Below are 70,493 nucleotides of genomic sequence, written 5' to 3'. Positions count from 1 at the left end.
GCCTGAAGCACTTGATGAGGACAGGGCAAGAATCAACCTCATTTCTCCCCTTCTACAGCCTTCTCTTCTTAGGACATGTGAAATTAACATACTCTGTTCATAAATATAGCTGGGATGGAAGCAGAGGTGCTTGCTGTGAACTAAGCATCATTTGATCACAAGGGCCTGGATGTCCATCTCTCAGCCACACTGTCCTGTATATTGCACCATGCAGTTTAGGCATAGAGCTTTATTCCTGCTCCAATTGCATGTACAGCTGTTTTCCTAGTACAATTTGAGGGGTGTTCTCTCTGTTTGATTCCAGAGGTGGATGATGTGGTGAACAGCATTCTCTTCCTGCTGAGTGATAAGAGTGCTATGACAACTGGCACCTCGCTGATGGTTGATGGGGGATTCCTTGTTTCCTAAGATGGCACCTGAATTTCACATCTGGCCTTAATTCTCCTACTGTACTGCCTAGATAGAACTTGGATAGAAAACAGTGACACAGAGCAAGCTTTGCTGGAGGAGAGGGACAGCAGGGCTGGAATCTCTATGAGGAGGGAGGTGGAAGATTACGCTTTAGAGGGCTGCTACATAATAAAGCTCACATACACCGTCATGGAGAATGTTTATTGCACCAAATAAGGTTTTATCTTGTCACTCTACATGATGATTAGAAATTGGACCTGTCTTTCTTCCAACCCTATTCCCTCCCCCACAACCCTTCAGAAGCTCTCCCAGTTCCATCCAAATCCGTAGAGCCTGCCTGCACTTTCAGTGGGAAGGGAAAGAAGTTAGCAGACTCCTCATTGCTTCCTTTGCTGTCTTTAGTAGAAAAAAACAAAACAGAGGCAACAACCACAGCCCTGCTCTGCAGAGACTGGATTTGGGGGGGGAGGCTCTGCTAAAGACTGATGGGGGGAGCAGCACCACACTGTCCTAGGGTGTGCGCATACAAAAAGGCAAATACATGGATTGCACAGAGCTGTTTCACTCACCGAGTTTGGCTACTACCCAATAAAGCACCTAATGATTAGTTCTTCAGCTTCATATCTCATTTACCTCAACCCTTTCCAGGGCTGGTTATGATTTAACAGTCTGAGGCACGTATCTGCTAGAGCACCAATTTGTTAACTGTTAGCCACAGTAGGCTGGGCAGGAGGACCCCACCACTCTCCTGACTGCTCTTGTCATTCAGCACCACTCACATCGGCTCCCTCCCCACTCCCACAGGGATTTTCACCACCTGTTTCACGTGCAGGGTGAAACCAGGTGTTGCCAGGACAGGATGGGTGTTGCAGCCCTTTCAGCTTGGGGTGCAGGAGTGCCAAAACAGCCTGTTACCCCAAGGAGCTACCTTGCCTTCCCCATTGTACCTCCCCTGGAGGCTTGTAAAGCCCCCAGCTAGTCTCCTGCCCCCACTGCCCCTTCACATCAACACTGACGTTAAATCAAAGAGACATTTAAAAAACACTGACTTCGTACATGATGAAGGGCCCTACACATCCCAGCCCCCTCCAGAAACACCCAGCTAATATGCAATCTGTCAGAGGATGACAACATGCTGAGCCAGCACCGAGGCCACAGCCCTCAAAACACGGTACACTTTTTGCCGGGCTTCTTCACGGGTGGCGGGCAGAGCACGGCCCGGATGGCTTCGTCAAACACCGTCTTCAAGCCCCGCTGCGTCAGGGCAGAGCACTCGAGGTACTTTACCGACCCTAGGGGAAAAAGAGCTCCAGCTCAACCACTCCAGTTCTACCAGGACACACTGTCTCTCACCCATTCCAAAACAAAAAGCTCAGCGCCACGGAGATCTGCCAGCACATGAGACTCACCAATCTCCCGAGCCATGGCCAAACCTTGGGGGTAGGTGATGGGGGCCAGCTTCTTGTCACGTAACCTTTCAATGGTGTCCTTATCATCCCTCAAGTCCAGCTTGGTGCCCACCAGGATGATGGGTGTGTTTGGGCAATGGTGTCGGACCTCGGGGTACCACTGAAAACAAAGAAGCATGTAGCTAGAATGGTAAGGATGTATTTACTATCAGGAATGAGTTTTTTCACTACTATCTGACAAGGTGACAACACCTGAACAGGATATTTGTGCCTACAGTTCTGAATGTGCTCTGCAGAAAGAGATTGATGTAGGTGTATTAATGAAGGCTCTGAGACACAAATCATGACAGACAGTGCCAGCCAACTCTGCACACAATGATTCCCTTCACTGCATTTTGGCTTCTAGGACATCCCTTATCTTCTTTAAGATGCAGAATCAAAAGGCAAAACCTAGCCAAGTAAGCCATGAATAAAAATCAGGCTCCTCTTAAAACCTGCAGACTATGACGCTCCTTATCAAAACATGATTGCTACAAATTTTGGGCTTGTAGGCGTGGTGCTGGGTGGAACAGGACACTTGACTTCATTGGTTCTTCCCTTCCACTGTTTCACCCAAACCAAGAATACTTTACCTTGGCTCTGACATTCTCAAAGGAGGCTGGACTCACAAGGGAGAAGCAGATCAAGAAAACATCCTGTGCAGAAACAAGAAGGTTATCAGAGAAGAAAGAAACAGCCAGAGATAATGGGGGCTAGATAAGGGGGCTTATAGAGGACAACCTCTTCCCTCAGGCAGACTGGTTGTTAAAAGTTCCTCCCCACTGAGGGTGCTACACGGAGCAGGCAGGAATAGACTTTTGAGTGCATGGCCTCTTCTTTTACAATACTGGGCTCTGCATGTTAAAAGCCTATGGCCATAAATGTGCTAAGTGCACATAGCTATGGGTGAAAGCCCACAGTGATATGAGCTTCGTGCTCAGTCAAGGCCCACGTAGGAGTTGCTACAGCCAGGAAACCACTAACAGTGCAGCCCAAGAGTGAGCTGTGCCACCAAGAGTGAGCTGTGCCACCAAGAGAGAATGGGAGTATGGAATGCAGAGGAGCCCCACACTGTTCCCTTCAGCTTCCTTATGGCACATGTAAGTGTTCAACAACATTACAAAGCAAAACCAGCACAAGACCATCTCAGAAGATCAGCTACGATACTTGCTAAACAATGAAGACTGTGGTAACAGCTGGCAGAAACTCAAAGTTTCTTTACAAGAAAGAGGCCTGGCTGTCCTCGGGAGTCTCCCTGTCCTCAAGAGGGAGCAGTTACAAGTCAGTCCAAGTCCAGCACTCACCGTTTGTGGATAGGAAAGCGGCCGCAGGCGGTCGTAATCCTCTTGCCCTGCTGTATCCCAGAGTCCTAGGTTCACTGGCTTTCCATCCACCATGACATTGGCAGAATAGTTATCAAACCTGCCAAGAAAGAGCCTTCATCAACAACAATCTTCTTGTGACCCACACATCTCTTTATACAAAATCAGAGGGGGACAGTGCATCAGGAGAGGAGACCGCAGTACACTCTGCCCTCCTCACAGCTACACCACCAGCATCACCTCTGTGTGTGAAGTTCTTAGTCTGATTTGGGACAGCCTTCTCCTCATCCATAAAACCAACTTATGCAGATACATGCATACAGAGAGAAAATTAGCTGAAGCCCAAGGCCATTACTCACACAGTGGGGATGTATTCTCCAGGAAAGGCATTCGTGGTGTAACTAATCAGCAAGCAGGTCTTCCCTACAGCTCTGCAGAGGGTAAGAGTGACAAGCATAAAGAAGGGTACAACAGGAAGAACTGTAGAAAGCTAGGTTAAAAGTTATCATATGAGAAAATTAACCTGTAGCAGGCTAGAATTCTCTAGCTGCCGAAGACCAGGCCTGAAATCCCAATGTTTGGCCTTCCCCTGACTCTGTTCTCCCCCATGCCTTTTCCCCACTCATTCAGCCTTAGCAAAACAGCAGGCAAAATATAGTTGTCCCAGGAAGCAAAAGGAGGAATAAATCCAGTTCTATCCTGGGCTCAACACATCCACAATAATTCAGCAAAATGGGCAGTGAGGTAAAAATTGTGCAACACAGAATTATCCAAGCTCCTCAGATAAAGGAATTGAATGCTATTGAATACAAAGGAGAAAAAATAAGTAACTATAAACTAAAATGAACTTTCAAACTGACTACTGTCAGTTGGAAAGAAACTTTGGTATTAGTGTAGATCACTGAAAATATCAGCTCAGGGCTTTGCTGAAAGCAAGTGGAGCTGGGCCTGCCTGGAAGCAGCATAAGGATGCGAACTTCACTTAGCCCTGTCGTGGAAAGGAAAAGCTCAGATGTAAGAACAGAGGAATACTAGGGCTATAAACAACCTGCTCATCACTGTGTCAGTTGTGAACTGCAAGGGACCTCCCAGAGGAACAGATCGTGAGTGCCAGTGCCAGGGAAAGCTGTGTGTTAAGTGCCTGAGTGGAGGTGAACAGTGATGGGTGCCCTCCACCCAGTTCTGTAACTGCAGTGACATAAAACTTCAGGAGTAAGGAAAAAAGCCCAGACAATCCCCACAGTCCTGTACCAAGATGACACAAAGCACAGTGAGAACCACTGCAGCAACCTGCCCACCTTTTTGCCTCCTCTCCCCTCTCTTTGGACAACGGGAAGGTTGTGTAAGGAACCACTATACTGAGTGGCTCAACTCTCCTCCTGAACCTCACTCCCTCCCAAGAGGCAAATCATGTAACTCACAAAACCCACCCTTACCTATGACTAAAGTGCTTTGAGTATCTGAGTTCATTTAGTTTCTGCACTGTCACTTTAGTCTTAAAGCAAAACACAGGACTGCAAATTTGCAGCTGAAATCCATTTCCAACATGCCTGCTCCCAGTTGTTGCTCTTCCCTCCACAGTAAGGCTGTGCTGTTTTGGTGGGTGGTCCTTTCTCCTGTTCCTGTCCTTAGCCCCCACAGACTAGAACCTGGAAGGTCTCACTCAGGATGTCTCTTTGAGGGGGTGGCACGTATGGGAAAGACCCATTCCTGCCTAAGACCAGTTCCCAGACAGACCAGTTCCCAGTATCTCAGCTCTGTGCTTGCTGTGGTGATCAGGGAAGCAAGCAGGAATTATGAGGAAGAATATGCAGGATAAGCTATGAAAAGTTATGAACCATCATAAATCTACTGCATGCCTGCATCTTGCATACAGATGTGTTCTCAGAAGAAAGCATATAGGAAAAGCCTAAAGAAAAGAGCAAGCAGGATGACAAGAGACTCATGGTGAAACCAGAAACAGTGATGTATTTCGTCTTGGAACACAAACAATAAAAGAGATATGAGAGAAGCCTGGAAACACCAAGGTTTTTAGGGAGAACCGGGGGATGAACTGCACTTGTATGACGAAAAGCAGCGAAACAGAGGCACTCAACAATACATGAACCCAAGAGAAGCAGCTATGCGTTTTCCAGGCAGAACATCATCAGATGTGAAACCATACGGTGTTAAGTGACAAGACCCAAGTTTAAGGACTACCAAGGGAGCGGGACGCGCCGGGCAGGACCGCCCCAGCCGCCGCTAGATCGAGTCCCTGATCTCCCGTCAGAAGACGGTGGTGGCGGCCGCTCGGCCTCAGCTCGCCGTCCCGACCCCATGCCGGTGGGTGGGCGCAGAGCAGGGCAGGGCCCGCGGCCCGGGTTCTTGGGCTCTTCACTCGCTGGCCGCAGCCTGAAGCATCTCCCTCCAGCGGCAAGAGGGCCCGCTGGTAAGGAATCACTGCTGGCAAAGCCACTACGGCCAGGCGGCCCCAGCCTCGCCGAGGGTCCGCTCCGGCATCACGACACTCCAGGCCGGACCGAGCCGGGCCGAGCCGCGCCTCACGCCGTCGGAGCCGGCTCTCCCGGGCCGCGGGGCGGGGCCGCGCCGGGTCCTCCCTCCCTACCATCCCTCGGCGCCGCCGGGTCCGGACCGGCTTTGTGCCGGGCCGCGGAGAGCCCAGGCGCTGCCGGGGTGGCCCCGCGGCCGCCGCGCACTCACCCGTCGCCCACCACCACACACTTGATCGCCTGCATCTGCCCGCGATGGCGGCGCCGCCGCGACTCCGCCGCAGTGACAGCCCGCGCGGCGGGGCGGGGCCGAGCCGAGCCGAGTCCAGCCGAGCGCGGCCGAGCCGAGCCGAGCCCTGCGGCGGGGGCGGGGCGTGCCCACAACGGCCCCGCCTCCGTTCGACTCCCGCAGCCCTCGGCCGCCGCCGTTCTCCCGGGGCTGCCGCAGGCCCGGACAGAGCCCTCTGCAAAGGGTGTTGGAAAAGAAAGGCGGAGCCGTCCCGCGTCGCACCGCTGCAGGATCCCGCCCCGCTCTGTCTCCCCTTTTCCCCGGTATCAGCCAGCTCCCGCTGCGCCCGCGCTGCTCGAGCAGACCGCCCCTGCACGGCACGTTATTTGCGCGCTGCGCCCTGAAACGACACGACGGGTGTTGCCCGGAGACTGGCAGACGCCAGTTCTCAGACCCTTGGCCACCTGCTTACAGATGAAGCTTTAAACCGCGGGTGGATCGTAGCTGCAGATTTTACCATCATCTGCCTGGAGCTGCTGAGGAACAGATTCAGCAGCAAAAATCCTGCGTTAAGACAGCCTTTGGAGTCCTCCATCTCTCCAAGTACACCACCACAAACTGAGATAACTCAGGCAGTGACAGTTTCAAAACAAGAGGCTTTGCTTTTCCCTTACCTGCTGGTCTGCAGCGATGCCCAGCACCCGCAGATGATCTAGCTACCAACACAGAGTATCTCCTCTTCCTTGTGCCTGGGGCATAGGTTCCTGGCTTATTGGCTTTCACCTTAGTTCAGAGCCAAAAGCTGTAGACATAGTTAAGCTTATCTACCTGTAACAATCTCTCAAGTCCAGGACAGACCAGCAGGACCTTCATGAAACTAGTAACAGCAGCAGGCTCCTCCCATATACCCAGCTTGTTACTGTCCACTGTTACAGCAAAATGCAAAATATCTTTATTAAAAAAGAAGAGCAAAATTCATTATGAAAAAACATGAACAGAAAACGGTCAATCCACACAATATTTCTTTTTCCTGTTGCCTCTTAAATTACGTACTGCAAGTCCATTTTTCCCATCACAGACTCACTGGAGAAACAAACAGGAGGCTCTCTTACTGCTGTCCTGATTGAGCTCTCTACTTTCTTCAGTTCAGACCCTCATGTCCCTTCCCTTTCTCCATGCCATACGAGAACTTGTTTTGCCAGGAAAAGGATGCACTCTCTTCCCTTTGTGCTCTGAGAAGCAGCACACCAGGGGCAAGTCAGAAGCACTGCTCCTAATCAGGGTAAGGTTCAGAAAACAGGACTCAACTCCAGGATCCTGAGAAGCCAGCAGAACACACCTGCCATTTGTGGAGCGAAATCCTGTCGCAATTTGGCCACAAGAAATCCAGCTAAGAGCTGCAGTTCACAGTGAGAAAGCACAGATGCTGATCCCTCACTGTCTCACCCCATCCATGCTACACCAGTTGGTGTTATAGAGGCTTGAAGCATGGCCAAAGCCCATCTGTTCTCTGAGGATATGGGTGGTCACTGCACAGCAGTGGCCCCTGCATAGTCATTTCTATTCATAATGAAAGCATATCTACTGCCATCACTATAGCCATGGCAAAAGAGCCAGTATAAGCCTGCAACCAGTCATTCCATCTATAAGCACTGGATATAAAAGCACAGAGGGGTCAGAACTGGTGTTTCCAGTGGCTTCAGGACCCCAAAAGCAAGGTAAATGAGGGAACTGTAACACTGCTGCCTGTCATTCCACTGTGAAAAGTCCCAGCACCCCAACAAATGGCTCAGCAGGAGAACTGCCCAGGGAGCATACAGCCCCCTGTAAGAACACGGTGTGCTGACAGACTGGAGCTGTACAAAAGAACACAGAAACTAGCTCAAATGGGTAGCAGTGCAGGGGAAGGGCTCCACATCGTGAATTCAGACTCATGAGCCTCTCTCCCAGCTGGGGTCAATTACTTCTTTCTCTCCTTTATGTGCTCAGGAGCAAGATTTCTGAAGAGCGAAAGCAGCATTCTGTGTTTGCAAGCCTTTGTGTCGCCCCACTCTGACAATGCTATCCCATTTAGAAAGAAGGTGCTGTACCTGAGTTGCTCACCCTTTTCCTGACAGCAGGTATCTGGATCCTTTAAGCCACACTCTCATTTCCTAGAACTGTGAGTTCCCAAGGGGGAGCCCTGCACATATGTCATGATGGCATTCTGCAAGAAACTTGCTCGCTGGGCCTCTTCTTCCTTCATCCTGGAGATGTCAGCCTCTCGTATTCTCAGCTTCTCCATCAGTATAGAGATTTCCCCTTCCTTGTCCAGCAGTGCCTCACGGTGATTACTTGATAGTGCTGTGAAAGAAGAGCAGCATTAGTACAGAAAATTAGACTGTCTCTAGAATAAAGAGAAACAGCACGCTATAGGCAATAGAAGGAGGATGATCAACAGGCACACAAGAGAAGCTGCATGAGACAACAGGAGAAGTTTAGCACAGACAAGAAGTTACAATTCATTGTGCAGGAAATCCAAACGTTGTGCCTGCTGTGCAGCATTTGGGCAGTTAACTGAATCTTGGTCCCTACAAAATAGGGACAAGACTCTCTACAAACACTTCAGGAGGGGAAACTTGGTGCTACCACTTGAGAACCAGGAAAGGATCCCTCACCTTTAAGCTGCCTCTCCAGGGCTGCAATCTTCTCTCTCAGCCCATCCTGTGCTGTGCGTTCAGCCTGCAGGTGTCCAATCTGCTCCTGTAATTCCACTTTCACTTTATTCACCTCTGTCACTTTCTCCTCCTCCTTACTGTTCAGGTCCTAACACACAAATACGTGAATAACCAAGAAGACTTTAGTTATTTGTTCTGCCTCTGTGGCAGAAATCTACTTCAGCTCAATTTGAACTCTACTTCAGTTCAAACTACCTGCTGAAGTTCCTCTAACCGCCTTCTGAGACCATCAGCTTGCAGGCTCAGCTGATTGGCTTTGGCTTGGGCATCAGCAACCATTTGTTTTTGCTTAAGACAACAGTTCTGAGCTTCATCCCGTGCCTCAGTCATCATCCGCAGCTTCTCTTCTAGGTGTTCAAATCGCTGCTGCTGTAAGACACAGAGGGAAATTAAAATACCTCAGTCCTGTTCCATTCCTGCAAAGCGATTCTCCCCTTTTAGTTCCTGACACAGTGAATGCTTGGTTGATTCAAACAGCAGCAAAGGATAAGCACAGGACTGAGCCATAGCAGACACACTCCCTGCATTCAGAAGTGAATTTAAGCTGCTTTCTACTGCCAGGGAAAACATTCTGGTGGAGATGCTGCAACACTCAGCTCTCTCATTAAGAAACAGAACCACGTCCTTGTGCTGGGTGTTGAGGTGCTAGAAGCGTCAATGGCACTGCCAGTGTATAGAGCTAATGCTCTGTCCTCACTTCCTCCATATCCTGAACAGCTCCAAAACATGCAGCTCTGAAACATGCAGCTCAACAACTGTTGCTTCTCTATGGTGGTAACTCAGTAAAGCATTTTCTTTTGTGATATTTGAGATGAGCAAACATCCTAACAGTTTCATTGCATCTTCCTCATGCCTTGGACAGTCTCACAGGGAGCTGACTTCACCATTTTCACAAAGTTCAACTCTGTAGTGACCTTTCTTATGCAGCAGCAGTAGCTACCTGCAGAACCTCCTCTGAGTCTAGAGAATCAGTCTGTAGAAGATGCTGTTAAAAAGATAGGCTGTTTGCTATCCACATCAACTCTGTAACTACTGGAAAGCACAGAGCAGAGGGGGACAGTGGTTACATTCTGGAGACAATTCCAAGCAGACTTTTCAGGCCTCCTTCCACAGAAGCCACACTACCTGCAGGACAGTGAAACCCAGAGTGGAGAGTTACTCAGCAGTCCCCTGAAATAGAAACATCGGCTAGGCAGCCAAATCCACTCCAGCTCACAGAGGCAGGGCCCACAGACAGGCCTTGTCCTTACCTCCTCCAGCCGTGTCTGATTCCGGACTTTTATCAACTGCTCCTCTGCCTGGCCTCGCTCAGTGAGTGCAGCTGCTTTGACTTGGCTCAGCTCCTGCCACAGAAACATGAAAGATTGCTCCAGAGAGAGAAGCTGCACCACACAACATTGGCCAGAAAACTCTAGCAGCTTCCAGTCACAGGCTGTGATGCATCTGTTTCTCTTACCCATGGGCAGAGAACAGAAACCCAGGTTAGACACCTTTTCTCACCCCAAGATTACCACCTAAATTCAATAAGAATTTCAGTTATGAGAGAGCAAGTAAAGGGCAAAGCTTCCTGAAGATGGTAATAGGAGAGAGTGATGCTAGATCTACCTGGAGGAATAGATAAGGAGAAGCATGCAGCACCACTTGGGACAACATGGGAAACCTGGGAAGTCAAATTCTGGTTAGAATTTAACTATGTTCAATGGAATCTTTATTTTTGTTCAATCAGAATCTGGAAGTTTCTTCATGGAAGCTTCTCCTTCCTTAGTCCAAAGCAGCTGTTTTCTACAGTGATTGATGATTTTAACAGCAACATAAGATTCCTCAAAACTCCCCTGGGAGCCTTCTCCTGCCACCACTACCTGAGTATTCTAACATGTGTGGAGCATCCACTCTCACCTCTTCCAGAGCTATCCTGATGGCCTCCAGCCTCTGGATCCTGTCCTGCATGGAACGTTCACTGGTTTCAATGTGCTGTGTCATGTGATCCACCTGCAAAGCAATAGACATCACTTAAGCAAGCGACAGAAAATCACTTCTCTCTCCAGGCAAAGCAGCATGGCCATTCAGCATAAGAAAGAGCAACCTCTCACTGACCCATCTACCACCAAAAGAGAACCCCTTACCTCCCTAGGAGCTCCACTAAGAAACTGTATTATGTATATAATCTGCTCTCTAGAAACTGTGAGCTTTAGGCAGAGATCCCTGCCATGCCAAGATGAAAGATACAGAGTTCAAGCTCTCATCTTCAAGTGACATGAAACACCAGAGATCCATTTTCTAGTTGTAATGGACCTATGTCTTTTCTTACAAGACATCAACATCCTCTGAGAAGTCTATTGGTATGATTTTATTTTTCAGAGATGTCAGACCTCAGTAAACACTCCAAAGAGAGATGATCACAGCCTCTTGTCCTGTCCACACTCAGACAGAATCCCCCTGAAACACAACAGAGAAGGAGCTAGCAAGCTGAGCTCTATTAAAAGATTGGTTGTATATAGTATATGCCTCTCAACTTCTTCCCTCAGTGCACCTTTACTTCAGTGAGCACGGCAAGACTGCTGATGCATAAACACCTTTAGACACAGCAAGACTGATACCAGGGCCAGCCCCAAGACTGATACCAGGGCCAGCCTCCAAGTCTCTTTTGTAGAATCACACACATTCTGGCCTGTACTCCTGCAACCTACAAAATCTTGCTAGCTGGCAGAATGTCTTGTGATCTCTTCAGCTATGCTTTGCTTATAGAAACAGCCTCTTATTCCCACAGTGAGTCTGAGTCCACTCATTTTTGACGTTAAGAACAGCTGACAGTAAACAACTTCTAGTGGTGCTTGTGTGTCAGGACCAACGAGATGCTGCAGAAGTCCCACTCTTACCTCTTTTACCCGAAGGGATTCTACATCTTCCAGGCTTTGTTTAAATCTCTTCTTCTCCATTTCCAGGCGTTCTGTAGATTAAAAGCAAGCACGTCACAATGACAGTATTCCTGCTGCCCAGGCTATAGCTATACTCTGTCATAAACTCTTCCACCCTTTCTCCTTGGCTGCCTTGCATCACTGATTCAGAGACAGGAATCCCAACTCACAGGTGTCTATGACCTGTTTCTGCTCCTCCACTCACCCTCAGCCTGCACAGCCCGCAGCTTCAGCTCTGCTGTTGTGTTGGTCAAGTCTTGTTTTAACTGGAATAGCTGATCCTGCTGAACTTTGCATTTCCTCTCCAACTCGTCCACCTACAAGGAGATTACCACCATGTGCTAGTTTGAGGCTAGCTAAAATATTTCAGTGAGAGAAATTAGATTATGGGCTGTGAAAAGGAAACAAAGGTGATGCCTACTTCATTCATAGGCTTGCTGAGACATATAAAAACAAGAACATAAACATAGATAACACAGTGGCTCTCTCTCACAGCTGGTGTCTGCACTTTTCTCCCTAACCTGCTTTCTGTGTAACTAATCCTTCTGCTTTCTAGCCCCCTTGGCCAATCCTCCAAACTCACCCTGCACGTAAGTGCAAAGTCTGGGATAAAGTAGAGGGGTGGAAGGGTGGTTGGGAGCCCCTCCTGGGGACTCTAGTTTCTGGGAGGAGTGTTGTGTTTCTGTATTACCTTTACCTTGTATATTTCTGTATATAGCTGTATATATGGTAAATATCTGCTTGTATATTGTGCTAAGCTGTGAATACAAAGCATCATTCCTTAACTTCCAGCAGGGTGAGTCTAGTCTGGGTGATTTCATAAGAGTGGGGGGGCAGGTAACACCCAAACTGTCACACACCAGAAATTACTTTGTTTTTCTATTAGCAGAGAAAATTGGCTGTTTAGATAAGCAGAAATGCAAACTAGGATGAAAGCAGAGGACACACAGAAAGAGCAGAAGTGAACAATACTCAAGTCCTGCTCCTTAGCCTTAGCCGTGCTTTTCTACCTGGTTTCTTAGAAGCAGATTTTTCTCACTGGCAGCAGACAAGTCACGCAAAAGCTTGTCCTCCCGAGCAGCACCTTCCTGCAAACAGAGTGAAAATTAACCTGTGCTCACCTTAGCTCCTGCTCTGCCAACCTACACCAACCAACCAAACCTAACCTACTCCACAAACACCATGGCTCCTCTCCACCCCTGCTGCTCATCTACCTAATTTACACGAGAATTTTTGTCGTGGTAGCTGTAGTTAACTCACTAAGCCCCATGCTTTGCTGGACCATCCTGCAGCCCTCAAACCTACATAAACCAAGGATGACCTGAAACCCTTCTCTCAAACCTAAGCAAGATTTATCCAGCTCACCTGCTTTTGCTGCTGGAGCTCCTTTGAGTGGCGCTCAGCCATGCTGGCTTGTTCCTGTTTTACAACTTTCAGCTGCTCTTTCAAATTGTTTGCCTTCTGCTCAGACAGAGTCAGGGCAGCTTCAGTCATCTGCAGCCTATTAAGAGGAACATTTTTCAGAGTCCTTAAGAGAGACAACTTCAGACACTTCCAGCGAGCTCTCTAAGCCACATGCTACACGATGTTGACATATATTTGGCAGTGAAGGAAATCTGCCTAGCTAAATGAGGCCTATTTTGCACCTGGGACAAGGACACAACATCTCTGCACCCAACAGCCTCTGCAGTGAGTGACCTGGGACTTTTCAGAGCCCGCTGTTCTGGCATCCTACCATACTTTCCCTCTGCTCTCTTCCAAGAGATGTTTTCCTTGCCTGGACCCCCTTCTCACAGGAGAACAAATCTAGCTATGTAATACCACTGCAAGGTTGTTTAAAATTAGGGATAACATTTTAAATACATACAGAATAAGCTATTTGCTTGCTCTGTACATGAAGGACATGTCCACACTGAGACAGAGCATAATGAAACTACCTTTGCATGACAGAACTGAACGAGACAGGGTTATCAGTGCTTGAAGCCCAGCCACTGTCATGTGCACATGGCTCTACACAACCCAACGCTGCTTTTGGGCAGCTCCATGTCATTGCTCCTAGGCATACAATCTTGCTGGTCAGGTTCCTCCATGTTTGCAGTGTTGCTCAGAGGATACTGCTCACTGCCATGGGAAGCAGGTATAGACTCTCACCAGGCTTTGAACTGTGTGAGGAACATGTCCCCATCCCATCCCCAAGATCCCTTTTTTTTTCCCTTTTCACCCTCTGTAATTCACTTGCTCTTACACTGATGCACTGTAATTTTACTTAAAAGCAGGCTAAATATCTGGCGTGGCAAACCCAAAGGCTTGACCTGACCATAATTTCTGGATATCACTGCAGAACTAAGCGAAATAGTAAACCAGCCACCCTACAAGATTATCCCCCTTGTTAACAGCTCTGCTCAGCACTGCCTGTACAGCACAGAGCAGTGGGAAGAGTAAAGTATTCCTCCTTCATACTTGGCCTTCAGTGAATTCATAATGGAGTGCTGCTCATCCAGTGCTTCCTGAAGCTGGCAGAGTCGTGCTGCAGATACCCTGCATTTGTTTGGGGGGAAAAGAAAAGATGAGTAGTTTCTGCCAGGAAATGGAGAGGGCTCAATTCTGCTATCAAAGAGCAGAAAGCACTCAGAAACTCAAACTCACCTGCCACTTTTGGTTATTTCTTCTTTCTGCCTATCTATAGTGTCCATCATATCCAAAAACTGTGAACAAGGCAAACATCAGTAAGGAAATGAGCTGCATCAGCCTGAGGCATTTACATTTTTCATATGTCTCTTCCTAGTGAAAGCTGAAGACAGGTCCAGCCACTCTTGAAAACAAGCAAACTGGATGTTTGATGCATTCATTAGCACATCTGACTGAGGTCATCATCTATAGGGACTCTGCACCATTCGGTGTCAGAAGGAAAAGACTCACATTCCCAGGTTTTCACCACTTGGGAAATATGAAACCAGTGGCAAAAGAACAGAAAGTACACATGTGAGTGAAGAAATCACTAAAACTCCCCCAGAATCCAGAGTGAATATGTTCAACAAGGCATGTGTCCACAGCCATAGCACTATGGATTTGAACCCAGGGCAGCTTTGCTCAGAGGAAGGACTCAATTTACTAACCCACGCTCTATGCCTGTCCATAGGGATACACATGCAAATTCAGGCACACAACAGTCTTAACACCGAGCCTTTCACGAGGATTCCAGCTGCCCCCTTTGAACTGCCAACATGCAAGGCGACTGACCTGCCTGGTCTTCTCATCCTTCAGACTCAAAACTTCCTTGGTGAGTATGTGAGTACGGTTCTGGATCTCACTCAGGATAGTTGCACGGTCTCGGTTGTGATCCACGGCTTGTTCTGATGCAGAGAGAGCAGGAGAGCATCACAATAGGAAGTGCTGCTGGAAGAGACAGCACTCAGGAGGACACCTAGCTATGGGAAGCAACAGGCCAGCAGCCCTTCTCAGGCTGGCCCACACACAAAGACCACTCTCATCTTACAGGGTGGAGCAGAGTTGAAGATGACAGTATATAGAGACATAGGATGGTCAGGGCTGGATCATCTAGTTCCAATCTCTCTGCCATAAGCAAGGACAACTCACACTGGAAGAGGTTGCCCAGAGCCACATCCAACCTGGCCTTAAAGACCTCCAGGGATGGGGCTTCCACCACCTCTCTGGGCTACGTTTTCCAGTGTGTCACCACCCTGATGGTGAAGAAGTCCTTCCTAACATCCAATCTGAATCTACCCACTTCTAGTGTTGCTCCATCCCCGCTAGCCCTACCACTTTCCGACACCCTAAAAAGTCCCTTGCCAGCTTTCCTGTGGGCCCCCTTCAGATACTAGAAGGTCACAATAAGGTCTCCTCAGAACCGTTTCTTCTCCAGACTGAACAGCCCAGATATGGAGCAATCAACACCCCAGCTACAGAGAGCAATTCAACTCCAATGTGGATAGGACAATGACAAAGATGTTGCATTAGCCATATCCAAGCTTAGCTACTCAAAGGGAAACAACAGCCTCAAACTCTCCCACAGTTAGATGGCACAGTAACTTCTAATCCTAATTATTCTTTTCCTCTTGCTGGTAAAAGTGACACTTCCAAGCTGACCAGCCCTCAAAAAAGACAAGAGGAAGCAAATCAGGGCACTGTGTAAATGCCGCTGAGAAAGGGAGGAGGAGGGAAATAGTTATCTTCTGGATCAGCAAGGGCCCTACATCCCTCCAGTGCTGAGGGGACAGGAGTTACTGATTCTTGTGCAACAAGTAACACTTACCCACAGCTTTCAGGATGTCACTAGGAACGTTGTTCCCTGCCAGCTCCAGCTTCTTCAGGGTCTTGTTGCTGCATAGGCAGTTCAGCAAAGCTCGGCCACCCAGAAGCCCAATATTATTCCAACGCAAATCTACACAGAAGGAAAACTGTCACCCAGTAGTCATACATCTGCAAAACACAGGGCTCAAGAGAAACTATGCTTGCATCTGCAAGCATGGTTAACTATTCCCTGATGGCCTCAGCACAAGCACAGGTGAACACCTTCCAAGATAAATGAGGAAGAGAAAACAACAGACAAAGCAGGAAAAGCAAGGATGAATCTTAAGCATAGCAAAGTGCAGGGAGCCACTGAAGTTCAAAAGGTACACAAGTTTGTCCCTCACATTTTCATCTCCCAAGCTTTCCTTTCACAACCACAAACTGTGGATGAGAAAGAATTGGCACAAAGAACCACATTTTTCTGATGGCAGTTCTGGCAAACTTCCTTAGTAAGGACAAAGCAACGCAAAGCCAGTCTCAGAGTCTGGTATGAGGCATGCCAACAGCACTCACAAATGGCAATGAACTCGTTCCCTCCTCCCCTAAGAACTGTCCTGCTCCAAGCATGCAATCTTCATCTGCAAATTTGGTTCCAGAGACTCCAATTACGTCTCCCACTCTCCAAAAGCCAAGGGGCTGTGACCTCTACTCCCCTCACTACGTCTGCAAAGCACTGCAGACTGATAGGAATTTGGAATGACACCAACGAGTTGTCAGAGATCACAGCAGGCTGCAAGGAACTTGAAAATATATGTGCATGTGCATGTGCATACATGTAACTAGGCAGGCGAAGAACTCTTACCCAGCTCCTGAAGGCAGGCATTTTCTTTCAGTGCCATGGCCAGCTCTCCAGCCCCTTGATGATTGATCTGGTTATTGCGTAGATCTAGCCGCTGGAGAACGTTGTTTGCTTCCAGTCCTTGGCAGAAAAGGGAGAAACCCTCCTTCCACACGCCAAGGTTGTTCCATTCCAAGATTAAGCTAGGGAAAATCAGACAAGATTTAAGATCATAAAGTAAATGCACAATTACAAGCACTTAAATGATGCCTGGGTTGTGGTACCCATTTGAACACCCAGATCTGCCAACAGACTCAGAGACTGGGATGCTGCTTAGGGCCCTGCGTCCTCCAGTTGGCACTCCTTCATCTGTCCCATCCCTCACAAAAAAATTGCATCACTTGGCATTCCTCCTGCCCCAATAAGCTATGCCCTCAACCCTTTTCTAACGCTGCACTTCATCTGGCAGGAATAACAGAAAGAGAGGTAGATACAACTTTTTACCTCCTGATGGATCTGTTCTGCTGGAGAAGTTTTCCCAATGCCTCAGCTCCCACAGTTCGCAGGTTATTGCCCTGAAACAAAAGTGCCAGGTGATGAGTGGGCTATGCCCTGTCCCAGTCCAGCTATCCCATCAGCACCAGCAGGAGCACCCCAGCTGTAATGCCAACATCAGCCTGTCAAAAACAGTTTGAATAACATCTGTTTCACACTATTAGCCAGCTTCTCAGAAAATTAAAGACCCTGGGAGGAAAGGGTCCTGTGCCAGGCTTGTAAGGCATCATGACTGAGAGCTCATAAAAATCACAGGATGGCACAGAATCAGCAAGGTCCAGGATGGGACAATTCTAGGTAAGCAGAATCATTTCAACACACTTCACTGAAAAGGATTCAGCTAACACCAGCACAGATGAGAAACTGATGCAGCTTAGGACTGTAGATTCAAGGGAACAGCTATGTGTGTTCCAGAGGGACAGAGAGAGTCACTCTCACAATAGAGTGATCATCGCATATGGAAGTGAATGCTTAGTTTTTCAAGCCTCTCAAAGTTAAACTAGTAACTCACTGATTAACACAGAAACCCAACGAAAAGCCTGCACATGCTTCATCTGACCAAGCAGCAACTGACAACAGATACACAGCAGTAACTTTCTGTTAGAGTAATGGAATAAGAATGGACAAAGATGAGCTGCAAAGTAACTCTGGACATGACATGGTGTTAAACAGGCAAGGACTGAGTCACTTAAAGAACTTCACAGCAGCGCACATCTTGCAGTGCAATCCTGCAGTGGGACTGTTTATTTCTCAGTCTGATTAAGTTTGTGATCCTATTTCCCTCCTCACCTCTTTAATTTTGTTCAGTCAGACTCACCTTCAGATCCAAAGACTTGACTGTGCTGTTGGAGCAAAGACCGTGCAACAGAAGTTTTACACCTAAGTAGAGGGGAAAAAAACAAAACAAACCAAAACGAAACCACAGCGTTTGTTTTCTAGGTGGAATCCTTTGCCTGAGTTGGGAGGAGAAAGCGTCCTTGCCAACAGCCAGCCCAGAAGGGTAAAACATGTGACCCGGTAAAGAGCCGCTGCATCTGGAAAGCTCCATCTGAACTTTCAGGACAGGAGGTTTTTTCATACACTCTCAGAGACAGAGGTGCTGTCACTCTGTCACTCTGGGTGCCTTCCGAATGCAGCTACGGAAACAGCCCATGTGCACGCAGGCCACACAGACAAGCCGTTAGCTGGCTTAACCCCTGCCCGTGCAGAAGGCACCGAGCACAGACTCACACTACCTCCTAGGACAGATGTAACGATGTAGTGACTGGAGCCAGCAGATCACCATCCGAATCTTCCCCTGCCAGCAGCCACGGCCATCTATTCAGCGCCAACAGTAACACGTTCTCCCGAAAACAGCCAAGGGGATTCTGACCGGATTCACACCGCACTGCCTGCTCCCCGCTCAGCCACCGACCCGACAGCTTCACCGGCCTAAAACACTAGTTACTGCCTCCCCAGCCCTCCTGCTCTCGGCTCCGGACCCACCGCGACGCCTTCACCCCGGCCATGGCCCCGCACGGCCCGGCGCACTGTTCCGCCTCTGCCCGCCAACAGTCACGGTCCCCGCTCCCACCTTCCTCGCTCAAGCCGCAGTCACCGAGCACCAGCTCGGTGAAGGGCGCGGCGCCAGGCAGCAGCCGGCCGAGCGCTCCGCACGTCTCCAGCGAGAGGCTCTGAGCCGCCAGGTCCAGGCAGCCGCGGCCCGGTGCCGCTCCGCGCTCCCGCAGCCTCCGCAACACAGCCTCCTGCGGCGCCGCGCACAGCCGCGCGTAGGCCTGCCGGAACTCCTCCATGGCTGCCGCCGCGGTACCGGTACCGGCCGCACGCGGCGCTGACGCCAACGGAACGGCGGAGGCGGCCACGCCCCCGCGCGGCGCGCGCTTCCGGGAGGCGGGCAGCGGCGGCGCCATGGAGGAGCGGGAAGACGGTTTCAAAAAGGTGCGGCGGGACCGGGCGGGGGGTTCGGGCCGCGGGCTGCTCTGCCTCGCCCCGCTCACCAGCTCCCCTTCCCGCGCAGGAGACCGTGGACCGGCTGCTCCGCCTCCACTTCCGCGACAGCAGGACCCGAGGTACCGCGGCGGCGGCGGCGGGCGGGCCCGGGCAGAGGGCCGCGGGCTCCCGTCTCCCATAAGTACTTTGTCGTTGCAGTTAACGGCGACGCGCAGCTGCTGATGGCGGAGATGCTGAAGGTCTTCGTCCGAGGTGAGCGTGCAGCACCTTCTCCCGGTGCCGGGATCGGGGTCTGCCTGAGCCGCCATAGCGGCGCGTTACGGGGTCGAGAGGACACCACCACCTCAGCTATCTCCGAGCTTTCGGCTCGCCACCCCTAGCCGCGATTCTGCTCCGTGCGGGTCGGTGATCAGTCTCCTGCAGGGAGCAGGGCCCGTGGGGCCGCGTCTTCCTCCGCGGCCCCTCTGACCGCACCTTCTCTGCACGGCAGAAGCGGCGGCACGGGCAGCACGGCAGGCACAGGCCGAGGACCTGGCGAAGGTGGACATCGAGCATGTGGAGAAAGTGCTGCCGCAGTTGGTATGGACGTGGCTGCACGGGGGGAGGATGTGGGCTGAAGCAGCTTAACTGTCTTCCTTCTGGGAGAAGTTTGGGACGCAGTAGATCTGCTGATCGCCTTTGCTGCTCTCTCCTTACAGCTTCTAGACTTCTAGAGGCCTCATGAGCCATAGGGCCTGCCAGCAGAAGTTCATGACCTGCCAAGGAACACCTGGCTCGTCTTCAATCTAGCTCGAGGAAGAACGATCTCAACGTTTTTTTGTCCCCTGCCATTTTGCTGCTGCTTGCTCTCTCCTCTACCAAGCATGACTAAGCCCTAGGCAGCTCAGAGGCTGTTTTGAAGAGTCTGCCTCAACATATATTCTGGTCAGCTAGGTCTGTGACTGGTGTCCATCTTGCTCCTCCAGCAGTGGCCCCTATTTCACAGCACAGGAAGATGCTGTTGGTGCCTCAGCTAAGCTAATGTGAGAAACAGGTGCTGCTTCACAGGGATGCTCGGAAAGATTTAATGGCTGGAAACATCATCCAAGCTTCAGGCTTTCATCACCTCAGCAGGCAGCTGTGGCAGAAACTTCAGGTCCAGCTCCAAGCCTGTCTAATGAATAGGTTGTTAACAGGAGCTCAGTCACAGGCTCTTGCCAAAAGCAGGTAACTGATCTTTATTTTATAAATAAACAGTGGCTGTGCCTCACTACCTTCCAGTATTTCTCCAGGGCTATGACATCAAAGAGTGCTTGGAAGCTTTTAACCATTTGATATTCTCCTCAGAAGCTGCTTTCCCTGTGCTATAAATTTGTTCTCACAAAGAAACATCAATAAATTAAACCCAAGTTTCCCCTCCCTTGTGTAGGCTCTTTGCTGCAATTAATCACTGAAAGTCAAGTTGCTTCAAAGACTTGCAAAGTTTCCCCCCTCACCCACCCTCTTCTCTACATCTTTGTAGGACGAAAGGAAAGAGGACAGAATAACAAACAGCATGTGTGAAAATCCCACATCATGGGACAGCCTGGCCCCTCAGCCAGCGGGGGGGCAGGGGGGAAGCTGTGAAATAAGAAACCTTACACATGTAGGCAGGACCCACACAACTGAACAGGCTTTGTTGGGAAATACACAGGCGGCTGCAGAGAAAGCAGCTGACAGCAGCGTGGTTCAGGGCTGCTGGGGCTGGCTCTGCTCCTTCTGAAACAGCAAGTGGGCTTTTCCCCATTGACAGCTGGAGCAGGCAGAGGCTCAGTAGGTCACTACTCTTCTAGCCAAGAGCTATCAAGGTCATCACTCAGGCCACCAGCCACTTGGAAACTTCACCTAAAACCACAATTTAGTAGATGTTCTTTCTGATGACAGTACCAGCTGAAGCAGTGCCCCATCCCTCTGCACTGCAGCCTCTTTGCCAAGGTAATTGTTTGTGCAGCTGTACAATGAAACCAATGAAGAGACTGACCTAGTTCAGCCTTCAGCCCCACAGCCATATGATAAAAAAAAGCAATAGCAAAAAGTTAAAAAGGCAAATGCTACCACCTTTGAATGCTCCCAAACCCAGAGAGCGGTTGGGCTGCTCTAGCAGAAGTGATACTCAAACAAATCCAGTTCAGGTATCTGCATGTACTGTTCTGTGGCAAAGCAAGAATCCTTGTGGCAACTATCATAGTGAAAATCTTGTCATTTTAATTATCAGGGCATCTTGTCTCTTAAAGAACTCAGTGATACTTTCCTGCTTTTTCCAGATTTCAAATCCTCATCTCTCCTTCCATTCTGACTCCTACTGACACACAGCTCTCTCAAAGCCTCTGCCCTGAAAAGGCTTGAGTTCCCTTCTCTGACATAGTCTATACAGCAGCTTTCTTGACTTAAGAGAATCACCGAGATGAATGGTAGTAGTAAAGCAGTATTTTAGTAACAGCAGCAGCTTAATCAAACTCTTTTTTGCATAGGAAAAGGGGAATAAAACCTCTAGTCTAGCTGTTGAAGGTACCAATTTTTCATTCTCCTTAAAGAGAAGTTGATTTGGTTTGGGATTGATACTCAGGTGAGTTAAAGGACAAGTAAGGGCAGCACTAGCTGAGGTAATACCGAGGCAGCAATATGAAATTTCCTAATCCTCACCCCTGTCCTAACCTGTAAACCTGTCCCTGTAATAATGATATTGCTGCTTGCGTCCTTGAACCTTTCCTTTGCTTTTCTCCTGTTAGATACTTGCAGGTGATAGTTCTAGTGCTAGCTCTTGGCCAGAAATGAGAACAGCTGAGCCCATCAGTACTCTTGAACATTGCCTGTGCTCTTCCAACAGTGAGACACATCTGAAGGCACACTACAACTTCCTACAAACCAGAGTGCTTCTGTCTGTTCCAACCCTGGAAACCAAAACAACAGCACAAGTACATCACCACCTGTGGCTCTTAGCCGTCTTCTGATGTATACTGTGTAAATGCATCAAAGTAGCTCTAGCTACAGTCTGCTCTGACTTCCTTGAAATGAATCAGCCTGAGATAGGGCCTGAACCAAGATACAGAGTGTAGGCTCAGCTCACACTTAACCAATTAAGATAATAAACTTTCAACATCATTTTAGCATCTTTTGTCTTGCTGTAGTATGTCTTTCACAGCCTGCCAAGTGCCAGAAGGGCTGTGCACCGTGAGGACTCGCAGCAGCAGCTGCACACGGTGCTGCTGCATTCCCCACTGCCAGCGGCTGCACACAAGCCCTGTTTATGTTTGGGTGACATACAAGAAATCAATCAACATTTTTGCTATAGCATTCTGCTCCCTCTACTCTGACTCCTTTTTTTTCTCTTCCACCTTTCTTTCATGCTTCCCCTCCCTCTGACTTTCTTCAAAGCATCTGGGAGCATTTGGAAGTAATTAGACCTGAAGGGAAATGTTGGCCAGGCTGGGAGACAATGACAAGTGCCAGGAACCCTGGGTGCCCTTTCTAGCCACTTTGAAGTTCATTCAGATGGTACAAAGCTCCATTTTGCTTTGTTGGAAAAAAAAAATGGGAGGAAGGGAATGAGGCATGACAGGCCCATTGAAAAGGGAGCAGGTTCCTGTGAACTGACAGAGAAACTGAGTACTGGGGGAAGAAACATACTATCAAAGAGACCGACCAAAAGGCCTCCTATGGCCACTCTGCTTTATTACTTCTACAAATTGTGCAGATGCACACACAGCTCAGGGAACAATTGTGTATACAGGGAAAATGGAAAATATGTTGTTACTGTAGCATGGAGCCCCAGCTGTCCAGCATGAATCACTGATCCATGGAGAAGACTTCAAATAAAATACAGCACCATGGATACTGTGGCACTATAGAGTTCATCTCCAGTATAGGCACAGCTCTGACCAACAATATTCATTCCTGTACTACATCTGCAGGAGGCAAAGATCTGGGCAAGTGCTCCCCTCTGTACACTAACTGTGTTGCTACATTCACCACCACCACCACTACTGTATTACTGATGTTAATTATATGTAGTGAAAATATACCATCCTCTACATCATGCTTCCCACTAAGAGATACTTGTGTTCTTTGTTGACAAGATTCTGGCAACTGAAAACAATACAAGTGCAGCAACCCAAAAGATTCACAGGAAAAGCCCATTAGAACTGCTTTAAATGGTCTGGTTTAAGTGCTTCCTCTTCACTCACTTCCCAGCCCATCTAAACCTGGAATTATCAGCAGCACTAACCCCAGTCAGCAAGAAGCAGAGAGAAATCTTGTTCTAGGCAGCATAGCTATAGGTACAACTGGATTGGATTCTATCTTGCTGTTAGAATTCAGGCAGCTAGACTGAAAGTTACCTCTGAAAGTAGAACTGGGAAGATTGGAATCGAAAAATATGGATAAAAGCAAAGTCCTTCACAGAAAGTGCATAGGAATTATTTCCCCTTTAATTCATACTATTTGCATGCAAGAAACCTTAGTTTTAACCTCTGACCTTGCTTCTATAGTCACAAAGACCACAAGCAGGCCTTCCATCCTCCAAAAGGTGAAACTGGCACCTGTGATAGCAATTTTCTGTTTTCATAAGTAATATTCATCCAGATTAGATCTTTCCAGGGCCACCAACAATTTCTTACATATTCTGAGTAAGTTCATCAGGAAAGGGGTTCGGATGACTGCTTCCTGATCCAGCAGTCCAGAATATTTCATCTCTTCCCACCTACAAAATAAACATAAGAACATTAAAACACTTAACCACATAAACTGCATTGTATTGTTTCTTAGTAACATGACCTGGCTGCTGAGGGTTCTATACTGAGAGTAACATGTTGGACAGCATGTAAGAGCTCTCCTCAAGAGGATGGAACAGTGACTACATCATAACTTCTGAAGTGGAGAACTTCATCCTACATGTTATTAACCTTTTATACCAACTGGTAATGGGTAACCTGCACAAGTAGGTGAGATGTTATTTTGTAATCTTTACTTGGGGAAGTCCTAAATGGAATGCTTCAAGCACACTGAAAATAGGAACCAAGATACTGTGACCCACATTATCTGCATCAGCATCCCAGTACCAGTCAAACTGACCAGCCACAGCAGGGCAACACACCAAACTGCAGCTTTCCAGCAATCACTTCACACCTTATGCCATGCTTGCTGGAGCTGATGGTCTCATGGCATCCTTCAGAATCTAATGCTAGAATTCTCACTCAGCAAGCTAACAATTGGCATTGTTAGTGAGGGAATCCCAGAAAATTCTTCCTAGTTTTACTGCTTTGAAGGAAGTTGACTGAAAGTACTAAAATCATACTATACTAGCAAAGGAAAAATAATGTCAGAGATTTAACAGGTGACATGGGACCTTTGATACATTGAGTATCACATCTATTCGTATTTGAACTACACCAGTAGAGTTAAGAAGTCATTACATTAAGCACACAACATAAAAATGCTGCAAGCATATGGATTAGACAAGACTCAAAGCCCAGAGCCTACATTCAGATATCTTTTTTCCAGCAAATGCTGAAGTTTGATTTGTGATTGGCAAGCACTGGACCAAATGTCCAGCAAGTCTTATGCTGACATCTCCAAGGATACTGCCAACATCCAACACACTTGCCACAGAGGAGCTTGCCTGTCTGGGGAGCTCAGAATAAGAGGAACATTCCTCTGATTTCATACCTGGAAGCTTCAGCCATTTAGGTACTTTCCCAGGGACCCTTCTCAACACCTGTGGAGCTTCACACACAGTTGCTGGTTCCAGTTGCTCATCAGTCTTTTTGCCACTTTCCACTTGTGGTTCAGATAGGGATGAAACTGTTGATTCTAAAGATGATGAAGCAGAAGGAACTAATGGTTTGGACAAGCATCTAAGGAAGAAAATAAAGAAGCAGAATTAAGCTTTGTTTTTTTCACAACAACGCCCTGTACAACCCCCACCTTTGAAGTTCTGAAGTCAGACTAAAAAGGCTTTTCCTTTTCATGATAAAAGTGCTAGATTTACTTGATTTAGTCATTGAAATTCTACTATGCAAAGGACTCAAAGTTATGAAGTCAAGTATGGCAGTACAACTGTCCTAATACGCTCAGAACACATTTCTTTGTGGTAAGGGTTGGCTCATTTCATGCTTCCCATCCCTGAAATACTAATTTGCCATTCTACTCAGTCCCAACGTACCTGGCTACCAATAAATCAGCTGCAGAAGGGGAAACTGCAGAGCTCAGCAGGTCTGATTTCAGGTAAGAATCTGTTTAAAAATGAAACCCAAGGACTTGTTTAGTAACACAGAGAGATCAATCACATAGTCCTGAGCTCAGCAAATACCTGCTGTGCACTATAGTAAATCTCCATCATCTACCTCCAGCTGACACAGGACACTTGAAGTGAGAGTTTATTGTACAATGCAAGGTGCCCTGTTTCACCATTCAAGCCTCAAGACTCTGACATTTTCTTTTTGTGCTCACTGCACCTCAGAAACTTTTTAAATCTCTGGGAGAAGAGAGATTCTAAGCATAAAGCACAGACGATAAAGAATCAAAGATTGAGATCTGTTCTCCCATATCCATAGTAGGTCTGGAAAAGCATTTCATACTCATTTGTCTAACTAACATTATGGACAACAGAATTTCCTTCCAGAGTACTTCTATCATTTTTGTCCTCAGAGTAGACAATGATTGCTCCACAGCATAGCAAATCTCCCAAGAAAGGTACTGTGCTTACACTTGTGCTCCAGCTAAATGACCAAGCTAGAGCTGAAGAGCTTGAGCCATTCAGAACGGGAACTTTTACCAGTGTTCTCAAGGACTGCACTACCTTTTGTGGGATGACCTTTGAATCCAAGGATGTAATTCTTCAGGGTTTACTACAGGAACTATATAGTCAGCTGAAGAAGAGAGAAAATTCACTCACCTCTACAATCCTCAGATCCAAAATGAACGACAGCAGTTGGAAAGAGTTTAGCCTGTAGCAAGAGTGGAAAAGAAGAGATCAGTAATTGTAGATCATTTCACAGTTCACTGTGAACACTAGACACAGGCTAGACAGCTACAGACCAATGCACGGAGTTCAAGCTCAGTTCACTGAAACATCTCTATTTCAGAAAAGCCTAAACTTAGATAGAGCACAGGGCACTCAGGGTAAGACATGAAGTAAAATTCTACGATCTATTCTGCTACACACAAAGAACAAGACCTGTAGAGCAAGAGCTCATTGTGCTGAAGACCTGCCATTTGTTTTCCTCTGTCCCCATACCTCAGGCCAATATATTTCAGGCACATTCTCCACTGCTGTGCAGGTAACATGACCATGATTAACAATGTTCCAAGACCTAAGAGGCTGATAGTTAAGAGAAGGAAAAATCCATCTTCATCCTCAGAAATCTACTCTGATCTATTGCATTTAGACCCTTCTTCTAGTTGTTTTCTGCTGTTCAACAGCTTTCCAGGATGCAGTCCACCCCTCCATAAATCCAGCCTGAATTCCTAGATGTCATTTGTTAGAGTAACTGCCACCTTCAAACAATTTCTTCATCCATTTAGTTCATTACACAACTCAGATATCTGTACAACTGCCTTTCTCATGCTGCATCTTTATTTAATCTGCAAATGTTACTAATGATTACTTGGTCTTTATGTATCTCTCTCCAAACCAGATGAAAACAACAAACAGAATGTGGCCAGAAATAATTCCAGCAAAAGAGCAGTGTAAGTGGTCTATGTTTCTCAACTATTTCTCTCTGGCTACCCTTTGTGAGGTCAGTCAGCCAAATCACAAATCATTTAGTGAGTGTTTTAGTCATATTGTGTGCCACACCTAACAAAGAAAAAAGAGAAAAAAGAGAAGTGGAAATGCCTACAATTCCAGCCAGCAGGCCTGATTTAACCTGTCCAAAAATTTACTGCACTGCTTTATACTTCAGTTTCCTCCACTTTGGCCACAACAACCACAAGCAGCACCACAGGCTGGGGACAGAGTGGCTGGAGAGCAGCCAGGAAGAAAGGGACCTGTGGGTGCTGGTAGATAGTAGCTGAAGATGAGGCAGCAGTGTACCCAGGTGGCCAAGAGAGCCAATGGCATCCTGGCCTGCATCAAGAACAGTGTGGCCAGGAGGACAACGGAGGTTATTCTGCCCCTGTACTCAACACTGGTCAGGCCACACCTTGAGTGCTGTGTCCAGTTCTGGGCCCCTCAACTCAAGAGAGATGTTGAGGTGCTGGAACATGTCCAGAGAAGGGCAATGAAGCTGGTGAAAGGCTGGAACACAAACCCTATGAGGAAAGGCTGAGGGAGCTGGGGGTGTGTAGCCTCAAGAAGAGGAGGCTCAGGGCTGACCTCATTGCTGTCTACAACTACCTGAAGGGAGGCTGCAGCCAGGTGGGGTTGGTCTCTTCTCCCAGGCACCCAGCAACAGAACAAGGGGACACAGTCTTAAGCTGTGCCAGGGGAGTCTAGGCTGGATGTTAGGAGGAAGTTCTTCACAGAGAGAGTGATTGGCATTGGAATGGGCTGCCCAGGGAGGTGGTGGAGGCACCGTCCCTGGAGGTGTTGAAGCAAAGCCTGAATGAGGCATTTAGTGCCATGGTCTAGATGACTGGATAGAGCTGGGTGCTATGTTGGACTGGATGATCTTGGAGGTCTCTTCCACCCTGGTTCATTCTATGATTTTAAGGTATACATCCATCAAACAGAAGAATGAGAGAACTGATGTCTCTCAAGTTACTGAAATGTAATGCACCATACAGTCTCTGGTTTGGTGCAATTCACCTGTTTTGCTCTCATTTTAAACAAGCACAAATCAAAAGTGATTAAGCCTCTAATTTATGTTGACAAAGGCCATTCTCTCCATCTTCTCCTTTCATTGTTTCACACTCAGTCTTCTCTGTCACAGCTAACTAGCTTTATTCAACTACCTTTGCATAAATTTAGAGTGAATAAAATTCAATAAAAATCATAGAATCCTATCTTGGCCACCTGGGCACACTGCTGGCTCATCTTCAGCCTACTATCTACCAGTACCCCCAGATTCCCCTCTGCCTGGTTGCTCTCCAGCCACTCTGTCCCCAGCCTGTAGTGCTGCTTGGGGTTGCTGTGGCCAAAGTGTAGAACCCTGCACTTGGCTTTGTTAAATCTCATCCCTTTGGCCTCTGCCCATCCATCCATCCTAGCAAGGTCCCTCTGCAGGGCTCTCCTACCTTCCAACAGATCCACACCTGCTCCTTAGCTTGCTGTCATCTGCAAACTTACTGATGGACTCAATGCCCTCATCCAGATCATCAATAAACATATTGAACAGGACTGGACCCAGCACTAATCCTTGGGGCACACCACTGGTGACAGCTGCCAACTGGATGTGGCACCATTCACCACCACTCTCTGGGCCCGGCCCTCCAGTCAGTTCTTGACCCATATCTAAGTGAATCTGTCCAAGCCACAGGCCGACAGTTTTGCCAGGAGCTTGTTGTGGCTTTGCTGAAGTCCAGGTAGACTACATCCACAGCCTTCTCCACATTCACCAGGTGGGTAACTCGATCATAAAAGGAGATCAGGTCGGTCAGGCAGGACCTGTCCTTCCTAAACCCATGCTGGCTGGGCCTGATCCCTGAATTATGTTCATCATAGCAACACATTAAACGACATTATACTGTTGAGAGTTTGTCAGTAGCTCAAATTATGACCTACTGAACAGATAATTGTAAGCATAAAAGAGAAGAACTACTTTTCAACTACCCCCAAGTAACATATAGGATCAGATTTGAGCTGGTTAAGAAAAACCAATCACAATGTTGTAAAATTCAATACCAGAAGAAATTAAAAATATGTGGACAATTAAAGCAAATACCACATTTTAGAAAGAGAGAGGTAATGAATTTAATCAGGCTGATTAAAGACCTGAAAGTCAGAGGACAAGAAAGTAAAACCTTCAATATTGAATCCTTAGCTGGTGAATAAACATTACTTGAAAAAATGGAGTCTCAGAAACGCTGTGCAGCTCTAACAACAAGAAAATCAAGCAGGGAAGCAAGCAGCAAAGCAAACGAGTAAGTGCTGTGAGATACCCATAATTAAACTAATAATTTGGGTAGTTAATACTTCTGAGGTCATTAAGGAATGAAGCAACAGAATAGGTGCAAGGAAGGAAATTCAGAGAGCTAAAACATGATTCAAGGATTAGAACAATAAAAGGTTTGGATAAAGGAAGCCTCTAAAATAATTAGTTGGGCCACCAAGTATTAAGATTAGGGAATCCAATTACAGAAAAGAATTTAAATTACTTCTTTGGATCAGTTTCATCATGGGAGAGGCTTGGAGAAGAGTAACTCTATTCTCAGTCTGTGACAAACTTACAACGTGGGTAAAACTGAGCAGCTGAAAGGGCAGGAATATCCTGCAACATCATTGCCACCACAGAATCACTGCACAGTGGAGGTTCTAAATAGTATCCTAAGACTGTCTCATCCAAATCCCCCCACTCTGAGTCAGCTAGAGTGCAATTCTCAGAACCAGCAAATACAGACGGATTCTATCAAGGACAAAGACTCTACAACCTGCTTAGGCAACCTGTTCCAGTGTCAAACTACCCTTTCAATGGGTTTGGTTTGCCGGGTTTGTTTGTTTGTTTTCCTTTTATTTCAATGGATGTTCCTCTGGTTTGTCCCCTCCTAACATACCAGATGCAGCAGTGCCTTAATTATCTTTTGGTCCTTGACTGGGCACCAAAGAAACTGTAAAAGTGGACTCAATGGTCCCACTGGTTCAACCAAGGAATCACAGAAGCAACTGCAGTTAAGTGAGGAGGGTACCCACTTAGAAAGCTTGCTCTGCCACTTAGAGTGATTATAGCATGATCCCCAAAGAAACTGGAGCAGTAAAATAAACTGTGCTGGAACTAAGGATACTAAAGTGCACTACATCCCCAAGTCCAAATGGTACATCCAAGTGTTTTAAAAGCACTGCAGAGTAAGAGAATTAAAATTGCTAAGCTTTGTGCCAAAACCAGAAACTGCTGCAAGCACAGGCTTGAATTTTTAAAAGAGTTTGAAGGTGATAGGCAGAAGATTGATATGATATGGTGTAACCAGCTGTACCATTAAGGAGTCTGAAGCAAAAGTATCATACTTATTTTCAGAATGAATGCCAGTATAACATAACCTAAAGAAAAACTAGCTGAAACAACTGCTTTAAGCTTTCAGAAGGCCTTATACCAAGAGACAGGTAAAGCAACAGGATCATCACAGCGTACAAGAGGTAAGTATTGTCATAGCAACAAACTCTGCATCTACCCTGGCAAAACAACACCACCAAACTTCTCAGCTTGATCCAACAAATACATAAATAGGTAAAAGCAAGCAACTGCTCATCTTTGTATCACACAGTTAGGAATTGTGGAGGGCAGGCTGCCTGCTCTTGAGTTTTCTTGAACCTCTGTTGCCACCATCAGCACAGTCAGGATAGTGGAATGACAGCCCTTGGACCTGATCCAGCACAGCAATTACCAGAACTCAAAGGAACCCTGATTGTCATGGAGGAGTCTGTGGATTGCTACCTAGTGCAGAGACTAATAAATCTGTATTAACTGGAGGCAAAATGAAACAGCTTGACCTATCTTCCTGACTACAAACTTCAAATGATTATGGGGCATTACAAAGTTTTGGACATTAACCCAAAGGCTGTAGGAGCCTTTCACACATGGTATGGCCTACATCATGTTAGGCTGAAGCAGGAGACATTCATCAGTCCACTCCAAGTCTCAGTTCCTGCTAAAGTTTGCAACCAGGCATCTTCACATCCTTGAAGTGACGTTTTACCAGAAATCACTATTTATTAAGTCTTTTAATGTTTCATTCCTCAATCAACAGAGCCTAAGGTTGCCTGCTCCACTCACAAAGACAGCTCTCCATAAACTTTTTTAATTAAAAAGTACCAGACACAGTTTAGAAACCCCAGAGAAAACTCTTGCAAGAGCTTTGATGTTTCCGCTGCATTCGTCTGAAGGGATCCCTCTATTTAGGAAATGGGTGCCTTAAAAAGCTTCCCCCCCCTCAGTACACATACACTCAAACCCTTTTATACACAACATCCTTTTCATGCCAGCTGCAAGTTGGAAAATGAGGTTTTTGTAGCGTGTTAGTGTTGGAATTTTTTAATAACCTCCCCTCTCTTTTTTTCCCCTCCCGACCAATTATCTTGGTAAATAATTAACATTCTGAAGGAGATAAGTAAGCACAGCATCTCAGGGCTCAAAGCCCTTTAGTTCAAAGTCCTGCCCTTTTCTCTTCGTTTCCCTGCTGCCGCCACCGAAACTTCCTTGTCAATCAAGCTCTGGGCACACACATCAAAGCTTCATGTGGGAATGGCCCCAAGGGGTCAGAGAAAATTCATGGCAGGGCCTGCTTGAGGCACAAAGGGAAAAAGAGAGCGAGAAACGCAGACCAAGAGCTAGACAGACACACTCAACCACACCAACACAGACAGAATGTGCCCCAGTATAAACCTCTACCCTATCTGCTCACAGGTTGACAAATAACCATAGCTCTAAGCTCCTGGATCCACGTCCACAATCATTTCCCACTGCTGGCAAAACATCAGTCCAAATGTTTCAGTTCAAAATCTTTTAACTGAAAGAAACGTAAAGGCACTGGACAGCAGCTTACAAGTATACAGAATGCAACCTCCTTCCCATGGCTCATTTCCCTACATCTCTATCCTTTGCTAGGGGTCAGCCAACAAAGTCCACTCTTGCCAAATTTACATCCAGTAAGATTTTCAATTCAAAAAGACCACTGGCTCACTCATACAACCCTTTGTCTAGCTTCCTTTGTGCCGAATTCTCAGGTATCATCCCAATTTCAGCACTTACTAAGGGTTCAGTAGGGAAGGCAGCTAAGCTACATCTCACTGATCACCCCAGGAATTCTCCAGCCAGTCACTGGCAGGACATGACACGGTCTAAGATTTTTTTGGTAACACTGAAGTATTCAAATCAGCACCAATTTCACACTAAAAAAAAAGGCAAGAAAGAAAGGGAAAAAAAAAAAGACAGCCAGTGGAATGATCCCACTGGCCAAAGAATGTTTTGGCATGAAGATGAGAAGGCTTTAGTAGCTGCAGTCCAGGAAAACATACAAACCCAAAGTTGGATCCTTTATTCTTCTCTAACACCATTAAGAATGCAAGGATCAAATACTGGACAGATCCTTACCTGAAAACTACATTCAAGTCATCTGCTGCTTCCTCATTTGCAGTTGTTCTAATGTTCATACGTGCATGTCTCTGGAAGAACTCCTCTGCAGTTCTTAACTCCACTGCATAGGATTCTTATATGAGTATCTGTCAATCCACACAGATTTAGAAACCATTTAAAGTCCCACTGGGCCTGTTGGATTGACCAAAAGAATCACAGGCTGCCTGAAACAAATATTCAAAACACTCTGTTCAGTTTTATGTGAAGAATTACTACCATAGGAATAAGCCAACAGCTAGTTACTGTACTCAAATCACCAACATTTCTCTTCCTTTCTGCTTTGATTTCCAGCCAAAGACACAGTGTAATTCTGACTTGGAAAATAGATGCTATTATCTGTCGAATTATAACATTGAAATCAGGCTGTGCAAGGCACATTTACATGATACAGTTTTTTTATTGCAAAAGCACTCAGAAATCCAATTGAAAAGGGTGTTCTACTGCACAATTACATCTATATGTAGTGAGCAGCAACGTGCATTAGAAATAAAAATGTAAGAAAGAATGATGGTTTGGGGGGTTGTTTTGTTTTTCTACAGAGAAACCTAAAACCTAAAGAGAAACCTGGTCACACAGGTCGACAGCAGCAGAAACAAGAGCTAAGTATGTAAGTCTCCAGAATCCCATCCGAGGCCTTAATCACTGGACAGCTTTCTTCTGAAGGGATCAGAAAGTCACTGATGAGGCAAGAAGCTGAAGAAGCCAATGTCCAGCTTACTGTTCTCCCTTTTAAGGAGTATCATTCCAAAGAACCAACTCCTCAGACTTTGGGAAAAGATCTAAGAAACACAGCTTCACTGATTTGCTTTGTTACAGAGACTTAAAGGAACATTTTCCATCTCTGCACTCTGAAGAGCAGCCCATTACTCCTAAAGCCATCTTTAGTGTAATACTGTGTAGCTAAGTCACTCCAAGCTTCACTTCAGAGGGGCACACTGCAGCTCCTCAGACACCACAGCGGTGAGCGTGGTTTGTGACAGCAGGGCACCCTGGCTGTGGAGTGGCACGCTGAGGCTACTGCGTCTTGCATTCCACGACAAAAATATCTTCACTAGAACAACATTCCCCCAGAATCCAGCTGTGATACACAAGAGAAGCATTCCTGCTTCATTTTACTGCATGTCTCAGTAACTTTTGCTCAACAGCACGGAACGGATTTTAGGCAGAACTCTCCCCGAATAACATCTCAATACTTCCTCCTTCACTAGGTTATCTCCAGACACAGACATGCAAAAAAAAATCTGGAACCAAGTATTGCAAAAATACATTTATTATTACCCTGCAGTTACTCTGCTCACTGCCAGAGTGATGCTTTCAGACCAGGCAGAGACTGCTGTCTAAGGGGAACTTGCAGCTGCCAGAACGAGAAGCATTCTTTCCGTTACATGATCTGAAGAGATTAGAGTGCCACAGGTCTGCTGTTGGTTTGATGTTAAAAGATGAATAAGAAAATAAGCACTTCAAAGGAACACGCGCATGGAAGGAGAAACCCAAGCTACCAACATGAAATACTGCACAGTACACACACCCCAAACACATAAACTGGCTCTTGGAAAATTCATCCGGAAAGCCAGTGGATCAAAAGCTTCTCCTGCAAGACTGCAAAGCATCGCTGAAACAGAAATAAACACTACAGCCATGGTGAAAGGGGCAAACTGACTAAGTGGTTCATGTTTATAACCTGAGAACAAAGCTGCTCAATGTGGACTCCAAGTGCCAAAGAAGATGGATATTCTGCAGCCAATACGGAGGAGGTCTGAACCAGCTAGAGCAAGGGACCTTTGAAATTCATAAGGCAAAGATAAGATGTGAAAAGGCTACTTAAGAAGGAATCCAGGTATAAAGAGCATTCACTGACCCCCTGAGCTGGGATCAAAAAGATCTGGCCTCCAAAACTGAAAGGAGGAGAGAGGACATTTTGGGCAGAATTTCCATCCCAAACTCAGTCATTCAAGGAAAGCCTTCACCTGGGCTGATGAGCCTTGCTTCACTTGCAGCCAGTCTAAAAAGCAAGCACGGACAGCCGGTACAAGACAGCCTCTGCAAGCACAGTTAACAGACCTCAAAAGACTCCCTCTCTGGAGGGTGCCTACCTGGACATGTTCCTGTGTGACCTGGTATAGGTGATCCTGCCCTGACAGGGAGGTTGGACTGGATGAGCTTCCAAGGTCCAGCCCTTAACATTCTGTGCTGACAAGCAGCAGGTAAGTTTGCTACCAAAATCTAGTCAGGTGAGATAATCCTGAATGGTAAGGGGCTAAGACCATGCAGGAAGATGAGTGCCAATCTCTGGGCTGGGTGAATTTTGTTACTCATCACCATTTTCTTTGCTAGTGAGTGGAATAACCACAAAGCCTGCCACTGGAAATACCTCCGACGGGCTGACTCTGATGAAGTAATTTTTTCTGCAATTGCGTGAGACTCTTGCCAAAAGCAAGAGAAGGCTTCACACTGCTCAATTCGTAGCTGGTTCCACTGAAGGAGCACGCCAGATGTATTGCCCAAGCTGTCATTAACAAATAGGATATGGAAACAGAACCAAAAGCAAAGGCAGAAACAAACAAACAGCTCCCCTGGATTTCTGCCCCACAGTACTCGCCAGAGGAAACACTCCCTGCACTCTAAGATCTGATTAGAAGATCTAAATGTTTATGTGGAAGCCTGTGGATTTCTTTAGCTCCTCTGAAGACAGATGATGGGCTCCTGCCCTCTTTGCTGCCTTGACTTTTCCAGTGGCTGGTATTCTTACCTTCTGCTAACTCTTTCCTTAGGATTAACTCATCAGTCAATGATCTTTTTCCACTAACGCACCCCAGATATGCACTACACAAGTGCCTGCTTCTAGGAGGAGAAAGAAACTAAGGAACAACTCTGAAAAGCTCAGCTAGTCTAGAAAAACACAAACAAGCAACTAGAGCTATAAGGAAGCCAAAGCCAAGTGCTACAACAGCGAAGCCTGCAGTTGATCAGTTCTGGAGAGCAGAACATTATAAAACACTTCAAGGGACACGAGGAGAAGGCAGCCAGCAAAAACAGCAATAACAAAAAAATCAAAGCAGTGCCTTGAAGTCTTTATGGGTTCCAAAAACTTCATGTTGCTGCCAATCCGTGTGCTCACTATACTGTAAATACACACATATTTTGGGAGAATTCACTTCAGACAGTTCTTTCAGCTCAAGTATCTTGGCAAACAAGCTGACAATATTTGTCTTTTCTCCCCAACTTTGCTTGCAGCGTAAAGGTTCTCCCTTCATTGTAAGTCATCAGACTTAATGAATGTGGTTCCAATCTTATCAGCTTGAATGGAGTGAGAGGGTGGAGAGAGAGAGCAGAAGTGTTGATAATATGGTACTCCACCATCTGCAGTGACTCCTGTTACTGGCTTCAACACAAATTTCAGTCATTTATAAACACTGGAGCGCTCAAATGTGCTTACATTACTGCTTCAGACAGCAAGGGAGTCTACGGAGGGGAGGATAAATGCTCACTGAAGACCTGGGAAACTTAGGTGCAACTCTGTGATTCATGTCTGACATTGGACAGGCAATCTCAAACAACCAACTACCAGGCTTACACAGAAGCAGCAACTCTACCCTCTGCCACAACAGAAGGTGAGGATGTGACATTGCCAGAAATCACAGAGTCTCCAGGACAATGAGTTCTGAAAACACTTAAAATGGTAGTGGTCAATGTTCACTGTGTTTGGGCTCAAGCAGGCTCTGCCTCTGACAGTCTCAGAAAAGACTGTTAAGTTTGTAGAAAGTCCTTTTGAAATTCACAGAGAGGATTCCCATATCCTTGGAGAATGCTGCTAGAATTCCCTATGTAGCAAGACATTTCTCAAAGCAAAGGAGAAAGCAGAAGGGAACTAAGTAGCCTGTGACTAAACAGAGGGGAATAAATAAGTGGATGCTTCTTTGCCACAGTCCTACTTAAAATAATAACAGTTCACTTCTGTTTAGTCATGACAGCACCATGTATTTTGGGAAGACATGAGGCAACCTAGAAAACCAAGACTGGACTTTGCAGAAGCCATAAGCCAACCTCTATTTCTTTATTATTTGGGGGGTTTTAACTATTTGTCATTTTCTGTTTCTTAAGAGTTTAAGCACCATGTTTGTGAACAAGAATCTCAGAAGTCCCTGAGAGCAAAAGAAGAACAAATCACACCTGAAAAAACAAAAAGGAATAGGGTAATGATACAAAATCTCATGTATGAAAGTTAGGAATTCCAAGGCTCATACAACCTCAGTTACAGCTCACAGTTATCACTGAAATCACTACATTCCAGTGCAGTACTCCTTATGATTGGATTGCATTTGATTCCTCTGAAAGTCACTCTATTCCTGAAGAAGGAATATACACTCTAGAGGTGCTCTATGAAGCACCTATTATGGTATGACATCTTCTGCTCAAGTAAGACATCCATGAGAGAGCCAACAGCCTGATAATACAAAAGTTAAACGTTGGAAAAAGTGCAGAATGGACAGATAAAACATGGTAGATATCCCACTGAAAGCAAGAGAGCCTGAATGCCACCTTTGCAAGAGAACCACATCAGGTGCAAAGCATTCCAGGAGTCTACTGCTAACACCTGTGACACAGTGCACCTCTAGTAAAAGCTGTGAATTTTGGCACTTGGGTGATACAGCTGGACAGCCTCAAAGAGTTGTACTAGTGATAAAGACAATCTCCCTCCTTAACCTTTCACACAGAAAGCTTGAGAAATGGGCTGTTGTGTTGCTTTACCCATGCCCCCTTTCCCCCAAGACACCCAGAAGAACTGCACACTCCACAGCACTTCTTCCTCGTTCACATCTGATATGCCAGAACTTCGCATCACTCCGGAATAAGCTCTCTTTGGAGATGCTGAGCACTACAGGGTCACCTTAGCATCAATGTTCCTCTTCCCCCAGCCCAAAAGCCACACCTTTTACAGAACCCCTTAACCATATGCCTTCTGTTTCTACAGAGCTACTGTCTTTTCATCTCTTTTATTCCAGATAATGGGGACAGAAAGGGATCTCTGGCTAAAGTAGAAAAGGTTTCCCTTCTACAAACCACACAATGCCTGAAAGAGCCGAAATCTTCACCTAACCCACTCAGAGCCTAACCCCACTGAAGGCAGGACCAGACACTACAGCCTGCCCTGCAGCCCTCAGCCCTATGTGAGTGAAGGACTGCACTTCCCAGATTGAAGATCTCAATATTTGGAAGGCAATAACAGACAAGTGGTGAGCAAGACCTGTCCCCAGAGCTGCCCCACTTGGCCCAGTACCAGAAATACTACCTCTCCTGCTCCTGGTCCGGGCCAGTGTCAATTTTACTGAGAGCAGTGTGGCTCTGGCAAAGCAGCCCGGTTAGTAACAGCCGCCTATAAAAAGGGCATCCAACAATAACACAGTTGCCAGGGACACCAAAGCCAGAGCAACTTCCGCACCCATTTCTTCCCCGAGAAGAAAGCCCCCTTCAGCCCCTGCCAAGCACACGGATCTGCAGCAAAAGAAGGGGAAGCCTATCCAAGCAGAAGCCATTACAGCACGGGGCCTTCAGTGACTCCAAGAGAAAGTTAAAGATGAAAAGGATTGATAGTGGTAAGGGGGAGCAAAGATTCACCCAGAATCAGCTGACCTGAACTGGGATACTGCACCATCCCGGTGGGTTAGAGCACTGCGGTCTCTGACAAGCAGTAAGGGTAACCAGAATGGTATGACAAGTTCTCTGCAAGAATTGTTTTTTCCTGTTTGATGTTTCATCCAAATAAAATGTTTATAAACACAAAGTATCATTTCTGCCATAACAAACCATGACCTGAAAGGGCTGGAGGGCCCCAGGCAAGAAGGGACACAGGCTACAGGGCCGCCAGCATTACAACACAGCTCTTCCAATCTGCAAGCCCATTTTACATAATGGCCACTTTACACCCAGCTGAAGGCTGCAGCGCACATGTGCTCTCCCCCCAGCACACATTCCTGGCAGCCCAGAAGCCATTGCTTCAAAATCTGAAACTCTAGACAGTGGAACCCAGCCTTATCCATACACAGATTTCTACTCCCTCTCTTCATCCTGTTTTACCCTTCCAAGTCACCTCAGCCCCTGCAGCCTTCTTCCTTCTCACATCTCACCCTGAAGACATACTAAACTTCTTTGCTCCTCACACAAATCAATTCCACTGCTGTTTCTTGCCAATCCAGTGACACGTGTCTTCCCTTATTGCTAAACCTCTGCCCACCTCATTAGAGCAATGGTGCTAGCCTGAAGCATTTGGGTCGAGTCACTCATTTCCAACGCCTCAGGGCCCTGCAGGCAAGGCTAAAGCCTCTCTGAACATAATTTCATTTTAAAAAATCATTATTGTCTTTAAAGATTTCCGTTGCATGAACAACTACCTTTTCCCATCTGTTGTAGTTTCTGCTCACCTCACTTGATGCCACTCGCTTTTGTGCTGGAGAGAGTAAGAAATCAACCCCTGCTAGCTTCTCCCTTGATATGTTACTTCTTTTCCAGTTACGTCTTTTGCAGACTGACAAGTCCTAGCCTACTCAGTCCTCCTTATGCAGGAGCCATTTCAAACCTGATGATCTTCACTTCTCTTCTTTGCACCTTTACCAGTTCCTTTTTATGATGAGAAACCAGATCTGCACAGATTATTCAACATGGAAGCAGCCCTGGTTTCATACAATGACACAGTGATGTTCTTCATTTTGTTACCTGTTTAATTCAGAATACTCTGGGTTTGGGGAAGGAAGTCCTGGGCTTGACTACTACTCAGTAATGACCTGATGAATTTCACTACTGTAAGGCTTTGCTCCAGAGCAGTAACAATCACTCCAAGAGCTCACCAAGATGCACATGAAGTTCCAATGATTTTCCTCCACTCATGCACGATCACAGTTACCTACCCAGAGCCAGCTGGTTAAGAAGAAAACACCAAGCCAGGCAACTGCTAAGTATTTGTAATGTTACAACCCCTAAAAATATTTTAAGCACAAGATTTCACTTGCCCTCCACATTTTCCAAATAACTGGAATGGCTCTGTAGATGTAAGCATTTTTAAAACCCATTTCTCTTCAGTTATGCCCAAAGTTCTCAACACAATTACTTTCTAATCACAATTTGACTACACTGCTACATGAGGAAAAATAATCTTAAATCAGCTTTGGATTTGCCATCCTTTGTCTTAATTGGATGATAGACTTCTTTTGTGTTCACACAGAGGAAGTGAGAAATGAGAAAAACCTTTCCTCAAAACATTCAATTTGCAGAATGTTCAGTTCCTGAGCACCACATGTTGAACCTCCTCCTATGAAGCCAGGCTGAGAGAGCTGGGGTTGCTCAGCCTGGAGAAGGCTCCAGGGAAACTTTCTTGTGGCCTTTCAGTACTTGAAGAGGACCTACAAGAAAGATAGGGACAGACTTCATAGCAGGGCTGGTTGCAAACATTGCCTCTTGGTAATGGTTTTAAGCTGCATGAGCTAGATTAATTGGAAGGAAAAAATACTGTGAGGGTGGCAAGGCAGTGGAACAGGTTGCCTGGAGAGGTTGTGGATGCCCCATTCCTGGAAGTGTTCAAGGCCAGCTCGGACAGCACTCTAAGCAAACATGTCTAGTGCAAGGTGACCCTTCCCATAGTGAGAATTAGGCAATCTTTAAGGCCCCTTCCAAACCAAAATTGTGATTCTGTGATATGATTCTATGAACAGTCTCAGTGCTGCGCTCAAGTCAAGGCTTTGCACTTTTGCCATGTACCACAGCAAGCACTCTGCTTTCAGGCAAGTCACTACAAATTGAAGGTGCTTGACAGTAACACTGACCAAGTTCTTCATCAAGTTGTGATTTCTAAAGGATTCTAAAAGACTAGGCTGTAAGGCACCTCAAAGTCTTTACAAAGCACTATTTTAACAGAGAGCTGCTGTGAGGAATGAATTCCACAGTAAATGCCACAAATAGGATACTGGGAAACTGCCACACATGTAGCAAGCACAAGCAATGCTGCCAGGTATAGAACAAAGGCTTTAACACAGCAAATTAAACAAAATTCTTCCCAGAAAGCTTCTGACTCAAAGACAAGGAAAACTAATTATTTCTGTGGTGTTTCACTGAACAAGTTATGTTTCAGAAGACATCCAGAGAAGCATTAGATGCATGAAGAAAATGAGAAAATAAAGAGCAGGGAGAAGAGAGGGAGGCAAAGGGCAAACAAGGGCAAGCAGAGGATTTTGAACTTTATTTAGAAGATAGACCAAAGCTAACAACAGAGACTGAAGACAGCATCACAGCAGGTTGAGTAAGAGGCAGATATAAGTCAGCAAAGAGGGCTGCATTCAAGTACACTGAGAAGCCAGAGAAACCTCCTTTTCTTTGTGGAATGAGTATAGTAAGCAAAGGATTTAGAACTAACTGAAAAAGAGGAAGAAAAGGGTCACAGGAGATTTCAAGATGGTAAGGACAGGCACACAGTAGGCTGTGATTTCCAACACTAACAGAAGAAAGTGTCAGAGAGGAAAGTACCTTGAAGGAGCAACAAAACACCCAATAAACAAATTAACTGAGAACAGGACAAAGCTTCATTACAGAGGCAAATTTTGAGTCTTTAGCATCTAGGGTGGAGTTAAAACAAACAAGCAAGGACCTATCTTAAAGAAAAAATAAATTGTGTCAAAGGTTGATGTCCATCAGATTCTAGAAGAAAATGCAGCATATAAGGTGTGGGAGAATTTCACTTCCTTCAGAGACACTGAAAAGAAAGCAATATATTTTCTAGGTAGGGACACAAGTCTGAAGGCTGAGACAGGAAATCTGGGAACACATCCCAGCCAAATGTTAGAAAAAGACAGAAAAACACCCATTTTATACAGCAAACCTCTGCTGGTGAGAGCTGCAGAGAGACCATGCTTGGGATGATGGAAAAAAGCTTTCCAAAAACCACATCAGAATACGTGCAAATGATTTCTAGGTGAGAGATGTGCTCAGACATGACAGCACAGAACTGAAGGGAAAGAAGAGAAAGAAAAACGAGACACAAAGAAAGGCTGAGAGAAGTATGGATATGCCATGTCAGACCAGTCTGTACTCATCACAGCTCCACAGCTACTTGCACTGCCTCAGAACTGCCAACAAGTGCAAAGCATTTTTTATTTGCTCTTCCTTTGAATGCGTGCCTGGAGACAGTGATTTGGGTGGCAGATGTGGATGAGATGGCACAAGTCAGGAGCTGGGAGAACTTCCTTCATGCCCAAATGGCAAAATCCCCTGGCTCAAACACACAAAGCACTTCACACTGGTATTTTCATTACCAATTTAAATATCAAAATGACTCTGAAAAGAAAAATGGTTGCTCTCCCCACCCACAATGATATTATGTCTTACCAATACACACACACACACACACTGTCCCATTCCTGTCAGTAGGAGAAGCACAGCCATGCACGCCGCACATTCCAACAGAGCCCATGGTCAAGTAGAGAGTAGGAAGGCTGACAGAAGCAGCAGTCCTCATGCTGCGAAGCTGGGTGGAGGCCAAGAGCTACTGCACAGCAAATCCTGAACCACAGAACCAATGAGGTCTGTGACCCCTGAGAGGCTCAGGACTCCCCAGAAAGCTAAACCTGTCACAGGCATGATGACAATACCAGGAACTCCAACATCAAAAATACACTCCTAAAACTTCACATTTCGGCAAAGAATTCCTAACAGAGTACTAGGAAGGGGAGAGACTTCCCACAGTGAACACAGAGATCCACACTTTGCTTCCCTGAACATTCAATAGCCTAAAAGCAGCTGCACGTGTGTCTCTTCCACATGGCCTGGTCAGGAAGTTGTGGAATTTGGAAAGCTCCATTACAAACAACTTCAGAGGTATGCTAATCCCTACCGAATTCACCCCGCTGCCTGAAAAGTTCCTTTCTCTATGCCTCTCCCCACCCGACTCCTCCTGCTCCCCTGCGGGCATCAAGCAAAAACTCTCACTGCAGTTTGCTTGACCCTTTCCCCTGCAAGTGATCTTCAGTGCATCGCTTTACAAACATTCATGAAGTTGTGAATGACAGCACATTTTAAACTGCCTGAGCTGAGGGCAGAGTCCTTTGGTTGGCCTCCTACAGCGTGTGTGTGACTTACAGTCAACAGTCTCTGGTCAGAGACTTTGAGAACATTTTATTTGACATTTGCAAAAATACTTTGAGGAATCTGCATTTGAAAAACTATATTTCAGCCTTTGAGCAATGTTACAGACAGAGAGTACACAGTTCTCAATGTACAAACCAGCTTAAAACAAATCCTTACATAGTGACTGCCAAAAAGGTCAGAGTATTGTCAAATACAGCCTCTAACTTCAGCTGGAGAAATTGGAAACAGTAGCCTACCCAAATCCAGTCTCACATCCACTACACCAGTCCACCTACAGATATATCAAACTCACGTAAGCTGAGTTTTTGTAACAACAGTTCAAGGTTAAATACAGATCAAACTCTGTAAGGCTCTGAGTGTACGAAACAATGTGAACCCCCCTCCAACCCTGCACAATATGCCAGTGCATACTGCTGCACAAGGTGGACCTCTTCTGGTGAAGAGCTTGTGCTCCAAAACACCTGGTTCCATTAGCCTTGGCTAACTAGAAGGCTACAGGGCTCACACCACTATACAGCTTCTTTTAAAAGTAACAAAAGCATAGGGCAGGGTGAAGGGGAGCAGCAAGTCAGAGAGAATCAGAGCACACATGTGAGTCCTTACCTCAAAGAGCGTCAAACTTTCATCGTTCAAGATGATTCTGGGAGGTGCAATAACTGAAGTTAAAAAACAAGTTACAAAACAGGACCACCCAGCAACCAAAACAATAAATACAGCAGGTATGGGAGAAAGCACTGCTCTTTAAAGGAGTGACACATTCTCACTGCCCACGTTGGCTTCTTATTAGGCAGAAGCATGATGTGGCTACGTGAGCAGGTTACACCTTCTTTGCACTCAGAGGAGGAATTCCTCCCCAGGCCATATCTCATGGCAGCACAAGGTCTCATATGCATTACAGCCAGGAACAGGCTTTGTAAAGTAAGGCTAAATATTACCAGCAGCACACTCACACAAGTAAAATGACAAGTCTGCATCTGCAAGGTGGCTTCTCACAAAGTCTCTCAAAGCACCAACTGTGAAGAAAGGAGAGAAAGTCTTGCTGCATTACATTTGTTTCTTCGGATACTGGGCAAAAAGACTAACCTGTAACAGCAAATCTGCCCTCTACAACATCTGTAGATTTCTTTTTCCTTGAAAGAACATTGTTATAATTTATTGGACAAAAAAAATGAACAAAAAATCCCACTTAGATGTCTAAGTCTTGCTGGTCCCTCAGCAAGATCTAAGGATGCCAGCGAAATTCTTCCTAGGAACCCCAAGAGCAGCTGCAGGATTTGCAGAGACCAGCCAGGTGAGACTCTGGTAACTAGTTATTAGTTTTTTGTTCCAAAGAGAAGTATTAAAAAAATGTGTGGGTAACCATCATTGCCAGCCAAGAATAAAATGAGCTCCAGTAACAAGAGAAAGAGCTATGCGGTGTATGGACTGAGTGTCTGAGAGAGGCAGACAGGTTTGTCCCCTCTTATTCTTACTGCAGCAGGTGAAGCCACTTCTTTTCCTTCCAAGATTTCTGGGGTTTGTTTTAGATTGGGGGAAGCTGTGTTGGTTTTTTCCCCATTTTAAGCATTAACATAGAGGAAGTGTCAAAACTCATCTCAGTAACATACCATTTGGACACAAACAATGAGATAGCAAGTGGGACAGTTTCCTGAGCACTAATATTTTGCCACTGAGTAGCATGACAGTCTCTAAGTAGCCCTGGAAATAATTTCCCTTTAAGTGAATTAATTACTCTTCTCTCATCCTATTCAGGAGCCCAGTAAAGAGAGTGTAACTAGTGACTGCTGCTTTTTCAGAGGAGCATAATTTCCCTGGAGAGTAGAAAGGTCTGTCCAGAGCCACTCTCTTTTGTCATGCAACTGATCAACGCTGAGAGGACAGCTGCAGCTACACAGACCAAAGCGAGGGTTGCTCTTACCGGTTTCATTAGGGCAGAAGAACCCCTGCAGAACATGACGGTCTGGAAAATGGACCCTTAACACCACCTAAGTAAGAGACAAAGCACATTAGGTCAGCTGTTTATAGCTGTTCTGTAACACCTAAGCTTGCCTTACAATCTGCAAGCAAGTTTGGTTTTCAGTGGGGAGATCTCAGGTATTTGCTCTGCAGGGGTAGAACAACATAGTGGCTAACAATCAGTGTGCAGCTTTTCAGAGGACAGAGGCTGTTGGACTTTCAAAAGCTGTAAGAGAGTTACCTACAAAAACAGCATGATGTAATGACATACAATGCTGCAGCACATACTCAGACAGTAGGAGGTCCCTGTGCTAAGTGATGCACAAAGCAGAAAGCCACCCGTGGACAAGTAGAGATGGAGTATCAGCATCTTGAGGTGCCTACAGCAGCAGGAATCCTCCTGCCATACATCTGAACTAACTCATTCTATTTCCAGCATTGGTCAAAAGCCACTTGACTTCTGAACTTAACCTCCTGGGCTTTTTGCAATAAATTACCAAAGACTACCTGCAGTAGAATCATATTTACAGGGTTAAGAGAAGTCCAATCTGTAACATCTTTTCATTTAATTTGAAGGGAGTACTACCAAAATGTTGGAGTCTACAGAGAAGAGGCAGACAGGAAAGTTCAGTCACAGATTGCTGTGTGCACAGCATAAGGGTTTTAAAACATCTGGGCCAAAATAAAAGGAGGTACACTGCCTGCCACTCCCCAGTATCATCATACAATGTCAGGGTTGGTAGGGACCACAAGGATCATCTAGTTCCAACCCCCCTGCCATGGGCAGGGACACCCTACCCTAGATCAGATAAGATCACATCATCACAGAACAACTGATGTTACATGGTACAACTGTTATCCAAGTTCCCACAAACAAATAACAGGGGTAGAAATCTGAAAGATCTCCCTCAAGATCCTGTTGATCACAACTGATGGCCAAAGTTACTCAATTCCTAAGTCTGGGCTAGCCAGAGGGACTGGAAAAAGAAGAATAAAAGGCTACCTTTGGATAACGCTCTAACTTCTCCTTCAGCTGAGCCTCCCTCGATGATTTTGTCATCAGTGGAGCTTCTTCCAGGCGTTTCCTAGATGCATGGGAAGAAGACAAGCTGACACTTCTGTAATTTGAAGAAGCATTTTTATTAAGAAAGTGAAAAGTCCAAGCAGGGCTCATAAGAACTGCTCAACTGTTCCATGTACCCCTCACAGAATTTTCCCCACTTCCTGTTGTTCCTATCCAAAACCCTCAGACATTGAAAATCTCACATATTGAGCTACTGAGCATCAGCAGCAATGCTGTAGAAATTTATTTCTTTTCTACAGCTTTTTAAATAAGTCCACTAAGCCAGATGCTAGAAAAGATATTAAGAAGAGTAGGAGAATGTTTGCTGAGACTACCTAAGAAGAAATGGACTAAGTAACCTGAAAAAAAAACGAGACTGAAGTGGGACATGGCTACTCCAGGGAGGGAGAAGAGCTACTGAAGCTGAAAAATCAATGCTGGCACAGGAAATTAATGGGTATTAATTAGCAACGGCGAAACAAAGCAAAAATGAGACATTCCAGATCATTCAAGAACTGTAGACTGTGTTCTAAAAGGAGCAGTGGGTGAAAAAAAAAAAAATCCACCTGTATTCAAAATGAAACAAAATCAAGAAAACAATAATGTATTTTCCTGCAAGTAAAGAATTAAGCTGAGATCAAACAGATCCCATTTTTAGCTTTAGTCCCTTTGCCTTGTTTGCATTTAGTTCTGAAAAAAAAAATTTACTGGGCTAGATCTTGGTGAAACATTTGATCCTGTCATTCTGCACAACTATTTAACAAGTTAATCTCTTACACCTATGCAGTTTGAAGGACCTCTTTTTATTTTTAAGCAGCATCCCAGCACCTCAGGAACAGCTGCTGAACAAAACAACTACAGGCTTAACTTCACCAACTGTCCCTGGTACACCACACACCAAGATGCTATGAAAATGCCAACTTGACAATCAGAAAAGCAAACACTAAACTAACCCACTCTGTTCCTTCTTTCCTCACCTGCTGATCCACACCAATTCTCAGCTCTTCATGGAGTCTGAATTCTAACTGCATCTAAAAGAATGCATTGCATGCAGATAGCTTTTGTTAGGATTCAGCAGCTGAGATCAGAAGCCAAGTGGTATCAGTTTCATATGTAACTTGCCTTTATTTTTACCCCTGGCTGTAAGGGGAACAGGGATCACAAGCATCAGCAAGTTTGGAAATTAGGTCTTTTTTTGAGGGGCCTGTATTCCAGTAACCCCCAACCAAATGATCCTACATTTGTACCACTAAATACTCCAGACCCACAAGCAGAAGAGTAATTTTCAGGCCAATCTGTGTACTCATGTGGATTTCAGTGGCCTGTGGGGGAAAAAAAAATCAGCTCTAAGTAAAAATTTCAACTCAGACTTGGTTACAGCACAAAGTAGGCTGTCCCACAGTCTCAGAAAATGCTTGCAGTGATTAAAGGAATATTTTGATCCACTTGAAACTAAGTACATTCATTAGATTAATTTCTTTAAGGGACACACAGACAGCAAAATGTTGTTGTGATAGGGGAGCTAATTTATCTTAACTGTTCTTTTCAGTTCAGAGCTGGAATAAGAGTACAGAAAAAATCATGAATATTTGACAGCTACTTGAACAGTGAGAGACTCAGTTAGTCCAGCTGCCTATACTTCTTTGTGTGTGCTCCAAACATTTTCACACCTTGATTTGTGACGGAGTTTGATTTTGCCTTACTTCCATTTGGGTAAATATCTCAATTTTGGCCTTTTCCGAGGAGGTTGTGTTACTTTAAATACAAGATATTTCTTTTTAGTGGCAGAAAACTGCACTAGCTACTACTGAAGTCAGTAGGATTTATTCTTGGGAAGTTTGGATCACTGTGTTCATACGTCTGTCCACCACAAGTCAGTCCATTTAATTCCTAGTAGTTAACATGAACTCAGATCAACAGAGGCAGCAGAAGCTGACCACTGCTTTGGGCCTCTACCAAATAAAAGCACATCTCATTACAAAGGCAGCAGGAGGAAGACAGAAAGGTGAGGTAACACTTTCAGCACCCATGTATGTGGGATAATGGTTTCACAAGTGCTTAACTGATTCACACAAAAACGTGGGCTCTGCCAGAGAAAATAGACGTCACCTTTAAGTCAAATTATATAAAGGATAGAGATTTCCAATGCTGATCACCAATTCCACACCCAGTAACTTAGCTACCAGGCTTTACCCAGAGATCACAGACAGCTATAGGTGTGCAGGGTCATCCTGCTCAACAAAAGGATATGGAGCACTCTGAGTAGACAGAAGAAAGAGAACTTGCCTCTCACTCTGCAGCTGTGCCAAACGTTTCCGTACATCATCCACTGTGACTTCAAAAAACTCATCAGGAAGTTCTTCTAGGGCAGCAGGCAGTGGTTCTAGTAGGTCTAGGTGACACACAATTGGCTCTCGTTCTACCAGCTACAGAACAAAAAAAAAGCTTTGATCAGTCTTAAATGCATTGCTCTGCTTGTGCCATGAGGCTCCTGGAAAAAAAAAACAAAAGGACAGCACTGGAAAACTGAAATACAACCACTAGTATTGAATTCATGTCACTAAGTTCAGACTAACGAGATAGGGGTTGTCAGTGTTGTCACTCTTTATAGTTGATAGGGCTTGGGGCACAATTCCTCCCAACATGCAATCTGTAGTCACACAAACAGTTAGCTGCTCTCCACTGTCAGTGTAGGAGCTCAGGGGAATAACCTCAGTGCTCATCTAACAGAAGAGGGGCTGACTCCCTTCCAGAGTGCCTGTGGAATCTCTTCACTTAAAACGGTATTTTGCACCTCAACCATACTTCTACCTAGTTACTAGATTGTTACAAGTATTCAGAGATTACTCCTGTCCCAAACCCATAAGGTACCTCTCTCTGCTCTATTCTAAATCTTCTCAGTACATAATCACCTCCTTACCATTCTACAACAGCACACAACTCACACAGGTGCTATCCTTTGTACTACACATTGCCCTTCTAAGCTTTTCATCTGCCATGCACTGCTGGCTCACACTGTATATTCTGTTCACATTCTCTTGCCACAGACACAACAGCATCAAGTTCCCAACTTGGGCTCACACCATTTCTTCTTACTCTAGAGAGCAATAGTTTGTTTTGGAAAGGTAGCTTTTAGTCTGTCAGGTTCTCTGAACTAAATCACTGCAGTTTCATCATTCACATTTTAAACTTTTGCATTGGCTTCCGGTGTGCAGGAAGCTTCCTTGAATAGTGCAAACCCTTTAGGTTTGCACTTATGAAGTACTTGGCACTGAAACCAGCCTTTGTTGCAGGTATAGCAGACAGATGTGAGCAGAGCATTTCCCTGGATGCGTTCACTGCTGCAATAAAGGTAATTAATGCATTCACTGGCTGCCTTCCCTGCTTCAGGTGCTAAGGGCAGGCCCTTCAGGCAGCACACAGAGCTCAAACAGACAAGGTCCCTATCACCCACACAGCAGTTCACAGGCAGTTTGGCCACTCTGCTGCTCCTGTCTTTAGTGCAGGAGCTGGATATCAGAACAGCAAACGTTTCAGCACAGTTGTGCCCTGGTCCAAAACTGTGGTTGCAGTTATGAAAAAACAGACAAACAAATACAGACACCAAAACCCAAGACCCCCAAGAAACCCAAACACCACCAAACCCCCAGCACCCCTCCCCAATTTATTAGGCAAACATCACTGGCTATATCTGAAGGCAAAGTGACATTATGGATCCCTCCCAGTTTAGGAAAGCTTAGATACTGGCTCCTTTCCCTGACGTCAGAAGCAGCAGCTGTGTCAGTATGAGAACACAAACCACTACCGGAGTCAAACACACAAGAGGCAGCTACACCTATTGGCTCCTGAACAATTCAAACGTTTTAAATCACAGAAATGTTTAAACACACAGAGTCCAAAACCAGTGTGCTGCAAGTGACAGGAGATGCAGCGGGGGAAGCAGTCCATGACTGAAGAGCTCCATGAGAACAAGAACTTGGAATACAGCATTTCTGTACCACGAGCTGCCAGCCTAACACAGCACTAGGCTCTGTGAACAAACCCAAGGTCAATTTCTTCTCCCCTTATCCCCTCACATACTCTTTCCATTCCTCTGTCATGCCTGAATGTACTCCTTCCATCTGTTCCCTTTTCATTCCCCCAGGCACAGGCCCCTTGGGAGCAAGGAGTCTCCCTCAATTGTCAAAGACAACACAAATTACAAGGCAATGTTCACTCTGCTTGTGGGCACTAAAGGGTAATTTGAGAAATTAAAAGAGCGAGGTTGTGTGGGTGGGACCCTTGGCTACTTTTAGAAAGTTGAGCAGGGTCAGCTCTAACTAGTGGGTGAAGGAGCCTGATTGCAGCTTTCCCGGGGCTCAGGGGGACGAATGCCCAGCGCTCAAGGAGCGATCCTGAGCGTGCAGAGCCACCCTCTGGGAAACGGCCTGTTGCACAGCAGCCCTAACTGCTGCCTGCAGCTCGTCTGGTAAGGTCAGGTCTAAGAGACCAGAGGGAAATGAATCAGGCCTCCCCGGTAGTCAGGTGTACTTTCTTCAAACAAGCTGAAGGTTCATTTCATTCTGAACATACATAGACACACATACTGAAAATAGACTTCTTTAAAAAGACTGAGCAGGAATGTCCTGTGGTATGTTGTGAAGGGTGCTGGGAGACAATAGAGAGAATTCCAACGTCTGCGTTAGCAAATCTTAAACTCAGCATTATTGGCACTTTAGCCAATCCTAACAGAGCAGGATCCCACAAGTGTCAGTTACTGCCCAAACCAAGGTAGTAGCTGAAGACTTCAGCAATCACAAGACAGCAGAAAGCTGTCCAGTCCTAAGGATTCATCACTCTTTCTTGCTGTGTGTTCACTGCTCCAGACCACTGTATGTCAGAACTATCATTCAAGTTTTGCTTTCCAGACATCTTTGGCCAAACAAACAGCTCTCCACTGCCAACAAGGTACCACAAATGGGCTGTCAGGAACATCCCCTCTAGAGCCATTCCCCAGCCTACCAGAAGTACCCTACATACTGTGACACAAAATCCACTCCTTCTCAGACATAAACACCTTATTCTTGACTTCCGACTTACATCCAGCCAAGACATCCCCATTTCATTCTCTGTAGGGCATCTGCAATGGCCCCACAGACACACAGCCCCCTTTTAGCTCCAGAGTCTGTAATTTTATCTGTTTCCTCAGCCACCACTGAGTGAATATTTTAACTTCCAAATCAAGACACATTGTTTAGCTACTATTCAGCATGAAGAAATGCACTTTTCTGAACAGAAAGAGCAGATCTGTACATGCCTAAAACTGCAAAAATACACGAATAAAAATTCCCTAATTAAGTTTTCAGCTAAGCCCAAAACCAGTGACCCCTGGAGAGAGCAGTAATGAGTATTTGTGAAACATAATTCAGGTGGTTTGAGTCAGAGTTTCTGCAAGTCCATTCCAGAATTGCGCAATGGGATCTGATCAGAGAAGGACAGCACAAAGTGTCTGCTAAGCACTGCTTAGCAACCAAAAGTGATCATCATTTTGCCTCTGAGGATGCAACGATTGCCACATAATATCTCTTCTGACATTTAATTAACACCCTGTGGAAGCAACCATACACCTGGCCTCCTTAAAGACATAAGAAACACTCTTAGAAGGAGGCATCCACGCTTGCTGCTCTACTAGTTCTCTTTTCCCAGAGTCCAGCCACCATCCTATTCCTCCTTCAACCACCACCATCTGCTCACTTAGGTATTCCAGTCAGGACTCTCCCAATCCCAGTACTCTCAATACAGGCTTAATGTGCCACTAACCTCCCTAAAGCACAGACAGAATACAAAAGCTATCTTCCTGCAGCTATTTACGAAAGGAGGCTACCAAGGACACCAAATCACTCTCCAGTCCACTACACATCTCATGGTTTCTGCCCTTCCATGAAAAAAGGTAACTATCTCCTACACAGCCAGCATACAGCAGTTCTGACCTGCCTGTGCATTTTGCTGTCATACTTCTTTCAGAAGCCAAAGATGTTACATTACAGTTTGTCGCCTTCATTCTTCAAAGTCTCTGCATCTACTACCAAAGCTGAGAAGTTAGGCACTTTTCAGCAGTGGGATGAACCATGCCTCACAGCAGTGCCTAAAGGCAGTCTATGCATCTGCAGCCTATGTGATAAAACCAGGTGTCAGGAAGAATGCTGTGACCACCAACCTGAACCTAAGCCTGCAGTTAAGCTGAGGAAAACTTTTATTTCAAGTGAAGCAGCAGCTCTTGTGCTTTCCACAGCAGCAAGCTCTCCCTGGAGACCTACCTCCTCCCCACCACCTCAGGGAGCTCTAATCTCATGGGCAATCTGGTGTAAAGTTACCTTCTAATAATTAATGTTCTGACATCAAAGTCAGCATGCAGCTGTCTGTAAACCATCTTTAGCCCAAGAAACGAAGGGACGCCGGCACAGATTTTATCCAGCCTCTCTCTTCAGCTTCAAAAACCACACACAGGCAAAGCATTAATGGGAAGATTCTTTTACAAAAATGGACCTTTGATGTTTAAAAATAATTTGTTTTGGTTTGGGTTTTTTCCTCAGGACTGAAAAGGGACAAAAAGCAGATGCCATGTGGCTAGCCCTGCTCTGTTGTTGCTGCTAAGAGCAAGGAGAGCGGAGGATGGCAGGAATGAAGGAGGGAACAAAATGTAATCAATCAGCAGCAAAAGCACCAGAGATCAAAGGGCTTGAAAGCAGCAGTCAAAATCACATGCTGTTTAACACAAGGGTAGAACCCCCCCAATAGAATCTGCAGCTGCTTCCAAAGCTGCGCTCAAACTGGAAGGGAAGCTGGCTTCAGAAGTGCCTCCGAGTGGTTTGAACTGGACTGCAGTTCTGAGAAAGATGCTGGATCACGAGAGTCCTTCGGCCACCGCCGTTCCCAACAGCACAACTTCACGTTAAACTGTGGCCAGAACGCTGGAATGAGTTCTGTGTCTCCAGCCAGAGTGTGGAGAAGAGCAGGCAATGGCACTGGTGAAACGCATCACCACAAATCCTTGCACTTCTTCCTCCCATTTCAGATACAGCTGAGCTCCTCCTTTGCAAATCTCTCATAAGTAAGAGTACGATTGAAGCAAGCAGCACATCAGACAAATCACCCTGTTTAGTTCTTCCTATGGAGGCTGCCCGAGGCCAATACATGCACAAAAAGAGTGATCGCCCATTGGAATGGGCTGCCTGGGGAGGTGAGGGAGTGCCCATCCCTAGAGGTGTTTAAGAGGAGGCTAGATGAGGCACTTAATGCCAGGGTTTAGTTACTTAGAAAGGTTAGGTGATAAGTTGGACTCGATGATCCTAGAGGTCTTTTCCAACCTGGTTAGTTCTGTGATTCCGTACAATACTCAGCAATGGGTTTTCAAGGCCTATTTCTGCTATACTTGTAACTGCTCCAGAGTCTTTTCAGGATCTGTCTTCTACTCCTAAAAAGTTCAGAAGTTCATCAAGAATGGACTGCAACCACAAAGAAGTCAAGCCAGTAGAATTTTTGCATCAACATGGGAGCATACACACGGGCTTGCTAAATCCTTCCCAGACTGAGCTCCCCAAAAACCTCATCAGCCAGACTTTTCTTTCTCTACTTAAGGTTTTCCACGGTTTCATCCCATGACTACATCAGAGTCAGAGATAGATACAAAACCCCAACTCTAGGAGGTACTGAAGAGTGAGAAACAACAAAGGGGATCTCTGACCACTAAAGTCAGCCTTAGTGATGATGCGTGCAGCAAAGGGGTAAGGGAAAGAGCCAGTCATAAAGACTCGAGGATGTGAAGCTCCCAACACATAGAAATGCAAAGTTATGAGTTTCTGTGCCTCCTGAGTTTCATTTTACACTACTTGCCAGAAATACCCAACCTTGCTGAAAGCATTACATTCCCTACAGAAAGCCTATTAAGCATATTTAGCATCACAGCACTCCAAGGCCTTCAGTTCTGGTATCTGTACATGGGCTATAGCATTTTTAATTTTAACCAATACAGTTTTACTTCAGAGGCACCAACAATGATGACAGATGTGCAATTTGTTCTTCTGGAAAAAGTATTAGAGAGAGGTAGACTTTATTTAAGAAGCAGGATATTTTAGAACAAACCAGAAAACAGTTTTATATGCATGCAGAAATAGAGAAGGGAAAGGATGGAAGGTTTCTGCTTCATCTGCAATACTAAGCAAGTTAAGAGTCACAGAAGGGATGGGACTAGACTGAAAGGAAAAAGTCCAGATTTGTGTTTTTTTCAAAATATTGAACTCTTGGCAAGATGCAACTGTAGCTGAAATAAATCCTTTCCTAGATCTAGATCCTTTACATTCTATCAGACAGTTTAACTCTTCTGGTGACCACAGGCAAAAAGAACTCTGAGGAAGCAGATGGTTCACTACCACCAGCATGGAATACTGCTTTTACAATAGCTTAACTACAGAGCTCCACATTCAGAAAGGCTCAGACAAAAAATCTGAGCACTCACTACAGCCTAAGAGTTAGAAACTCCAACCACCTTTCAGATCTTGGAAGGCAGGGATCAGATTGCAACAAATCTATGAAGACCAATTCTGCTTTCTGGACAGCCTTGTAACTAGTCAGAAAAATGATCAATTCCCATATGTAAAACTCTGTCAAGCTTATACCTTCTGTGGGATGTGGGAGGTATATCAGTCACAACAAGCATAAAGCACCTACACAAGCTTGACCAAACTCTGACCAACTTTTGCAAAACTACAGAGCAGACAGCATTTAAAAGAGAAGCACAAGTACCCAGGGATCAGGTGACAAAGTGGACATCTGTTAATGAAATTTGCAGGGAATATGAGGTAGAGAGATTGAAGCTCTTCTGGTGTCATCAAGATTCAAAGCTTTGCTTGCCTCTGGACAGTAAATTCTTAAATTTCCATCCTTCACATTTCCTAAGCAGTATTTCCTTACTGGACTCCTGGCAGCACTGTGTGGCACCAGGCACCTAACCCTATATTATGGGGAAAAAGTCTTCAATATGGAAACATCTTTTCCCTTGCAGGAGCTCAGCCTCAGGCAAGACAGGATAAAAAAAGCACTCACTGCAAATAAATTTTCCCTTACCTGTTCTTGCTCCTTTTGCAGTTCTTGGCTGTTCTTAGACTTCTTTGGCTTAGAAGGGCCTCCAGGGCTGGAAGAAGCTCTTGGCAGCTTTGAAGATGGCATATCTAACCCAAGAGATGGTGCAGCTACAGAAGAGTCCCCCAGACGCTGTCCGTCTCCAGAAAAAGGGACAAAAGGGGCAGACTCCGGCTCTGAGGAAGGGCACTGCTCCTCCAAACCAGCATGAGATTCCCTAATTGAGTCTTGCTTGTCTGTGCAGCTGTTTAAAGACATGGCCACATCCCTGTGGTCCAGGTTCTTTGGGAATGTGTTTGCTTGAGGTAGGGGCACATCCTCTTCTCCTTCAGTAGTGCCTGACTTCACTGTCTGCTCACTGCACTGCGCCGTGGCACCCACTGATTCCTCTTGAACAGATGAACTGCATTTCTTCATGACAACTCTTGAAGGGGACACCAAAAGGAATAAAACCAGAACCATTTATCATAACAGTACTGCCCTCCTCATTCTCAACATGACAACAGGTAAAACCAGCTGGACTCAAATATACCCCTAATTTAATGATCTGTTTCTTTCCAAATACCCATAAAGAACAAGCTCCAAGTGTTTTAAAGTTAGGAGAGGGGAGGTCAGGGGTTTGTGTTAGATAACAGGAACTACCTCTTCCACAGGAAGAAAGCTGCCTTCTAGGAAAAAATGGCAGTCAGTGGCAAAGCACAACTTCCAGTCACTCCTGCCATCATATAGACTGCAAGGAATTGGCTAGAGGATCACAGAAAAACTGTTATGGACCCTCACCTCACCCTCCCAAACAGTCAGTAGGAGGCATTGCAAGGATTAAGAGTTTAATGCCTGAAATCTAAAGGAGGGAAGAATGAATTGGTAGATGAATGTCCTCTCAAAGAAACTTTAAACTTTGATTTGTCTGTTTCACTCACGGGACCCAAAAAAAAAAAAAAGGAGAGTGAAAAATAAAAGAAGAGGACACAAACAAGCCCCTTTAATCTGCACATGACTGGCCAGTGCCAGCATCTACAGCTGTGGGAAGCACATCTGGGCAGCAGTTTCAGATAAACAGGCAAATACAATAATTACTGAGTGCTGCAATGTTTGTCCCTTTTTTTTTTTTTGTATGTATTTGAAACATAACAAATTCATCACCAGAGTACAAAGAAAAAATAAAGAATCCAAACTTTGCTCCTTCTAACCTGATTATGGCACTGCCTCCAGTCAGGCCAAGTGACTTCAGTGTTGTCTTCTCTAGAGCCTCTTTCCCTGTTATCTGCAACAAAGCCAGGGGAAAGCAATTATGGCAGCTGCCTACCTGGGTGAACATTTAAAGTGCTGTTTCTAGAAAGAAGCCTGTATCAAAACAAACACCACACAGCACTAGAAACAGCCCAGACCACACTCTCTGCAACTGGAAATGAGACCTGAATCCATCTGTATTTACCTGTAGTGCTTTACCAAATTCACTTATTAAACAATCTCAAGGGAAGGTGGCCTAACTATATTTCCATCCCATACCTACATCCAAACCAGATCTGACCTCAGCAAGGCATTATTTTTATATCAAAATGTAAATCACAGGCAACGTCTCAGATTTCATTACATACACCTCCCATCTGCTTGTAATGACCTGTTCCAGAATAAAGATGATCTGTCCACAGAGGTCAGTAGGAAGTGAAGGGGACAGCTAGGGAGAGCAAATTCCACAATACGCACATACAAAATATTAAACAAAACATTAAGAGGGAAAGATCAAAACAGAGAGAAAGGCAAATATTTATTAAAATGAAACCACTGTTTTGACTCGAGCTTTAAAAGAACTTGGAAAGAAAAACACAAACAGGTCATTGAGCTCATTTTATGGGCTCAGAGGTCTAAACGGCCCAGGGTTACGTTCCAAGAGAGCTTTTTTCCATACAGACACGTCATGCTTTGAAAAGACCAACATTTTTCTACTTCCCCTCTCAAGCAAGTTCAAAAGAAACACTTTCCAGGTTGGAAAGCTGAGCTGAGTTTTTCTTATTTTTTAGGACAGAAAGAGAAGAGACAGAAGGAGAAAAGACTTTTCTGACTTACCTCATCTCGCATGTAAATACAGACTGGAGAGAATTCACCATGCTGTTCCATAAACTCCCTGCAATAAAAAAGCAAAATATTGTAGCATCTGTCGGGCAGTCCACCCGCTCCAAAACCAATGCAGAGCAACAGTAAGGAATTAAACTAGCTAGTAACACTCTCCTCCACGTTCCTCCAGCAATAACCATAAGACACTTCATAGAGTCAGTAGCAGACATCAGGTAAAGAATTTCTCTGATGTATTCACTGCTGCTTAAACACAGACCCAAACGTTTTAAAAACAAAGGAGAGATAATTAATTATCAAACTGTCTGCTTTTAGTACAGAAATTGAGCACACCATTCTTCACCTGCCTCAGTACCTGATCTGAGCATGACTTGCTAATACTTACTCTTTTTAATTCCTTATCTAAGTTAAGTAAGTCTCTTGTAGTTTAGACTGCACTTGGCTGGGGTACAGGTCCATACATCCATAGCAATAAACACAATGAAATACTGCTCTAAAGCAAATCATCAGAGCACAAAGAGTTTGCCTATCCTAGTATCAGACAGATGAAAGAGAAACAGCAGAAGCTTTCAGATTGTGGAGACCAAGGACAAAATAAAGCCAAAGGCTGCTACTGTAGACAAAGTAAAGAGGAACTCACATTAAGCATTTCAGTGAGGAAGGACACATATGAGCAACGATGCAAACTGCTGACAGGCCATGTGCAGAGGACAGTGTAAGATGCTACTCTTGAAAAGATGCCACTCTTCCCATTTTCCTCTAGATAAGCAATTCAGAAGACAAGAGTCTGCATACCTAAGTGCATCTTACCCCTTTCAATGCAGTGGTTCAAATAATCTCATGTATCATCATAATGTTCTAAGTTACTTAACAACAATCGCTTTGCCAATATTATCTTATGCAGTCTTTCCATGACATCCAAAATACATCACAGATGAGCAGCTTGGAAGAATATACACAATCAATGTCTTACATAATGTTTTAACACAAATCTATTTAACCTTGCACCAAGCGACAAAACAAAATGAAGGAGTGAAGGAGTCAAGCAGCCTACAGAGTAGAAAATGAAAAGAAATAGCCATTAAGTTCCAAGAATATTAATCAGAATCATTTACATTTTGACTCAAAACTCAGCTTCAACGAAATGGAAGTGAAATAGCTGGAACTACAAGTCACTCAGGATTGAGAGCCATGTAGAAAATTATGATACTCAATCCTTGAGTAATCCCCAAGAGTAAGAACACATCAAAGATTTTTTGGCTGAGAATGTGCAGGAGCAAATCTGTTAAGCACAGACCAGAACTAAGACTTCTATTTGGTTTAATTGTAGCAGTCTATCTTCTGTCCTGATCTAGAGGCTAAAACATAAACCTCTCTATATAAAGCATGCAACAGCAAGGTGATATGGGACAAAATGAGTCACAATGAAACTGAGAAGCTCCACTCTACAGTTAGCAAATTCAAATAGACTAACCTGTAAAACCAGTCCTGAGGGTCGGGTCTGGTTTAGGGAAGTCAGGGGCTGAGAACTACTTCCAGACTAGCTGCAATAGATCACAAGGGGTTTATAGTCCTGAGATACCACTCTTTCAGAAGACTTTACCCAGCCACTGCAACAAATCTGCAACAGACACACAGAGAGAGCATCCCAGAGAGGTTGTGGAGTCTCCTTCTCTGAAGACTTTCAAAACCCACCTGGATGCATTCCCGTGTAGACTACCCTAGGTGATCCTGCTTCTGCCAGGAGGGTTGGACTTAGTGATCTCTGGAGTTCCCTTCCAAAGTCTGATATTCTGTGATCCAAACTATCACATCTGAGCGTCGGATTATTAAACAGTTAACTTCCTAACTCAAGATGAACAACCAAAACAACACTAGAACAGGTCTGTCACCATTTGTGGTTATCTCCTGTCATGGACAGAAAGCTCTATACAATGCTTTGCCAGGAATTAAGATATTAAATTCCTAATATAGAATGAACATAACCTTAAGATTCAAACCTCAGGCTCCAACCCCCCTCACTCCTTTCACAGCTGTAACTGAGTAACTTCCAAAGGCCAATGCTTGATGAGGAAAGGCAGGGGGAAAAATCTGGCTTCTTGATTGGAACATGGAAACAAAATAGGACCTAAGACACTAACTTTAGCACACCATGGCAGCCTATGCATGTTCAGACTTTTCCAGACAATCCAGGAGAGCTACTGTTCTCTACCTTTTGAGGATAAGGTTATGCTTCCAATCAGGACAAACTGTATCCCTAAAGGAAACCCTGACAGAGGTGCACAAAGGATAAGGGACTGCTGAGACATGGAGGAAACAGCACAGAAACACAAAAAGACAAATGAAACAGCCTACAGGAACAAATGCTTGAATCTCAAGTTGCCTATCAGGAAAAGTATATGATTACCACTTGAGAAGACAAAAGCCAAGGCAGAATGGAACACATCCTACCCATATAAACCTAGTTTCATTCACCTTTCCAAAAGTATTTTCCATTTCAATCCAAACAATTCTTTGGATGAAAGACTTCTAAAAATGTATGGAAAAATATCTGAACTTCATGAATGACACCACAGAAGTAGCAAAGAGTTACAGTCATCGTTAAAACTGTCTTCAAGTATCCTGACTGCAATCCAGTCTACGTAGGATGGCCTACAAAGCTGCCAGGCAGGCAAGAATGGGGGAGAGAAAAGCAACAGTTCTCCCAAGCCTCATGCTAAAAGAGTATACAATGCTTGTGCCCTCAACCAGTCTCTGCAGAACAGACGCCAAGCAAAGATCCCCCAGAGACTTATTTTTGTATAACTCTTGGAAGCTAGCAGGCTCCTCCTCCAGCTGCTGTTAATCCGTTACATGCATTCACTGAGGCAAGCACACACATCAAACACACTGTCATTTCTTTGATGTGCTGTTCTTCAGAAGGGGAACGGCAAGCAGATTAGATTCCTTCATGTAGTGATCTGACAGGGCCTGTAAACATCTTGTGCAAGGACTGCCGCACGCTGAGAGGAGGAGCAGCCTTACAATAGCTTCCAGACCTTCTTCAGACCCAATTAGCCAAGATGGACGCTGGAAACCCGGGGGAAATTCCAGTGGATTTAGAATACTTCCCCTCACGCACTTAGAGCAGCTGAGCATTCCAGGAAAACATCTCCAGTTGGAAAGTCAAAGGAAGGATTCAGTAAAAGTCAACAACTAGCTGAATAGTTAGTCAACTGAGTCAATACACACTGAAAAGCAGCAGAGGCCACAAAATCTACATGGATGGCTACAGATCCAGCTTGTTCTGCGACTGAATCATATGCAGCATCTTTGCTGTTTGTTGAACTTCTTCAAAGTTTGCAAAGTCCATCCAAACATGTGAGCTCTGCTTCCAGAGGGCAGAAAAGAACAGCTGTGTCTTATGAACTGAAGTTAATAATTCTTAGCACACTGTAGCAGTTGGAAGCTTTTAAAAAAAAGGCAGCATTTACATTAACTAATAGCACTACAATAACCTGTAACAAACCAACCCACTCCAAAGGAGCACAATTACAGAAAAAGCTTGAAATTTAATCCAAAGAAATAATCAACTCATGTAGGAGAAAGCCACACAAAGACTGTTTGTCATTGTCCGTAACTACCATCCCCACCAGTCTTACAGTTTCCAAACTGAAAAGGGCACAAAGTGTGTAGTAAGGTACAAGAGGAACCTTAAAACACCCTGGAAAATTATACCTGGCTTTTCTTGCCTATCTCCTTCCTATACTGAAAGAAATATAACTTGTTCCTCTTTACCACTTATATGAACACTGTCCCTTCTGACTTCAATAGTAAATGTCACAGTGTAGACCTGGTCTCTGACCATTAAAGACAAAAAGAGAAGGCTAAGACTCATTTATATCGTTTGAGAGTCACTAGACTACCTCAAGCATTTCCTCAAACTGTGGTTTAGTGACACACTGCCCGGGAAGGTGGTGGAGTCGCCGTCCCTGGAGCTGTTCAAGGCAAGATTGGACGTGGCACTTGGTGCCATGGTCTAGCCTTGAGCTCTGTGGTAAAGGGTTGGACTTGATCTGTGAGGTCTCTTCCAACCTTGATGATACTGTGATAATACGCTGAGTAGGTCAACTGACATATGCCATTCCTACCCATGTGCTGCTTCCACCTCCTGGATCTGTTTTTCCAGACACAATATACTTCTTGTCATAACTGCCTATGAAAGGCAACCCTTCACTGGGTTAGGAAACTTACCTATCTGCAAGGTAACACAGGCAAAATACATTTTTTTATCTGAATCAACCACTTACAATGATTCACCATAAGGCTGCACAAACATATGAGGAGAGATAGAGAGGAGGGCAGGATGTGAATGCCAACTGTTCGATCCCCTCCTGCTACACAGAAGATGCACCCAATCCAAAGCCCCTCCCTTGGGCCAGCACTGACAGTCACTCCTTTGATCTTGTTATAGGCCCATCATGAAGCTAAGCTAGCAGAAAAGTTACAGCACATCATTAGCAGGCTGGAAGAATTAGTTCTTTCACCCTGCAAAGAGCAACCTCAGCCTCACAGTTCAACCATGTAACCCTGACTTGTTGAGATAACATCAGCCAACTCAACTCCAGAATCACACTGCCTAGGCTATTTCCATTACAGTGTAAAACAAGCAACTTGAAACTGTGTTTAAAGTAATATATGCTGCTATGTGTCACTCTACTACTAACACATAGCCCTAACCAGTCAATTACTACAGCTCAGCTAACAGGTGACAATCCACCACTTGGCGTCCTGTAACTGGACCCTGAAAGGCTGAGCTTATCTGAACATTACTGCACCAACACCCTTACCACCGCTTATTCATTTCATAGCCTTTATAGCACTATAGCCTTGGAGACTTCAAAACAATTTGACACAGAAAGCTCCTGCCTTTAAGAAATTAACAAAAGCAGTTCCTACTTGCACAGTACCACAGCACAGCATCCATACAATGAGCAAGAGATTCACACGGAACAAAGCAACTGGCAGAAGGTGAGGAATGTAAGAGAAAGAAGACAAAAATACAGAACCTGGTAAAAAGCAACCAAAATACATTTTATGAAGAGAAAGGTAAAGCCAACTACAACAGAAAAAATGCAGTGTGGAACTTCTGTTCAGAATAGAATAGCTGTCACAGCTTAAGGGCTTCCAATGCCATGACAAAAATAAAAGAAGTGCCTTTGAAGAAAATTTTATTCGCTTGACATTTCAAACCAACACAGTATTTTTAAGTCAAAACTAAAGACAAAAGAAAGCATTCAGTGAATGCAGACTGGACTCAAATAATAAGATTTCTAACCCATGTATATACTGAATTATAAGGAGCAGAAATTCTTGCATTTAAACTGGACCAAATCAGTCTTCTGAAGATTCCACATTAGCCTGCTGAGAGCTCCAGGTTTCCTTGAAGCACTTCCACAAGAGCAAGCCTCAATAGTGACTCACTTAAGAAAGAACACCCTGCATCACATGAAACCACAGCACAGAAACACTGGTAATCAAGATCACTGAAGCCACTATTTCAGCTCTGGCAGGAACCTGACTTCAAACAAGTTTGTGTGTAAGACAGGTGCAGCAGTGTATCCACGCAGAGTCTCTTCCTAGACTTAACAGTTTGTTACCAGTTTATGTCCTGAAGTAGGATTGCTACTTCAGGATTTACTGCTGATGTTGCTTACGTTATTATTGAATAGCTTGGTGAAAAGAAGGGTCACTGAAAACCCTTTCACTCTCTACAACTCCCTGAAAGGTTATAGCAATGTATGAGTTGGTATCTTCTCCCAAGAAACAAGTGAACAGGGCAAGAGGAAATGGACTCAGATTGTGGCAGGGAAGGTTTAGGTTGGACATAATGGACAATTTTTTCATTCAAAGGGTTGTCAAGCCTTGGAACAGGCTGTCCAGGGCACTGGTGAGATCCCCACCTCTGGAGGGATTGAAAAGCTGTGTAGGTGTGATGCTGAGCGCCATAATTTAGTGGTGACTTGGCAAGGCTGGGTTAGTGGTTGGACTCAATGACATTAAGGGACTTTTCCAAACAAAATGATTCTGTGACTAATGCATCTACGGTGTATTAAATCTGAAAGAGTGTGGATAAGGCAAACATCTGTGTTGTAAAGGAAAACCTACAGTCAAATAAATGTAAATTCTACAGTTCAGCAGCATTTAGCTGGATCACCATAATAACAACTACCTAGTGCCATGCAGAGATCCATCTGAGTAAGTATTTTGTCAATGCATCATTGCTTACCTGCTCTTTGCAAAATGATTGAGAAGTTCCCATAAAGTCTGTTGACAGAGAAAAGTGTCTTGTAAACGGGAGCCATCGTCCAATTGTAAGGCAATCCGAACCTGCAGGAAAAAGACACTGAATTATTCTCAGAACTGAATGAAAACATTTTCCTTTACATTTCTTCTGATATTTCAGAATATTTCTAGAACCTGCTATATTAAAAAAAATTACTTCTTCTAAACACTTGTTGAAATTAGATGCTTGAGCGTGTCCAGAGAAGGGTGACGAGGCTGGTGAGAGGCCTTGAGCACAGCCCTACGAGGAGAGGCTGAGGGAGCTGGGATTGGTTAGCCTGGAGAAGAGGAGGCTCAGGGGTGACCTTATTGTTGTCTACAACTACCTGAAGGGTGGTTGTGGCCAGGAGGAGGTTGCTCTCTTCTCTCAGGTGGCCAGCACCAGAACAAGAGGACACATCCTCAGGCTGTGCCAGGGGAAATTTAGACTGGAGGTGAGGAGAAAGTTCTTCACTGAGAGAGTCATTGGGCACTGGAATGGGCTGCCCCGGGAGGTGGTGGAGTCGCCGTCCCTGGGGCTGTTCAAGGCAGGATTGGACGTGGCACTTGGTGCCATGGTCTAGCCTTGAGAATTGTGGTAAAGGGTTGAACTTGATGATCTATGAGGTCTCTTCCAACCTTGTTGATACTGTGAAAATGGATTATACTAAACCTGTTGATTTAAGCATCAACTTGTAGAACAACTTCCCTGGGGCAGAAGAAAGAGAGCACTTGCACATCTACAGAGAGAAATAATAAACATGGTGCAAACCTATCTGCTGAGTCATGAAGACCTAACCAACTATTATCAGTCTAAAGACTACATGTATAACCTACAACTCACTCATGCTTCCTCACCACTGAATTCTGACATACAATTTAAGAGTGAGTTAATTGGAAATCTCAGCAACAATTCTGGAGGTTCAGTTATTGAGTTCTTAAACACCTGCAGAGAATGGACAGCTCACTGCCTATGCTAACAGACACTTTTCAACCTGAAATATTGTAACCAAGGGCTCATGCAGATCCTATTCAGATAATTTCTCCTCCTCTAAAAGCAAACAAGCAAACAAAAACCAACACACAAATCCCAAGGCATTTCGAAATTGAACACACTGAGGACATTCCTGAAGAATGTCCAACTCCTAATGGTCCCAAGAGAAAAGCCTAGCAGCTGTCCAAGAGATGGAGAATGGTGGAGCACTCTAGGTGTTACTTTATGTTGTAGACATTATTAAGCTTTCTTTTTCAAAATGCCTAAGTTTCCCCAATTAGCTTACTAAAGAAAACTAAACAAAAGGTCACACTGGATAGCACCCAGTCCAGCCAAGTGTGGTCTCATGAAGATCACAGAAATTGGCCTTATTCAGAAGTTTGAGAGAAGCATAAGACATAGAATCAACCAGGTTGGAGGAGACCACCAAGATCATGCAGTCCAACCTAGCACCCAGCCCTATCCAGTCAACCAGACCATGGCACTAAGTGCCTCATCCAGGCTTTTCTTGAACACCTCCAGGGACAGTGCCTCCACTACCTCCTTGGGCAGCCCATTCCAAGGGGAAATCACTCTCTCTGTGAAGAACTTCCTCCTAACATCCCTTTCTCTCATTTTGTGTTTTCACATGCTCCTACCAACAATCTCAGTGCATTCTCTCTCTCTCTGTGAGAGTCTGAGGAGGGTCTGTGTGTGGGGAGTGTAGGTATGTGAGCATGAGGAGGGAGAGAGAAAGAGACACAGAGATAAAAAAAATAGGCAACACAGACTCCTGCAATTGACTGTGATTTCCTTGGGCAATATGTTTGTCATCTGCCTCGGCTCCTACCAGTCCTTGCAGACTGCAAATTGTGATCTGCTGGATACAAGAACTTTTCTACACAAAGGAAACAGTGGCATCATCAACAACTAGCCAACAGAACTATGTCATTTCATCCCACCACTATGACAACCTCCTGGTTTCTCTATGCTGGAGACAAGCCTTAGATTATTCTCAACTACAAGAGAGTGATGACAGCTGACATCACCATTCCCTAAGAATCCAGCCCAGAAATTCAGACTACCAGTTGCATCAGTTTTTGGGCAACAGTTCAAAGCAAAGTATGTCACGAAAGTCCCATTCAGTCAATTAGAAAAGTCTTTTTGAAAATCCCAGGCTTTATATAAAATAGAGACTAATGCCAATTATCTTTTAAGTTTACAAACATCTAAACAAAAGGGTAACAACTTTAAGACCACAGCTGCACCGATGGTATCCCCCAGATCATCTGCAATGAGAAGGAGAATTGGATTCATTTTTCACTAATGAACTGTCTTACAGGCAAAGACAAATCCAAACCCATTCTATTTCTGAAAGACCAGATTTGCTGAAACAACCTGTGATTTATTGAAACCTCCACAGGAAACTGCTGCCAACACACCACAGGAAAGCACACCTGCTTTCACACATATTATCTCAATAAAAGAGACAGTAACAAAAAGCACAGAACCAAATTCATCCCAAACTTACTGCAGCTGGTCAGCATGATTGAGCCCACCTCTCGACTGCCTCTATACTGGGGCATAATAATGGTGCCAGCTCTAGTCACAGTTATCCGGCTATTTTAAATTTCCTACAGTATCTGACACCAGTTCCCTGTTGCAGAGAATTCTTTTGGTCAATTGTTCTGTACAAAGTATTTGTTCATACTGTCTGTAAAATTCTTCCAAATGAACTCTCTTAGTTTATGGGACAGCAGCTCTGTTTAGACTGCACCCTCCACAAGTATATTTGCTCCACCTTCTTGACTCCACAAAATAGCAACAAGCAGTCCAAGAGAAAGCTCACTTTTGTAGATTCTTCTGCTGAAATACAACTACAGAGGAACAACTTAAACTTTCATTAGCTCTTCTCTTTTGCAACCCAGAGATTCCATGTTATAACCACTCCCTAAAATGCATGGTCCTCCTAACACTTTCTGCTGCGCTGCATACTATCTTCACAGAGGAAAAAAAGCAAAATCACTCTTTTCCTTCAGTACAATACCTCCCAGAGTTTATAGAGATAGATAATGGCTGAACTTGATCTTAAAGTTTTTTTTCCAATCAAATCAATTACATGATTCTATGAAACTGGATGCAAATGTCAGATAAAGTCACTGTACCACTCTCTTCTGGAAGACAAACTCGGTGCCATCACAATTTTAACTGAAAAATTTAAGCAGATGCTAGCAGCTTGTGGGTTTCTCTTTTAGTAAAGGCATCATTCAGAGCACAAATATCCTTCTATCACAGAGTCAGAAAGAAAACACTAAGGTCAAAACCAAGTATACAGAGGTTTTACAGAGAAAAACACAGACATCAGAGGCCCCCAAAACTACACTGCACACCCGCAGCAAACTAGAGCACAGACTGCAAAACCTTCTCGCACTACCAAGTTCACTTTTCAACGTAAGTGACATCTAAAGCAACTGCCTATGACAGAATACCACTAGCACAATTTGGCAGAGACATTAAGAGATCAGCACCAACAGTCCTTAAAACTTCCACAAAGTTTGAGAAACTCCATACGAGGAAGTCAGCAAAGAGAAAGATGACTGCCAGTGATAGACAAATGTTCATTCCCAGGCTACTTAAACCAGACCATACATCATTTTTACCACATAAAATGTTCACGCTCATTAACATCTACCCATAGTTTTACAAACCATGCCTCCCACTGCTATAATGACATGCATGAAAGACTTCTAAATCTCCTGAACACGACAGTAATTCCTACAGAACACACCATCTGCAAGCCCTTTCAAAATTATACTAAACAGGGACATTTGGGGGTTGTTAAACAAAGCACACGTCACAAAAACCATTCTAAAGCTGGGTGAGCAACGATGCTGGGAAAGAAGAAAATGAGAATCCTCTAAAAATGTGAGATTTAGTGCAGAGGCAGACAACAGCAGCTGAAATTGCACTTAGGAAAGGGAACTGAGGAGCTCAACTGCTGAGTGACATCATCAGTGATGTTTAAGTTTTGATACACTCCTGGCTTCTAGTTTTGCAACATCCCAACAGCTCTCCCTGTCCTCCAGCGCACAGATGGAGCTTCACCATCACACAGACTGCAAGCAGCTTCACTAAACTACCATTTTCCACCACACCTCAACCAGCCTTGGGGTGGTCTTCCACTCAAGCACTGACCAGGCCTAACCGTGCTCCCATGCTCTTGTTCAGTAGGTCTGATGAGATGATATCCAGCAGAGCTGATAACTGCACAAATGGGGGTCATGCTGTGGAATGAACATACCGTGTTTCCAATTTCCACTTTATTAGTGACTGGCACCATCTCCAGCTTGGCATTGTTGGGCAGTCTGGCAAATCTCCACTGTAGAGAGAGGTCCAACACACTCCTCTGAAACCTAAAGAAGAAGATAGTCCATGAAGACACCAGGAACCATCCAATGTTACCTTGAGATCACTTCAGGGACTGGCAACAAAGCAAAGTCCAGACATTGAGCAAGAGAATTCCCCGCAGGCTGACTAGAACTCATAGCACATGATTCAACAACGGACAAGTGGTAATCCAGAAGAGAATCACCAACAATCATTCTGCATACCAGAAAAAGCTGCAGTTTGTGGAGGTCACAGATAAAATACTCAAATGTATGTTCCTTCTCAAGCTTGAAAAAAACAGTAACTGAACACAGACTGAGGCTTAATGTTCACTGTTAAATAAAAAGGTACTTTCTCTTTTTGCTAACACTAAGGCAAATAACCTCTTGGTTATGCTACAGCAGGTGCACATAGTCAACTCTCCACAGAAGAGGGAAGTCTGACCAGCCTGTGAGCTTGCAGAAGTGTATGTGCAGGAAGGGACATCTGGGTGGAAACTACACAGGATTTTGATCGACCCCAAGAGCATAAAGAACTTGGCACAGGAAAACCGGGAGACTAGTTTGAACAAAGTCACTTCAGGGAGCATCCCGACGCACAGCGTGTGGCTCCTCTGCCCAGGGAATCAGTTCCTCACCCGCTTCCATGCAAGACTCACACAGCTGTCACGACGACTGAACGAAACCTGACGTCGGTGACAGCTCGAGGGCCCCCGGATCCCTCTCTGACACCCGCCGGCCCCACCCACACCCGGGCCGGGCCCGTGCGCCTCGCTGCGGGGCGAGCCTCGCGGGGAGCCACAGCCTAGGACGGGCCGCGGGCACCGGGCGTGGGCCTCGACGGCAGCGCGGCCGGCAGCTCGCCAGCGACAGGCCCCGCGGGCCCGGGACAGCGGCCGCAGAGGACCAGGCGGGGCCTCTTCGACCGGCAGCACAGCGCGGCCTCCACCCGGGCCCGGGCCGCGCTGCACCTCCACCAACCCAGCAGCACGAAGGTGGCCCCGCGGTGAGACTCACTTCAGGCCGTACTCGCCGGGGCTGCCGCCCTGCTTCCTGCAGACCTCCTCGAGGATCTGCGGAGAGAACAGAGGCGTTACAGGCCGAGCCGCGGCTCCGCCGCCGCGCTGCCGGCCGCCCCCACCCCCAGACCCACCTGGAGCAGCACCGTGCCGGGCCCCACCCGCACCGTGACCCGCCGACCGGTGGGGGCCAGCACGGACACCACAGCACCCCCCCCGCCCGCCGCCGCCGCCATCTTCCCGCCCGCCGCCGTGCCGGCCCCGCGCGGCTGGGGCGGGGCTGGGTCCTGGGCCGGCCCTACCGGCGGGCACCGCCCCGCCCCGCGGAGGACGGCAGCCGGGCAGCGCCGAGCTGTGCCGCCGCCGCGGAACGGGCGGGTGCTTGTCCGGTACAGCGGCATTTACGTTCCCCGTGGTGTGGACGGGGCAGCTGGTGCCGCCGGCGCTTGCTAGCGGAGCTGGGGAGGGGACGTGGAGGACGCCGAGCGGACAGAGGAGCCCGCAGCGCGGCACGAGTTGAGGGAGCGGGGCGGGTGGAGGCAATTCCCGGCTCTACCGGACCGGACCGGGCCCAGGGCCTTACGGGGAGCTAGAGGGGAGAACAGCATCTGCTGGCAAGGCGTAGTGCTGGTCTTTGGGTGTCCAGTTTAGTTACCTGAGGGCTGAGAAACTAAACCTCGAAACACAGCGGGGCACCCCGAGTCCCAGCGGACTGATGGGGGCCAGCCCACATGCTAGATTTACGGACAGGAACCTCTCGCGGATTTAAGCTCTTGCCTCTTTACCAAGCAGTGATGACAGTGGCAAATAATTCCATAAACATCTACGTGTACAAGAAAGGAACTGCTTGGGAAAATACAAAAGGTGTTGCAACAGCCAGTTTCCGAGAGTAGCAGCTTGCCAAGCTCCCATCGTCAGATGAGTGCTTAGGCTCTGTCACAATCGGAACGCTGCTGGTAAGACAAACTACAGCATCCCGCATCCCGCTACCTTCAAAAGCCATTTCTGGCCAGAAGAGAAAAAATGCTGATCGGACATCTCATGGCTAGTGTTGTGAACTCAGCCATTCAGATGAGATGGCTGCAGCTAAGGGTCCAAAGATTATCTTGTTTTACAAAAGAAAACTTCTCGGAGGCTTCGTTTCATTTATGAGCTTCCCCTTCACCCTCAGCACTGCCTTTTCTGGATCGAAGGTGCCCTCAAAGACTCAACTGCAGTCTGTTTTGTTTGCTGTCATAAAAAAAAATTTAGTTTGGGTAACCACTGGAATTTATTTAGCCTAAGTTGTTACCACATGCCAAATACTTTCTCTACTTCTATATTTATCATATATGTTAAGCTTAAGTCCCCACTGCCACCCTCAATGCCCACAAAAATGTCTGCTTTGCTTGGCTTATAAAGGGAAAAGATCCTTTTAAGGAAGATAATTTTGTGAAAGATAACACTTGCTCGTTTTTACCATATCAGCAGCGTGAGAGAAGGAAGAAAAAGAGAGGATGGGAATAAAAATTATAGTGAGTTATCCCCTTGCTTATGCATGTGGATTCCTAAGCCCACCCAGCACCATAAATGTTCATGAAAATGTAGTAAGAGTAATAAAGGAGATCTCAGCATAAATATAATACTTTAAAATGTCTTTTCATTTGTCCCATTCTGTTAGGAAGTATCATTGTCATATAACTTGTACAGCTACAGCATTTAGGATTCAGCACCCCAGTCCATATCTGCAATTTCCAAACACATTAAAACAGTTTAAAGTGATGTATTTTACTTCTGGAGTCAGGAAGAACAAGGTGTATACATTCAGCCTGTTTTCACAGAACAGCTGATCAATAACATGTCAGTCCACATCAGATGCATGGCTATGAGTCGTATGTTGATACCCTCTACATTACCTATGTGCAGCGTAGCTGTGTCTGGAGGTATTATCCCCATTTTCCTCACATTTGTCCATTCTCAGCTTATATTATGGCAAACTCTGTTCATACTCTGAAATTCGGCACTACTTAAGGAGTTTGTAAATCACCATCCTCTCAAGGTTGTTCTTTTCTAGGAGAGAGGTCCACATTTAAGAGCTAGACTGGCTTGGCCCAAGGTTATCAACACATC

The 70,493-nt window shown here is 45.5% G+C and overlaps 4 protein-coding genes across 4 annotated transcripts in view; 1 reads left to right on the top strand and 3 right to left on the bottom strand.

Annotated features, from left to right (window-relative positions):
- The window catches only part of DCXR (dicarbonyl and L-xylulose reductase), a 3,331-nt gene extending 2,730 nt beyond the window's left edge, over positions 1–601 (top strand). The window contains exon 8 of the mRNA XM_064150842.1: positions 305–601. Coding sequence (XP_064006912.1) covers positions 305–408 — 104 coding nt within the window. The 3' untranslated portion in view covers positions 409–601. The remainder of the gene's footprint in view (positions 1–304) is intronic.
- On the bottom strand, positions 594–5,994 carry RAC3 (Rac family small GTPase 3). The gene is made up of 6 exons (XM_064150843.1): positions 5,882–5,994; positions 3,541–3,612; positions 3,164–3,281; positions 2,453–2,515; positions 1,821–1,980; positions 594–1,703 (listed from the first exon to the last, which is right to left on the bottom strand). Exons 1-6 carry the CDS (start codon positions 5,914–5,916, stop codon positions 1,573–1,575), a joined length of 579 nt encoding a protein of 192 aa, XP_064006913.1. The 5' UTR covers positions 5,917–5,994; the 3' UTR covers positions 594–1,572.
- Positions 5,995–6,828: 834 nt separating this feature from the next.
- LRRC45 (leucine rich repeat containing 45) lies at positions 6,829–19,988 on the bottom strand. Its single transcript, XM_064150840.1, has 17 exons — positions 18,749–19,988; positions 17,993–18,054; positions 17,125–17,195; positions 16,645–16,823; positions 15,805–15,933; positions 14,772–14,884; positions 14,178–14,236; positions 13,992–14,069; positions 12,897–13,032; positions 12,542–12,619; positions 11,737–11,848; positions 11,493–11,563; positions 10,513–10,605; positions 9,867–9,959; positions 8,812–8,985; positions 8,557–8,704; positions 6,829–8,242 (listed from the first exon to the last, which is right to left on the bottom strand). Exons 1-17 carry the CDS (start codon positions 19,431–19,433, stop codon positions 8,046–8,048), a joined length of 2,478 nt encoding a protein of 825 aa, XP_064006910.1. The 5' UTR covers positions 19,434–19,988; the 3' UTR covers positions 6,829–8,045.
- A 2,789-nt stretch (positions 19,989–22,777) lies between these two features.
- Positions 22,778–68,620, bottom strand: ASPSCR1 (ASPSCR1 tether for SLC2A4, UBX domain containing). The gene is made up of 16 exons (XM_064150841.1): positions 68,519–68,620; positions 68,383–68,438; positions 67,281–67,392; positions 62,972–63,072; positions 56,698–56,755; positions 55,821–55,894; positions 54,616–55,054; positions 47,800–47,939; positions 45,454–45,535; positions 44,413–44,479; positions 43,445–43,507; positions 43,098–43,150; positions 26,036–26,087; positions 25,304–25,373; positions 24,808–24,995; positions 22,778–23,842 (listed from the first exon to the last, which is right to left on the bottom strand). Exons 1-16 carry the CDS (start codon positions 68,618–68,620, stop codon positions 23,829–23,831), a joined length of 1,671 nt encoding a protein of 556 aa, XP_064006911.1. The 3' UTR covers positions 22,778–23,828.
- Positions 68,621–70,493: the final 1,873 nt, after the last annotated feature.

This window comes from Pogoniulus pusillus, chromosome 11 (assembly GCF_015220805.1).
Source record: "Pogoniulus pusillus isolate bPogPus1 chromosome 11, bPogPus1.pri, whole genome shotgun sequence".
Lineage (NCBI taxonomy): Eukaryota > Metazoa > Chordata > Aves > Piciformes > Lybiidae > Pogoniulus > Pogoniulus pusillus.
This window is presented reverse-complemented; position numbering and strand designations above follow the sequence as displayed.

What these genes read in the sequence shown, in the direction of transcription:
- RAC3 (XM_064150843.1), bottom strand. Translation starts at nt 5,916, where the DNA reads ATGCAGGCGATCAAGTGTGTGGTGGTGGGCGACGG. An exon ending in CGCTTTCCTATCCACAAACG is followed by an intron (nt 2,516 to 3,163) that starts GTGAGTGCTGGA and finishes GTTTCTGCACAG; the next exon opens with GATGTTTTCTTGATCTGCTT. An exon ending in GGCCATGGCTCGGGAGATTG is followed by an intron (nt 1,704 to 1,820) that starts GTGAGTCTCATG and finishes TTTTTCCCCTAG; the next exon opens with GGTCGGTAAAGTACCTCGAG.
- LRRC45 (XM_064150840.1), bottom strand. Translation starts at nt 19,433, where the DNA reads ATGGCGGCTCAGGCAGACCCCGATCCCGGCACCGGGAGAAGGTGCTGC. An exon ending in AATCCCTTCGGGTAAAAGAG is followed by an intron (nt 10,606 to 11,492) that starts GTAAGAGTGGGA and finishes ATTGCTTTGCAG; the next exon opens with GTGGATCACATGACACAGCA. An exon ending in CCTGGAGAGGCAGCTTAAAG is followed by an intron (nt 8,243 to 8,556) that starts GTGAGGGATCCT and finishes CTTCTTTCACAG; the next exon opens with CACTATCAAGTAATCACCGT.
- ASPSCR1 (XM_064150841.1), bottom strand. Translation starts at nt 68,620, where the DNA reads ATGGCGGCGGCGGCGGGCGGGGGGGGTGCTGTGGTGTCCGTGCTGGCC. An exon ending in GTATTTACATGCGAGATGAG is followed by an intron (nt 55,895 to 56,697) that starts GTAAGTCAGAAA and finishes GCTTTGTTGCAG; the next exon opens with ATAACAGGGAAAGAGGCTCT. An exon ending in GCTGATTTATTGGTAGCCAG is followed by an intron (nt 24,996 to 25,303) that starts GTACGTTGGGAC and finishes TTTCTTCCTTAG; the next exon opens with ATGCTTGTCCAAACCATTAG.